This window comes from Megalops cyprinoides, chromosome 2 (assembly GCF_013368585.1).
Source record: "Megalops cyprinoides isolate fMegCyp1 chromosome 2, fMegCyp1.pri, whole genome shotgun sequence".
Lineage (NCBI taxonomy): Eukaryota > Metazoa > Chordata > Actinopteri > Elopiformes > Megalopidae > Megalops > Megalops cyprinoides.
The window spans coordinates 7,064,588-7,125,535 of record NC_050584.1 but is presented as its reverse complement, the minus strand read 5'-3'; the positions used below and the strand labels follow the sequence as shown (position 1 = coordinate 7,125,535).

The window sequence follows — 60,948 nt, the reverse complement described above, 5'->3', positions numbered from 1 at the left end:
CATAGTGCATATGTGTGTACCAGAACCTATTTAACACAGTGCAAAACAAATTTACAATAAGGAGACAAACACTATTTAAAATCCTTCAAATAATAATTTGAAAAAACTTCAGGGATATATTGTGACTTTCATTTTCTTTCTGCTCCTTGTATTTTCTCTTCAACCTTCTATGCAGCTTCCTCATGAAAATAATGGCAGTGCAATGCAAACAGTCCCTCTGCACAATCCGTTTGCAAATGTGTGCAAATCTCATCTACATTTGACAACATATGCAAAATTCAGTGGCTTATAATACCACCATCTGTTATATGTAAATCTGGTATGGTAATGTGTGGGCAAAGTCCTGACATGCAGGCAGGCATTTTCCACAGTGCAGAACAAGTAGTGTTTATTCAAAAATAAGGAAAGTATCCACCACATAAATGTCATTCTGCTATTGCATGCACAAATCAGGAAATACTAGCAATAAGCAATTACCTGGATCATGTCTTTATTAGGATGATTTTGTGTGTTAATTCAAACTGTTAAATCTAGTGCAGGGAACCCATGGCAAGTCACTCACATGTTGTCCCACACACACATGAGTAACTGTAAACTGGCTATAAACAGTTAATATACTCCAATGATTTTCAGTTCCTAAAAACATCACAGGGAGCACTGACCACTATATGTATGTGGTAGGCCTATCCTTACACCAGAGCCACGCATTAAAATGTGCAAGTGTTGAAATCTGTGTCACTAAGTTACTGCTTCAGTACCCTTGACTTATCATGTTAAATTTTGATACGCAATATGTACACAGTTGTTGTTACTTGGATCTTCTTAACAAACTGAAGTGTCTGTTCTGATAGTTATAGAACTTTCAGAAATTTTGGTGTTCATACTGCGAAATTTACAGTGACGTATATGCAATTGTTTAAAAGTAAAATGTTGAAGACATTTCCAGTATAATTTACTTAGGAAGCAAATATGAATACATATAAAAATTAATATAATATAACGTATATTATTATATTATAACGTATATTATTAATTAGCGTATATATTAATTAGCGTACATCATTTTATATGCCAATGACGTTATCGATTGCCTACTTTTTTGGACTTGCTGTTCGATGAGGCACAACCACCCTTTCGCCGTTTGGGAAAGTAGCCATAAAACGTGGCAGTGGTATCGTAGCAACCGATGTCAACAAAGGCAATTACGACAGCTATCCAAAACGGCGAAAACTTTGCATACTGACTGCCCGTCGAAGTGAAAGAAACAAAGTAAGAAACTATTCACAATTCCTTTTTCATACTTGTCAGTTTAAGATACCGGCATCACATGACGTCCATTCGGCGTCAGCTGGTGTAGCTTTTGCAAAAATAAGGGCAACGTAATTACCTCTCTACAGGAAAAAGTAGCTTGCTGTGTTGGTGAGCTTTATGTGCAATCCTCGATTAAATAGCATATGCCTGATAAAATGTGCCTTGCAATCGCCAAACTAGCACAATTGCACTGCGTCTCATCATGGTTAGCTATATATTATAGCAATTGTCTGTTTGCGTTACGTTTGTTATTGCAGAATATTTTAAATAGTTTACATTTACATTTACATTTATTTATTTATCCAAAGCGACGTACAAAAGTGCATACAGTAAGTACAGTTAACGTTACATTTCTCATGTCTTAATAGTTAAATACAGAAAAGCATGTACATAATATTACTTATTTCTGCTATCAGGATGGGAAAGAAAGCGAAGAAAGAAGCAGAGCCCCCCTGTAAAGATGTGGTATGGATTATAGTTAAAACATATTTTAACACTCTTTTTAAAACATCTTTGACATTAACACTACTGATCTCTGGTTTCATGTTTGATTCATGCACTCGATGTTTAATAACCTTTTGTGTAATCATAATTTATAAATACTTTGATAAAACATTATCATGTAATAATATCATCATCAATTGTTTTCTAATGCAAACTATGAACATTTGCATACATTTACTTTCTCCAAAAAAACCCCCCACTACTCATCACTTATAAGTGACTTATGAATGCAAATGAAAAATCACTATAACGAATTGTATCTTAAAGCATCTGTTGACTCATTTTACACTGTCTAGCCAAAAGGCTGTTGCAAGGGGTCAACAAAATCTACTTGGCATTGCAGTAAATGTCAATTATGTTTTATTCATTTATTAGTGTTTGGTTAAATGCAACTTCGATATAAAGTGTTGCCAGCTAAATTAGCTAAATGCCAAATATAAATCTAAAATAGATGGAAACAGTGTGCTGAAATTTGTATGGTAAACATTCCTCAATTGTTTAAGCTATCAGCATATATAATTCCTTCCCTGAAATCTGGTTTAACCTATTTCATTTATTGCCAGTTTGACCCTCTGGCCATTGAGAGCAAGAAGCCAGCCACTGCTGTTCTGATGCTCAGTTCCTCTGAGGAAGACGTCTTGGCCAAAGCCTGTGAAGCTATTTATAAATACGCAGACAAGGGTATGGAAATTCATTCTGCTGTTTGTGAGAATGCGTTTAAAACAGTCACCCCTCAGAGCGACAATTACGAGACACCTCATTCCTGCCAATTTCATTGGAGCTTGGTGTTGTGAAATACACCTTGTACATGTAAGGAATAGTGAAGTACAAACAATAACAAGAAGAGTCAGAACAATGTTTTGTGGTAACAAAATGAATCACATATGCTTGTTGAGGGTAAATTATCCTTCTATCAGGCCATTAGATATGACATGCGTCATTGCAAAGGAAACAATTTACCCTTTATATTTTTCTCTGTAACTACTGCCACAACAACACAGAGGCCCAGCTAAGCAGGAGTGCATGCAAAGTCTTGTATATTGGTCAAATTTACCAGCATGTTGTAATAGGTCAATTGGGTATCTGTTGGTGTCCTACAATTCTGGTGCAAGGCGGTATCGTATGAAGTTACGTGTTTCTGAGTTTGGTATGCCACAATACAAAACACTATATCTCAAAACACAAAAAGCCTCTTTTGATAGCATGTTTCCATTCTGTAGTTAAAACAACAAACCAAAAAAAAAAAAAAAACAAAAAAGGAAATGTTTAAGGTGACAATAATGGGTAAAACAAGTTAAAGGTACAAGGTATGATGGTATTTATGGTAAAGAAGTGGCCCAATTCCAGAACTAACTCTAAGGACAAGTTGCAAGGTCTCAGAATTTTAAGTTGTTGTTTAAACTGTGTTGCACTACATCATGAGACCTCATAAAAATGATCTTGTTTTTTGGCATTTCAGCATGCTTTCCTTTCCTCAGTAACAGATCAAAGGAGAAACCTACAGTAATGCAAGTGACGTGTCACAGTGTGTTACTTCTAGATTAGTATTTTTAGGGACTGTCAAAAGAAAAACGGGCCTGTGGAATCTTCCTTCCTCCATTTGTCATTGACAGATAAGTAGAAGGGGAAAGAGGATCACACAGCCTATTGGTTTAGCCGCTAAAGTCTCAAATGAGTTGAAATAATAAGGGCATAAGTACGCTGCATCCATGTGAAGCACCCATAAATGGACTTTTTACTAAATCTCCTTCAGTGGTAGCATGTGAGTACACTTCATTTTCTTTGTGCAATTACCCCACCTCCCATTTCTCTTCTGCCCCCTGAAGGTGAGGAGAATAAGGGCACTCTGGTGGACCTTGGAGCAGTGGAGCCCTTGTCCCGGCTTATATCCCACGAGGACCAGCTGGTGTGCAGGAATGCCCTCATGGCCTTAGGAGTCATGTCTGCCAACAGTAAGGACAACACTGATCCTGGCATCATCATGAAATGTAATAGGATTTGTAGAACAAATTGGTAGCATCATTTTATGTCTGCTTCAGCTTTGTTACTTCTGTGTTTTGACAGACGATGTAAAAAGACTCTTGAAAAAACTGGACGTCATTCCATCAGTTATTGGCAAACTGTCACCTGAAAGTAAGCTTGTTATCTGTTTGTTTTACTTACACACTTGATGTTAACCTCCACTGAATGGTGCTGGGGAGGGCCATTTAACTCTGGTCCCAGTGGGCCACAGTTCTGCTGGATTTACAGCATTTACTGGGACAGCTGTTTAATGCCATTTTTCACCCCTAGAGGGAGCCATTTATAAAATGTTGTGAGAGCTGTAACAGATGGATGTATCAGGTTCACATTGGAATTGTTGCATTTCCATTTACAAATGTTGACACATCCGTCACTTATTCAATCAATTTAGCTACTCTTACTTGGGAAATTTTCACTGAATGCTTCATAAAATCTGTTTGGACTTCACTAACATTACACAGTCAGCTGGGAATAGAGGTTTGATTAATGTAGCCTATAGGTTTCCACATCTCAATCAATGCTTTTCCCTCAGGTAGTGCTAGTGTCTCCTAATGTACATTTGGTATGCATCTGTCTGCGCGCGTATAATTTGAATATTTCAATGAATTTCACAACCTGTATGGATCAGGTCATAGTCATAATGGGCAATTTTCTGAATATTTTGTAATTGAGTACACTGATTCTCAGTCCTACTCCTGGGGGCCCCCTGCTCTGCACGTTTTCCATCTTTCCCTGCTCTACCTACCTGACTGAACTCATCTGTGGCACTTTTGATTAGCTGCGCACACCTGATTTAATCAAGAGCATGCACACTAATTTCAATCAGGTGTGTTTGGAACAAGGATAGATAGAAGATATGCAGGACAGTGGGCCTCCAGGAGTAGGTTTAAGAAACACTGATCTAGTATCTGGTCTTACGGTACTCTAATTTTTGGCTAATGATCACATCTTAATATTGCATATAATATTGATCACATCTTAATATTTTATATACTACTTTTGTTTTTAGACGATGTTGTGGTGCATGAATTTGCCACCCTGTGCTTGGCATCCTTGTCCCTTGAATTCACCTGCAAGGTCAAGATCTTTGAAAGTGATGGACTAGATCCTCTGATCCAGCTCCTGTTCAGCCCAGACCCAGATGTGAAGAAGAATTCACTGGAGTGTGCTTACAACCTTGTACAGGTAGGGTTTCAGTTGCTCTTTACTATGGTACAGAGCTGTATATCTGCATTCTCAGATGAATGGAAGGCAGGCTCCACTGCACGTGGGTATTACAGGTGTATTTTGTAGGGCTGTCCCGAATACCATTTCTTTGGGCTCCGGAGCTTTGGTAGTAATCAAGAGTGAATACTCAAAGCTTCGGTCGGGGGGGCTGCTGAGCATGACTCGGGAAGGACTCAGCCAGACGTTTCTCCGTTCTCGGCTGAGATGGACGGCATAGCACTGCAACACATGTCTTTTGGTTTAATTAAAGGCATTAATTTTTAAGGATTCTGTTATTCTACAGTATTGTTGTTTGTACAGTCATGCGCCACTTAACGTCCATTCGGACAACGTCCGTTCGCATATACGTCCGTAGTCCCATAAGGTTATAATGAAGTTTAAAAACCTGATTGCAGAACGGGATGTAGAGGATGTAACTGTAAGCAGATGAAGTGAAGGCAACGCTTCCCGCACGCAGCACGCGTATCTCATGTCTCATGGAAATAAAGCGATTTCACTGCCAGGCGTATAATGGTACAGTACATAGTATAGGCCTACCATATACTTTATACAGTATGGTGTTTGCACAACATCCAAATCACATAACGTCCTATTTCGTGGTATCGGTATCGTGGACGTGAAGCGACGCATGGCTGTATTGTTATTTGTTAATGAAAACATTTTCTAAAAGCTTTGGTGTGTTTTATGCATGTTTGTTATCCCGATGGGTTTGGTTGAACGAGGTCCTATCTATGCATTTTTTGTGACATAATAACAACTTGTGACAATTTTTCTTATCATGGATAAATTATAGGCCTAAGACCTACATAAATTCTCATAATAATAGGCTCTGAAACAGAGACAACGCCTGACAAAGCATTGTGAAACAGAAGCGCAGAAACAGCATACTAGCTCCAACAAATTTAAAATTAGAGATTTATATTTATAAGATTTATATTTATTTATAATTTCTTTTTTGTCATTTCTCAGTACTCGCATATGTTGAAACGAAATTTTCAATGGAAGCAGAGAGAAGCATGGTATCGCTGCAGCTAGCATCCTCCCAGGGTGACAAACTTAGCTAGGGGTCGGTCGAAACCATTACGCCCTCTGTTCGAGTCCCAAAGTAGGAACTAGGTGATCGGCGGCTACTTTTCATTTCCCATCGCTGTCTCTGCTGACAGAGCCGCGATATTTAAAAATGGTCTCCCGCCCCTCCGGAAGCAGAGAGAAGCATGGCATCGCTGCAGCTAGCATCCTTTCAGGGTGACAAACTTAGCTGGGGTTGATCGAAACAATTACACCCTCCGTTCAAGTCCCAAAGCACGAGCTCAGCGATCGCCGGCTACTTTCCCATCACCGTGACATTCACTGCTGTGAGTGAGAGGGATGTCAGGCGCCCAAGCTGAGATGGTACATATTTCCACATTTTAACAGTGCAATTAAAAATATAAATATGTTACAAGAATGTGCTGACAAAATGTATTTTGCAGTTCACCTTTAAAAAAAAATGAATATCTGAATCCCAAAATTGAAAACCGAATACCTACCCAACGATCGAATATCCGAATAGTCGAATATTCGGGTCCAGCCCTAATATTTTGCATGTTGCATGTTGCTGGTTGTTGATTAGCTTATTCGGGCTTCACAGTTTGAGTAGCAGCAAAGCAATTCACCCGCAGTAGAGCCCTTTAAAGCACTGGAGTTGCAGTAGCATCATAGTTCTGTTTGCTTCACTTCATTTTGTATATATTTCCTTTATTTGTGTGAAAAGTACAATAAAGTAATGGCAATAGAAGCTTTGAAAAACATTTTGAATGCAAGTAATTAAATGTAAATGTATATTAATTTTAGAAATAAGAACTGCACTACACCAACGTCGGTGTCAAGGTCCCGTTTCCCCACTCGCAGTGAATGCGTTTCACCGATGGCAGACTGTGCGCGCCTCACCACTTACGATGTGTTTCCTACAGCAGTCAGACGGCACGGCGCTGTGTGTGTTTGCAGGATTTCCCCAGCAGGGTGGCGCTGTGTGAGCTGAATGGCATGCCGCCCTTGCTGGACCTGCTGGGCTCGGAGTTCCCAGTCATCCAGCAGCTGGCCCTGCGCACACTGGAGAGCGTTACCACGGAGGCGGGGGCGCGCGTGGCCTTCCGGGAGGAGCGAGGCTTAGACAGGCTGCTGGAGCTGCTGGCAAATAAAGTAAAAGTCACGGCACATCACAGAAGTGTGTTCACGCATAAGGGATCTGTACCTGAACTGATACAGTGTATGAATATACCAAGCCCCTCTCTGTCTTCAATGAAGACAGCTCTTCCGCTCTCACCTGAGCGCCTGAAACACTCCCCTAAAGGATTTTCTCATGACTCCTAATAAACTATTAAAAAAATGTAATCTAATGGTTTAACCCGCTCGTTATCTCTACCTCTAGCTTGTACCTTGTCTGGCCAGGCATTGAAACCTAGTCATGTAGCATTTCTAATATTGTTGACTCCTTATGGTTTTTTGCTTATGTTGTATTGTACCTCACTTGTAAGTAGCTTTGGATAAAAGCATCTGCGAAATGAAGAAATGTGAATGTAAATGTAAAATGAAAATAATATATACTGTGGTACACAGTAAATATGGTACACATATTTCCTCTTAATGTCTCTTGTCATGTCTTGCCTCTTGTGTGATTTTTTTCTTTTCTATAAAACATTGGATGCGCTGTTGGACACATGGTGCTCTCAGGAGTTCAGCGACCTGCACATGGAGGCCCTGCAGGTGATTTCTAACTGCCTTCAGGACAGCGAATCCATGCTGCTTATCCGGCAGTCCGGAGGACTGGAGAAGCTGCTGCAGTTTGTAGTCACGGCTGCCCCGCCCGACGTGCAGATGAACGCAGCCAAGGCCATCTCCAGAGCAGCACAGAATAGTATGCAAGCTCATCAGTCGTGCGTGTGTGTGTGTGTGTGTGTGTATGTGTATGTGTTTGAGAGGGAAGGAGAGGCAGTATTTGAGAGAAGGGAGAGTGAATGTGTATGTATGAGAGAGAACGCATTACTGACATGGTGAATGAGTTTGTGTGAGACAGAATGTGGAATGTGTGTGTGAGTATGTCTGAGAAAGAGGAAAGGAGGTATATGTGTATGAGAGAGAGAATGTATGTATGTGTAAGAGTAAGAGAGACAAAAATGTGTTTGTATATGTGAGAATATAGAAAGGGTGTTTATAAGTGAATATAACAGAATATATGTGTGCATGTGTCTTCTGTCCATCCCTCCCGGCCTCAATCAACTCTTGTGTTTCAGTGTTCATGAATGCATAGAATGCACGCTTGTGAGCATGTACATTGATTTCCGGTAACTGTGTGTTTTGAGACAGGTGAGAACAGGAAAGTCCTACATGAGCATGATGTGGGGAGGGCCCTGATAAACCTGCTGGCCACAGACCATGATGGTGTGCGTACTGCCACCTGCCAGGCAGTGGCAATAATGAGCGAAAACCTTGCCTGCAGGGACAGCTTCCGGAATTTGGGTAAGACCTATGCACACTGCCACCGCTGAACCCAAAACATGACATTGAGTTTTCTGTATTGGTCCACTGGTCAATTAAATGTTTTTTTAAGATGTACTGAAAAGCCGGTATTACATGTTAAGATTAAATACCAGAACTCAGAGAAATACAGTTTGATTAAAAGTAAAAATATATACATTTCCAATTTTTGGTGAAATATAATGATACGTTTTTGTAATTATATGTATCTTTTATATGACATACTTTCTTATACAAGTCAAGAAAATAATTTAGAAACCATACAGAAATAATTCTGTTATATATTCTGTATATTTTGACAGTTATTTAAGATGTATTCTTTTTACTCTGGAATATCTATTTAGCTAAATGTTGATACATACTCTTTCGTAAGGTAGTATTGTTACAAAGAGTGACAATTCATACAGATTTGGAGATGTGGTAATTTCCAGAATCCATCATTTCTACAAAATAAAACAAAGAGTTCCCATTCAAAATGCTCTTTGGATCCAAAGTATTAAGAATTTGGGGACTTCAGTGGTCTCTGAAGTAGTCCGCAAATATGCTGTATGCTGTATGCGTATTTGCGGACTACTTCAGAGACCACTTCAGTGTAAAGGTATCACCACGCAATAACATATCTATCTACTTTATGAAACCCAGCATGTGTCAGCTCCAACTCATGTGGCTAACCTGTTGCTATCAGCAGTGTGAGAAGCAGTCCTGTGGAGGAGAGATTCACAGAGGCCTGTGTGTTACAGAGGGGATTGGCGTCATTGTCCCGCTGCTGGGCTGCGAATGTGTGGAGGTGAGGGAGGCCGCGGCCCTGGCCCTGTCCAGCCTCACTAGCGGCAGCCAGCTCAATGCCTGGTGAGTGACACCACCCTCTTAGCACCGTGCCTTTATATTCTGACTCAACAGCAAGGTCGTCCTCACATGGAAAAATATGCTGTTGTCTTTGGATTCTGAAGCGAACGTGAAGGTGGAAATTCTCACCAAGCTCTATTCCGAGAAGAATGTACCGCATTGTTGTTATAGTCAAACATGGTCTTAATAGTTCTTTTAGGAAGTCCAGTGTGAAATGTGGAGTCGATTGTTCTCCTATTGCCTTTTGGATGCTTTAGTCCAGGAGCAATGCGCGCCCCTAAAATAATAGAGTTGATTGTTTTCTGACTGGGGAGGTTGAGCATGCATTACCGTGATTTAAGGTGATTTCACATGCAGTACGCTACATGCCTCCAGAATGCTCCAGAGTTCAGTATGACATGTTGGTTTTCCAAATCGTTTCGGCATGAAAATGACATGGGCAGTGGATTGAGCACAGTTCCAAATGACCTGTGACCACTGGAAACCAGGTCTGCTTGCATTTTGAAAGGAAAGGCTCTCACCACATTTCCTGTAAAAACGAAGCCAAATAAATACATTGTTTTGCATCGTTCCCCCAATAAACATTTTCTTTGCTGCATTTGAATTAGTAAAAACAATACTGTACAGCTTTGATCCATAATCAGGAGATCCATAATATATTATAGTGTCCATGCCATGCTGTGTGACTCATTCACTTAACATTCACTTCTTCTCCATGTGTAAAAAATTGTGCCAGATGCTGCTGTACACTTTTTTTTAAAAATCTGCCGACACTAATTTAATCCAGAAGTATTCATATTCATAGTTTTTATTATACAGTACAAACATTGTCTTCTATTTTGGAAAATCTTTTATGTGTTACTGAAATAAGGTGGCTAAGTGTCCTCAGGTTAGTAGCTAGCCAGCTATGTAGATTGCTAACTTAAATAAGTGTTGAGAATGTATCACTTGTGTGGTATCTGACTAGTTTTCCTCTTAGCTCTAGTAATGGCAATCATCCTGTATGTTTTCAATTTTATAATGACTGTTTTTGTAGGACAGCTGAGGGAAGTTGCAGGATGAAGGACAGAGGACCAAGATGCAGGATGGTGGGACAGTCGGTCATAGAAGTTTAGTTCGAAAGGCTTATGCTCCTAGGCCAGCTGACACCAAGGCAAGGCAAACACTCCAAAGTGCGTTGAAAAACAAATCCACGTACCTAAAAGGAAACCATATCAGGGTTCTTGCTGTGCATGTAGCCTGGAGCATTCCGGAACACAGCTGGTAGGATACACAGACAGCCACGTGTTCATCCAATCATGTGCTGCAGTGACAGATGGGAGGGCGTCTCTCTCTCTCTCCTCCTGGCAGCACGGTGCACGAGGTGGAGGGAGACGAGCTCCTGGTGCAGCAGCTGCGGGAAGGTCACCCTGGGGTGGTGGTGCACGCGGCAGCCGTCCTCACCAACATGGCCGCCCAAGAGGCCCTGCGCTGCAGCATCGTGGCGCACGGGGGCATGCGGGTGCTGGCCGGACTGCTGCAGGCCGCCGACGCCCGCGTGCCCGCCAGCGCCGCCCTGGCGGTTGCTGCTCTCGCCTGTGACGCTGATGGCAGGGCTGATGTAAGGGCGTGCGGATGCTACGTTAGAGATCTTATTATAATCTTATTAGAATTATAAGTCTGTTACTTCATCCCAGCAGTACTTACTATGGCTCGTTTTCTATGCACACTGATGCTTTTTTGTGTAGTTAATATACTATATGTTTTAATAGATAGTATATTTAAGTAGAATTAATGAAATGAAAGATATAAAATTAAAATACATCCCCATCAATATATCAATAAACGAACTGTGTCATAAACTTTATTGGTTAGTGGTGTATAGTGTTAGTAAAAATTGTATATGTCTCTATTAATATTGCTTACAGAAACCTAGCTTTCATATGGCATAGACCTGTATGGCTGATATGTATGTGAAATACCAAAACATACAGTTGAGTTGACAGAGTGGGAGACCAAAAAGTGTAGGTAAACAGAATGTGGTTTGTTTCCCTGATTCTGATGACTGATGGAGCAGTTCCCTCTGACCCTCTGACCTGTAGCTGAGGAGCGCTGGAGGACTGCCCCCCTTGATCAAGCTGCTGAGCTCCAGAAATGCCGAGGTCTGCTGCAATGCATGCTGGGCCATTCATGTGTGTGCCAGTGATGAGCCTACGGCAACAGAAATATGCAGGCTGGGGTCAGTACGGACTACGTTCTTCTTCTTATTATTATTGTTATCTTTATTAGTTCATTGACAGAACCAATTTCACATGTGCCTCTGAAGGAAAAATGCCTGTGATCCTCTCATTAGGGCCTCTGTTGCATTTAAAATTCCCCAAGGAGTGTTATAGATACAACACATCAACATGTCAAACAAACATCTAATGGTGCACTCAGTTCCTTGAGAGCGCCATTAGATGGCACTAGTTTTCCAAAAATAACAGGTTGGGTATTCCATCGGCTGTTGTGATGTTTTGATTTCTAATTTCGGCTTATTAGCAATCAGCAGCTGGTGAGTACCTGTGCAGTAATTCCTGTGATATAACTGCTAAGCAAAAACTTTAAGCGGATAACAACAGAATTGGTGCTTCATTTTGTTTGGGACACATATCTTATATGATAATGCTTGCATTTTCCCCTCAGAGCTCTGGAAATCCTGAAGGAGATCAACTCCTCTGTGAACCGGCGGAACAAATTCAGTGAAGCAGCCTTCCAGCGACTGCTGGACAGCAACCTCTCGGTGAAGTACAGCCTGACCGGACACCTGTCCTCCACCAACATAACAGTGGATGGATTTTACGACCCGGGACAGGTAGCAAAGTGGTCACCACACACACATAGTGGTGATTTCTTCTCAACACCCGCGAGTGATTAAGAGAAAGTCACCCCTCTCACCTGGCTCTGTACTTTACCCTCTCCTTCTGGGCTTCTCCTCTGCAGGTGCAGAAGGGTGAACGGGTTCTCACCCTGGAGGAGCTGTCCAAGCAGGCCGTGAACCAGCGTCGCCCTGTCATCATGGTTAATGGAAAACCACGCCAGGTGTAAGTCCAGATCTGGGCCTGTTTGCTGCACAGGTTACCCTTTTTAGACTTTCTGCAAAAAATAAGTGTGACTCACCTTGAGTAGATGGATATGCAAACTTGTCTTTGGCTTGCTCTACCCAGCTATCTGTACAGCGGGGCTATTGATCTTTGTGATGTCACTGCTACGTGTGAAACTCGTTTAAAACAGCAGTTTTACAGCATGTCCCAATGCTGACCTGACTGTCTTAAGTGATTAAAAATACATGCATTGGTAGTAGTAATACATGTAAAATAGTAATACAGTAAAAATACATGCATGGTAGTAGTAATCATGACTTTTACTGGACAAATTATGCTCTTATAGATTGCTAACTTACACAACTTTGCAGTGCCAAAATGTTGATGCTGTCATTGTACTGTACACAGACTTACCAAGGCAGTAATTACAGTTAAGAAAAACACACCGCGTATCGAAGAATTTGTGCACATTTGTCTGACAGAGACAGAGAAATGAGTTACTGAGGATAAGGCTAAGTGTCTGGTAAAATCGACCTCACTTGTGTTGACTATTTCAGTGGAATTAAAGTGCAGAAAGGAACTGGCTCTTTGTGTGAAATAAAGGCCAGCACAATGCATATTTAAGCCCTTGGTACTTCTGCTTCATTAAGCCTCCCATTGGCACATTACCACTTGAATGTTAAAAGGCAAAACCGCTACCTCCCATTGTTACATAATAGCGGTGCAAGATGTGTAAATGTTGTTGGATCAATTCAAGTCCGGCACCTTAAGGCTTCAGGTCTCTGTCAACCGCATACATTTCCTATACCATATATTTAAATTCATTATTATGAGCAGGGCTCAATATACGTAAGAGAAAGCAAGCCCCTTACTAGCTCTATTGTGTAGGTGTGGAGGTACTGCTAGCATCTCAAGTAGTTCCTCGGTTTGTAGCCAAGCTAGCATAAAGACCACTTGTGTTCCAATGTAGTTACTCCCTGTTTTCCCCTCCACTGTTTGTCCTCTGAGCTGCTCCCTTGCAGTCTCATTTTAAGGCATCATTTATCACACATTTGTGTAGCACCCAGAGCTGCATGCCTGCGGCTGATAAACACTGGCAACTTGCTGAGTGTAAACCTTTCACGTTGTTTGGGAGCTGCAGTATTTCTAAAATAGAGGGTCATCTGAACAAAAATGTCAACGATCCTCCTCCAGTTAGCTGTAAAACAGTAAAGCCACTGACTTGTGTTTATGAATGAATGTGTGCATGTGTGTGTGCGAGTGTATGTTTGTGTGTGATTGTGTGTATGTGTGTGTATGTATGTGTGAGTGTGTGTACATGTGTTTGTGTGTGATTGTGTGTGTGTGTGTGTGTGTGTGCATGTAGTAAATTTGCAGCACAGAAGTACATCCCGTGTTTTCCAGAGTATCTGAGGAACCGGCAGAGGATAAGCAGCAGGACAGCTCCAGTGCAATCCGCTCCTCGTCTGTCCTGAGCAAGAACAGTGGGAAAGCCCAGAGGTGGGTGCAGTTACACAGCGGTGACGCTGTTCTCTGGTAAACAGGGGCATTGGCGTGTCTGCCTGTAAACAGGGGCGTTGCATGTTCTGTTAAACAGGGGTGTGTGCACTGTCCTACTAAAAGTCAAGGGACATGGGTAGTTACAAGTAAAACATGTCTTTTCTCCTCCTTTGAAGCATTAGAATATTCCACCACTAAAGAGGGCCATCTTAGCCTACCCATTGTTCTGCGTTCTTCCAGTCATTCTTCAAGCCAAAGATGTTCTGTTGGGACTCTGTGCTGATCACTGCAGTGTTCTCCTCACACCATGTGCGGTCACACTCGTAGTCACACTCCTTTTCCTGCATTCAGATGGGACATCCCGTAACTTTTGGTTGGATAGTGCATGTTTAGAGGAAAGAGTGCTTCTCACCAACTCCTCCCCGCTTAAACATATCAGAGCCGAGAGACACAGTCCACCGTCCATCGACAGCCGATGACCTGAAATGTTTGTGAGATACAGTACCAGCCCCTACCCCCAGCCACTGACGCAGATGTCTGTACTCCTCTGCCTGCACTGCAGCAGAGCGAAGGGGAAGGGTCGGAGGGAGGACGACAAACAGAAGGAGGGGGACGAGAGCAAGGCGCAGCAGGAGACGCCAGAGAAGCCCTGGGCCCTGCCGTACGACGCAGCCTTTCATGACCTGGTGACTGAAGCAGCCAGGTCTGTCCTGCCTCTTCAGGACCAGAAGGAGCAGTACATTGCTCTGGCAAAGTGAGTCAGAAAGAGCTCCATCGCTCACCGTGACCCTCAGCACCGCACACAACTGAAGGAAGTTACGGACGCACGTCATATTATTAGTTCTTGATGAAATAATTTAATTGCAGTTAGTCAAATGCAAGAGCTACCATTCCATGACAGATTCTTCATTGGACAAGGGTTAGCACTCTGTACAGTAAGTCTTTATGCAATGATGACACAATCATAAAAAACACTCCCATCACTGATATATTGTAGAGGAAGGTTATATGCAGTACATATATTCTACAAACACAGGAGAGACAATCACCTGCATTCTTAATATCTAGTTTACATGAAAAAAGAAGCCACAAAATGTGCTTAGTTTTATAATACACATTAAATCCAAAACAGTAACTGTCAAAAGTAAGAGCGTTGGTCCCATAGCTCTCTGTTGTCTCATGTTCCACTTAAACCTTTATGTATTTATTTGAATTAATCTTTTGCCTGTTAAGAGTCCAAGTGACATTGTAAAAGATATCCACTGTGAAGACCTCCAACATGGGACAGATGCTGGTCCTGGATTTTGAATATGTTGATGATTTGTAGGCTGGTGAGTGACACCATGGGTGGGCCTGTGGATCGGGACAAGCTGCACTATTTCCTGTGGGAGCTGCACCTGAGTGAACTGAAGATAGAACTCCAGTCCAACATAATTCCCATCGGCAGGATCAAGAAGGGTACCTTCTACCACAGAGCCCTTCTTTTCAAGGTACTGTCCTGCCAGTTTCACGCTTTCCTTAGGGTACATGTAGGGCAACAGGCTGATCCCAGTCAGTTACAGTTGGTATAACTCTGGGAAGATACAAGATACAACCTTTCTTCCTTAAGGTTTCCTTTTTCTTACATATCCACTCCTTAATGCAAGTCTGACATTACTCATAACAGTTATATATCTAACTTACCACTGCACCCATTATACACAAAAACTGAGACCAGAAAATTGCTGTTATTCTGCATTTAAAAATTTCTGGCATGTTGTTTGAATAAAGAAAGATTTGCTAATTTCTTCTTGCATAAAAGTTTCCCATAAGATAAATGACTTTTAAATGGAGATTTTCTCAATCTCCTCAGCAGCACAGGAAACTAGTGAAAAACCTGCTCTGCCAAAAAAGGCCATTTCCTTTGATACAAGGGACATCCTCCCTCTCTGCAGAAGTGTGACGGGGCTGTGATGCACTTGTTAATTACGACCGAGTGCTGTCACATGCACGAGTGCTCCCCGCCAGCAGCCAGGAGTGCTCCTCGGTGGGGAGCCAGCTGTAAGCAGTGACACGGTGCCATCTGTCATTCAACCCCCCCCCCCCCCCCTCTGTCCCAGGTGCTGGCAGACAGGATTGGGGTGAGCTGCAGCTTGGTTCGCGGAGACTACAACCGTGCCTGGAACAAAGTCCGGCTCGTGGAGGGGCCCCCAAAGGCCCCAGGACACCTTCCCCACCCCCTAACCTACATAGTGGACCTCATGCACACCCCGGGGCACCTTTTAAAAATTGATTCCCCCGCAGCCATCCAGTATCAGTCTATTTGAACGAGGTTCAAAATATGGACTTTAAGTCCAAAACAAACATGTCAGTCTGCTATTGGGAAAAGAATGTGACACTTGTGTGTGCTTTTTATTTATATGTCTGTTGTTGATGTTAAAAACTGCAAAACTTACAATATAACCGCTGAAAGTAGTACTTCTGTTTATAATTTAGTTCAAATGAATGCTGTCAAAGTGAATGATAATTTAACAACTGTGAGAAGGGTCAAGGATGTTTCCCAGTGGGTTATGTGGAGTGAGGAGCAGAGATTATGTCAATAAAGTCCTGTTGGTTATGAACAGGTTTAAACTTGCCGGAAGCAGTGCTGTGAGGGGCACTCTCAGTACTTAGGAGGGATGCCCAAAACACTCCATTTACTCTCATATTTTGTTCTATGTTGTAGCTGTTTGTCAGTGAAAAAACAGAAAATGCTCCTCACTTTGTCCCCTCCAAACCCACCCCCACTTTATACTTCTAGTTCCATCCATGTTTCTTACATTTTGTCATTTAGCAGGTACTCTTGTTTAGAGTGATAATGCAACAACATTTTAGTTTGAAATACAGTGGGTGCTGTCAATGACATAGTTAACTGGTCGTGGCATACTTTTTCTGTGAGTTGTTTGCCTTGATCCCTCTGGTGTGATCCTTTGAAATGCTGATATCAGAACTAATCGCTACTAATTAATAAATATGGTGATGTATTCATATTTAACAATTGGATAAATATGCTGTTAAATATTCCAGAGAGAGGATCCTGGCCGAATAAAAACATAATTGTGTAAAATGCATTGCTATATATGAATACATAATATACATTTAAAACTGTTACATGCTTCCATCTGAAATAAAAATGCTGAAGTATTTTCCATGTTCTATGAACTCAGGTATGAGAAAGTGAAGGAAGCTCATCACAGTCAGTCTGACATATTCATACTGAGCTACTGTTTTTTTTTTTCTTTTCAGCATTCAGTTGCTTTGGAACGTATTCAGACCCCTTTGTCTTTTCCACACTTTTCTGTGTTATAAACCTAATTTAAAATGGATTACATGTGCTCTTTTGATTGTTAATCTACGCACGATAACCCATAATGACAAAGCAAAAACATTTTTTAGAAATTTGTATTCAAATTCAAAGTGTATTCAAAATCAAAAACTGAAATCTCTCATATCCTGCCAGAAGGACAAGACATTTTTGGTTTTTAATAAATTTTCAAGAAATTCTAAAAATGTTTTTGCTTTGTCATTATGGGTTATTGTGTGTAGATTAACTGCCAAAAGAATACATTTAATCCAGTTTAGATTAAGTCTCTAACACCACAAAGTATGCAAGAAGGGAAGGGGTCTGAATACTTACCAGAGCCATTGTACCTTTAACTACTGCCATATATTTCATACTATGGTCCAAATCGCTCAGAGTTGTCACAGACTGAGGGCACACACCAGATCCAATGCAAATTCATCTCTAGGCAAAACCAGAACAAGGGCAGGCTGGCTATGTTGGGCCCCAGTTTATCTTGTGTCTTTATTTGTACTGCAGGTTCAAAGGTACAGATTAAGATAATGCCTACAGATCAGTTTGTTCTGTTTAAGAAAAACTACATCTGTGTGCTTTTTAAAAATCAGTTGAAAATTCTAAAAAATTTCAATGAACTGGTCGTACATCCCTCAACAGAGGATCAAAGATCAGCATTATTCAACAGTCGTAACTAAACTTAATATTTTTTAAGTTCATTTTTGGGCACGTGTCAATGGAAGTTATTATTATTTAGCTATTTTTAGTCGGTGGAACTGGCCTCATTCACTTATAATGTACTCATGTCCAACCATTTTCAATAATAATTTTTTGTACGAGCCATTCCACCTTTATATTATTATTGTCAGTACTGTTTGCACGACAACTTTCAGCTAATATTTTTCGCAAGATTCTGTCTTTTTTCCTCTGAGCTGACGCCGTAATTGCGTATCAGAGCGATAATTGAAAAATAATAATCAGAAGCCGCATTTGTATATTCATCTGCTTAGTACATTATTTAGGATTTACAGAGCTATCTTATTAACCTGATGCGCCTAATTTTTGGTATCTCCGTTTAGGAAATACTTGACCCCAGTCTCTGGACCAGTACGGGTTGAGAGGCAGGGGGCGTAACTGTCTTGCGTAGAAGAGCTTTCAGACGCATCTGTTCAAATGAGTCCAGCTGGCGCTTAGTGCCTGCCAGTCGTCTGTCGACTGCATGACCGGAGAATAGTTCTGTAGCTTTCCGCCAGGACTGAGTAAGGGGAATATGTCTCGTATTCTAGTACGATTTGCTTCTCTAATTTCCAGAGAAGCGACAGCTAAGTCTGTGCTGTCACCACGGTGTCAGTTATCGACGGTTCGTCCAATTTGCACAAGTTCTGGTAGGTGCCTTGTCTGTGTGTGTGGGTGTTACTGTAGCCGCCTGCGTATTGTGTGGCCTCTCAATGACCACGTTTAATTTAGTTGTAATTTCGGTGATGGTTTGGGTGAGTAACTGAAAAAAAGAAAAAATTTAATCGGGTGAACTAATATAATTTGAGAATATGCATGTAGATATCAGCGTTTATCAGCTTGTGATGTCACTGCTACAATGATGTCATGAGTTTTATTCAGTCAGTGTGGAAATTTCCACCGAAAAAGTGCTCATCTGTCTTATTTTTACGGAGAGTTGCATTTTGCGCTGTTGGAGTGGCGTAGTAGTTAAGTTGCTCAGGGGCAATGTCAGTTATTAAAGCTATTTTCTTGGCGTTGTGATTAATTGTCTATTGCGTTAGAATTTTGCTGTCAGTTTTCCCAGGATATTGTAATTCTAATACTTATTCTGAAAACAAAATTATCATCACTGCACATATGATGAAATGAAAGTGTGATTAAAAATACGTGTATATGCTAAAGGTGATTTGACTTCCAATTGTTCTGTCATAGGTGTTTGCAGAAGTACACCATAAGAGAAAACTGATTATGGAACTGTCTTGATCCATAGTTTTCAAGATTATCTGAATAGACCTCCCTGCCACATTGCTTCAGATGTGTGCTCTTGCAATGTCACGTTTCAGGAAGAGGGCATTCTTGTCTGGTTTCAGGAAGAGGGCACTCTCTCACGTGATCTTGGCCTTGAATGTGATCAAAGTCCATCTAAATAAAGTGTGCTTCACAGTTTCCACCTGTCAATTTCCCAGATGCTGTCTCTGCCTTTTAGCCTATGGTAGAATGTCTCCATTTTAAATTTCTGTTCTACCTTTGAAGAAAATCTTAGAGGGTCTTCGTAAAGTCAATCTCATTTCACACAGAATTTCATTACCCCTATTTCAAACAAGAAACCACATGTTCATGATAGACAATAATCTTTACTCAAACTTGCAGGAAATTCGTCCACACATCTCATTGACATTCCATCCACTTATGCGAAAGGTCTGTTTTTATTGTTTAGAGTTGCTTCCTCAGTAGCAGAACAGAGCAGCCTCGAAAAGTCTTCGCTAATCACACCAACTAGGTGGATGATGTCAGGAAACGATCTGAGATGAACTGTATGTCGCTGTGGTTTTCTCTCGTTGCCAGTGAGCACTTTATTCTCCTTGTAAGTGGAGGCTTTTTGAGGTCCGTGCTGTTGTGTAGAATGATGCGTAAGCTCACATGGCCACATCCATGAACTTCATTCACAAAGCATGAACTTTGCTCAAGGAGAGGACCTGTACAGCATGAATGTTCCTGTCGCCAGCTCTTGTTATGCTGTATTGATATCTTTACAGTCTGGTTCATTGTGAGCTCATGGGGAGGGGACATTATTCCATGATGAAAGGGTCATAGGTTCCAGTTGCATCTGAAGAAGGTGAATAGACCTCAGAGTCATTCTTCAACTGTGATAACGATGGTTGTGTGTCCAGGCCTGAGGTCCCTGACACGTTACGATGGTTCGGGTGTGTCCACCGACTGGCAGAAGAAGCTGACCCCGGAGCAGTATGTTGTCACCAGGGAGAAAGGCACAGAGCTGGTGAGTGGGTATCCAATCCCCCGTCTCTGACCCCGATATGCCTGTTCCTCATATATTCAAACCCAGAAGCAAATGTGTGGGCTGGGTGCAGAATTGGGACGAAATTTGCTGGTTCAGATTCGGGGGTGCACACTGCTGTTGCACACGCAGGCAAAGAACTCCACCCTTATTTTTCCGTTCAGTGTGTGAAGGCATCTGAAAAGGAGTGATTAAAACATTCTTATCTCTTGTGTGTCCATTCTCTCCAGCCCTTCAGTGGGATTTACCTGAACCATAATGAGGTGGGCATGTACCACTGTGTCTGCTGTGATACACCCCTCTTCAAGTAAGCTATCACACGGCAACCATTGACTGTAAAGGATGATAAAGTTTATCAACTGAGCAGCTTTAAATGCTTAATCAAAAGACCATGCCCTTTGCAAATATACAGAATTGTTGTACAGTTTGCTGCACAAGATTTTGTTGCACAATTTGAGTGTATTTCAAGTCATCTGTATGCGTAACTTGGTTACATTGAATAGCGCTGAATAGACACAAGTGATCTGGTTGCAGTACAACTCCCATATTTGATGACCATTTGCATTCTGCTTTGTATTAAGTTCATTATCATAATATGGATGTAAATTAATATTTTCAGTTGTATTTTTGTATAAAAAATACAGAAAAATAGCATGTTTATGAAATGTATCAATTGAACTGTATGAATTCTTATATTCTCATTTTTTCCCATTATATCTTTCATCTAATTCATCAAACAGTTCATCTCTTTTGCACAAACAGGTCCATGGCCTTTTCCTGTAGTTCAGTAGCTATTGATTTTTTATTTTTCTCCAGGCTGCAGAAATCAAAACTGTGAATTACACTAGATACATACACTGCTACAATATACATGATGGGCAAAAAATTGAGCTCAGCTATGCTACTTGCAACGAGTCAAGCAACCACTTCCAACTAGAGGCAGGAATGTTTACACTGAAATATCTGGTTGTATACAACTATGCTGTGCTATCAAATCATGCAAGTGTGTACACCGCATCAGACAAAGGCAGCTGCTGAAGTATTCTGCTTCCTTTCTGGACTTCTGTACTTATGTCACATAAGGTGAAAACGTAAATGGTTGGATATTTTACACATACACCTTTTAATTGACTTAATTAAGCAATTGAACATGTAGATTAAGCAAACAAGAAAAGCACTGCAGTGCTGTAGGGGCAGGATGGAGTTAAATTCAAATGTAATTAGTTGGCAAGGAATGTAATTCAAATGTAATTATAATAATAATTTGTCTGCGAGTGCTGATGCATGATCAATAATATTGTGGCCTATAGGAGAACACACTGAACTCAATGTGTTCTCAAAACGTCATGATTTATGTTTCTGTTTATGATGTTAAATTGGACAAAATGTAAACACCAACTGCATACAACACCACTAAGTTAGACAATGTTTTTCTAAGTCACAGTAATAATGGAAGTCTGGAAAATGCTGGATGATGTAGGATAAGTGAGAGAGTCATTGGTGTACTGCCCTCTGGTGGCACATTTATGTGTCACAAGCACCTTTACTCAGAGTTGTTGGGGTGGATAGTGCTTTCAGGTTATTGCTTTATCCTGTTTGCAGTTCCAAATAGAACCCCCTCTATCTCCCTGAGTAGTTCTGCCTCACAAACTGTTGTGCTAATTCAATGTGCTTTGTCTCCTTTGCTCATAACACTTAACTGAGAATTCCATGCAAGAAATGAAAAATTAATATTATTCTGAATTTTGAGATGGAGGTACTATGAAATGTGATCACTTCCAGATCTTACAACACAGTAATGGATTTTTAATGCAAATAAGATATGATGATATTTGTTTTTTATTTCCTCCTGAGTTTTTTCATGACTGAATGATCATGATTAATGATCCTAGTATTCATATAAAAATGTGTAGGTATTATTAATTATAAAAAAGCATCAATGCCCTCTCCCCCTCCCGATACCTGTTGCAGTTCTGAATCCAAATATGACTCCGGAACTGGATGGCCGTCCTTCTACGAGGCCCACGGAACATGGGAGCAAGACGAGAGCCATGCCAATATCGTACGTCGTCCTGACAACTCACTGGGCGGTACAGGGACAGAGATCATCTGTAAACATGTGAGTGATAGGGCATCTGCTGACAGAGAGGGGGCACCAGAAATCCTCCCACCGAGCTCATGTAAATCCTCAGTGTAATGGTTTGCAGTATTTCATGAGTGTTACCGTGTGCTGTGTTCTGTGTTCTGCTCTATAGAGCCTTGTGCTTTGTAGGGCAATGGACAGTAGTTTGCATTAAGCAGAAACCCTGTGGAGGACAGTATTTGTGGTGTTTGTTCAGTACTACTCCAGCTGCTGTTCAGGGGTGTAACTGGCTTTTGTGTATGCCGCGCTTTGTCGCAGTGTGACGCCCACCTTGGTCACGTGTTTGACGATGGTCCGGACCCCACAGGCCAACGGTTCTGCATCAACAGTGTGGCGCTCACCTTCAAACCCAGGGCCAAGTAACAACCCTGTGCCACTCGCGTTCCCGTGGAGGAAGAACAAGGCCCCAACAAAGCAGCTGCTGCTTTTCTCAGCGCATCGCTAGGATGGTGTCATTCGGCATGTTGTGTGATGTCATGGCTGGGCTTTGTGTCTGTCTTCAGCCTTGTTATGTGTGACAGCTGGACTCTTCTAAGGGACCGGTTTATCAGTTATGGAAATTAAAGTGTAGGGTGTTTTTCAGTCAAAATATATGTTTTGTTGGATTCTGTATGTGTATTTTAAGTGTGTCATATTTGAGATCTGAGTGTATGGCATGTTGATTTAAATGTAATTTAGTAATGCTAGTCTTATTGCAGACACATCCAGACAATTAAACTGAAGGACATCATGTTTATCTCCATCTCACTTAAAAGTTTACTCAAGGAAAGGTTACAATGGTTAAATGACATGGGAACCTAATGGTTCAAAATGATACCACACTGGTTCAATGAATTATTGACCAACTTTTACCTGAAGTAAATATGGTAAAGTGCTTTATAGAAATGTTATATGTGTGTGTACATAGTGTATATATACCAGATACTCACCACAGATTTTATCGTTCCATTTTTTACTGTGGACTTCTATCGGCCATTACTATTTACTATGAACTACACATAGGGTTCCCGAGATGGTAGTGTAGCTGAAAGTTATTTTTTTTTTATGTGGAGTTGTGGTAGAGAGGCTAATCCTATCTACCTAAATACCTAATCCTACTCTGGGAGAATGATTATGTGGCAGAACATTTTTTTAGTGGATACACAGATGATTGGGAATGAATTGCATGCAATCGCAAACTCATTTAATCCATTCCAATAAGCAGAAAATTTGTCAGCTAATACATTCTCATCCTCACAATGTGTTTTTGTTTTGATAAGGCTATATGTATGTTGCACTTTTTGATTATTGTTATTTCTTCCTCTAAGAATCCCTTGAATGTTATTTAACAACATGCAATGTTATTTGTAACAAATAAATTGTTTTAAAAAATAAAACCTGGTTGCTGCAATTCAGGTTTAAAGCATTACCTGAAAGGCATATTTTAACAGTCTGCATGAGTAAAAACAGTATGAAATGTACTTTAATTTAACTTAATGAACTTGAAACCTGTAAAGGTCAATTTTTTAGGTCAGCTTTGTAATGAAATTTTTTATATGAGCAATACTCAAAATTTCTTCCCGTTTTGAACACAAGTACTGTGTGACCAGTGAAACTCTTGGAAACAGCTTATGTTAAACAACAAGCACCCGTCTCGAAGACCAAAATGCAGCTAGACAAAGTGGTAATGGCAATTGACAATTCTACCTTAGTTAAGATAATGTGTAACATTGCTCTAACGTCTCTAACATTTTACAGAGTTGTGGCATCGAGAGGCTTGGAGAATGGTTGGGTTAGGAGGGCACTGGTCAGCAGGTCTGATCTTGAATTTGTAATTATTTCTGCTTACCTTTAGACCTTGATATGGAGCTTGGAAAACATTAAAATTCAGACCAATTTACAGTCTAGTGCACAACCAGTTGTATCCAAACAATTATTTCCAACAAAGCAGCTGAGGTCGAGTGCAATTTCATGTTCAAACTGAGCCCTGAAGAATAGTGGTGATTATTTAGTGCTCATTATATTGGTAGACTGATTAGTTTGGTAGAATTAGTATGCACAGTGTATAATGTGACTGTGTAGTTTTTAGGCCGCTCACGGAGTTGTGACCTGTGGCCTACTTTCCAAGAGATGCTGCTATGTTGAACTAATCATGCACACAAGGCACACTGAAAGTGTGTACGTGGCACAAGGCCGTCCCAACGGTGAGGCCTATGATTTCGAGCACTCATATAGCTGTAGAAATCACTCATGTAGCTGTAGTTCAGTATTAGGTTAGTCATGACATGTTTAACCATTTGGGATGATCAGCACAACCAAGGTACCTCAGTTCCTAGAAGCTTCTTTTATAATAAAGGTTTTGTTCTTAGGTGATATAGGGGTTCTCTACCCGGCTGAACTTTCTCCCACTCTGCCTCCCTTGTCAGTGTCTGTGACAAAGAGGAGTTGGGTCAGAGTGTACTCCTTATCAATCTAGAGATACCTTCAGAAGCAATGTTTTTCCAATTAGGCGCCAGACTCTAGGCGATGCAAGGACAGTTATAATTAACCACTCTGGACAGCTCAGGGATGGTATAAGATGTTCTTTGTTCTTTGTTTAGTACAGAAGCAACGCAACAACAACGTGGCACGGACCAGAGTCGTGTACATATATCTAGGTGTGGGTGCGAGAATTACCTAGCCGCACTAGAGACAGACTGAGCGTGAGGACGAGTGTGCAAGGCTTAAGACTCTAAGTGAGACTTAGTGCGTGTAGTACCTGAAGCCGACCTTCATGTATGAAGTCTTGCTGTATTGAAGACCATCAATAAAACCTGTTTCTACCTCATCTTCAACCACGCTCCAGACTGAAGTTCTTTGTGTAACAGTTTATTAGTTAGCCTGCGAGAACATCAATTCACCAAGAGCCAACAACTTGGTGCCGTGACTCGGATCCACGAGGAAAAGGAGAGATCCTGCCAGAAAGTGAAGAGAAGACACTTGCGCGCTTTCAACATCTGTTGATCTTCTCTAACAATTGGTGAGCCCCTTTCCTTACCTTGCTGGGTTCCAGAAAGAACCGAGACATTTACAGAGTACATGTAACACTATAAGTAAAGGCTAACAGTTAGACAAAGAACTGTGAAGATACGTGCCTACAATGAGGGAGCTGTAATCATTGTATGTTTGATGTGTACACGAGGGTGAAAGAAAATTTGCAAACTGCAAAGTGTGCGGTGCACCTTGACTGCAGAGAAAAAGAGTCTGTAGTGACCGGTTAAATGCATAGCTCCTTTGGGAGAGCGCTATAGCGGATATCCTACGAGTAAGGGTACACTGGTGGAAAATTGGCATTTGTATGTGTACGCTTGAATTCGTGGATGCACGTGCCTTGTCACGGAAGATCGCGATATTCCTACAGTTTGAAATAGATCTGTAGAAGCCCGTCAGGGAACGGAAGAGCTGTCTAGACGTTGATGTGTTTTATTTGTTTTATGTGTTTTTGTACTGTCGACAGTGAGCGAGTGAGTGTGTGTGTATATATCTTGTGGTTTACGGTGTTTGGATAAAGAGCTCTATTCAAACAACCGACGGAGTGAAACTCTCCGGGAGGAGGAGAGTAGTGTGTAAAAGACATCTGAGTTTTCCTAGTGAGAGAACTAGCACTGGTGTGACAACAGCCTGAGATTAATGATAATGGCGGGTGCTCAGGGAAACTCTGAACCTGGTGCTGACAAAACGGAGCAGATTCCTACTACTGAGAAGGGTGGGAGAGCTGCGCCCGATGTTGATTTTGAGACAATGGTGGCAATGAGTACGGCGTATTTGCGGTCCACTTTTAAATTGGAACAAGTTGAAAAAGAGATTGAGCAAAAGTATGGGATTGAGCTTGAATCTGGTGGTGTGTGGCCAATTGATGATGTTAAGAAAGCTTGGGGAAAGTCGCAACGTGTGCCTGAAAAAGAAAGAGTGCCATTAACTTTGGTGGTGTTGGGTCAATTGCGGAAAAGATACGAAAAGCAAGTAATTTCGGAGTCTGAGAGGCAATTGAGTCACGAGAAAGAAAATGTCAGGGCGTTGGCTGAGGAGATAAGAGAAAAGAATGTGAAATGCAAGAGGCTAGAAGAGGAGCTGTCGGAGCTCAGAGGCAGACTGAGAGAAAATGGGAAGGAGCAGGAGCCCTACTGCAGGGGCGGAGCTACAGTTGAAAGGGGAGCTCACGCCTGCCCCACTGCTCCTCCCTACAGTGTCTACCCGTATGCGGAAATGGAGGAAGCAGTTCAGTTTGAAAGACGATATGCATTCAGAGCAATGGCAATGGGCGCCTCTAGTGATGATGACGAGGAAAGCACGGTTGTTGCAGATGATTCTGAGCCCAACAGTGAAAGGCGCTTAAGGCCCCTAGTGGTGAAAAGGCACGGGGATCAGATGATCTACGCTCACAAAGCATGCAAGCCAGAAGAAATTGATAAGTGGTCCAAAGGCCTGCAGCATCCACGCAAGGCAGGGATGGAGACTTGGACAACAATTGAGCGTTTGCGTCACATCTATCGCCTGCATCCCAGTGATGGCCTTCAGTTACTGTGTACAGTGCTTAACACTGCTGAAATCACTAGAGTGACTCATGAAGTTGAAACAGCATTGGGAGATGATAGACAGAATTTGGGTAATGCCTGGGAAGCAATTCGTCTGTGGATCCAACGAGCTACAAGAGCAACAACAGATTGGGGAAAAATTGCTGCCTGCATCCAGAAAGCCGGAGAAGCAATTGATGACTACTCAGACCGGTTTTCCAAGCTGTTCCTGAGACATTCTGGAATAGAAGGCCTCAATGAACGGAACATCGGAGGGAATGCGAATGGCCCACTGAAGGCAACATTCATGCAAGGCCTGTTACCTGAAGTGCGGAAGGCGGTCAAGTTGAGCACGCCTGGATGGGAAGATAACCGCACAACATTTGAAGACCTGGTGACAGCAGCAAGAAGAGTGGAAACAGATCTTGAATGCAAGATCCGCAATGTGGCTGCACAGAAGCAGAAGAATCAGAAGGGCAAGACAGGAGCCTGCAGGAAGTGTGGGAAGTACGGACATTGGGCTAGAGAATGCCGCACGGGAAACCGAAAAGGCAACGGTCCACAACGTAAGGATGCTGAAGACAACTTGGTTCGGGAATTCAAGAACCTGAGTGAAGAGAAGCAGAGGGAACTCTTGGAGTTGTTTCTGGGACACGAGTAGTCCCCTCCATGCAACCCCTCGCAGCGGCAATTGAACAACGGAACGACGGACCTTACGTATGTGCGCCAATGAATTGACGAATTGGAATTGATTTCTTATTGCACTGAATTGACTGAAGCAGTTCGAACAGCTGCCCAGCAGGTGGTGGAGGCGTGGAAACAGCCACCTGACGGGGGACATTCTTTAGTACCTGGTCAATGGGTCATGGTTCACAAGCCCCAAAGGTTACCATTGGAAGCGAAATGGGAGGGACCCTATCAGGTGTTATTGGTGACAGACGCTGCAGTCAAGGTGCAGGGGAAGCAGAAATGGATTCATGCAAGTCATTGTAAATTAGCTGAGCCCCCAAAAGAATAGGGAGAGTACAACAGCAGCGCTATGGGAAGAGTCGGAGGGTAGAACTGGAGGCAGTATGTTCCAGGGGTTACCTAAAGACGAAGAAAACATGAAATGACATGTTTCATGCTGTTTCATGTTAATACTTCTCATTGTGTTACGACCCTGCTGGAGGGCCAGACGGGGGAAAGTAGTGGAATTACTGGAATTGACAGTTAGTTAGGACGCTTAAAATGTCATTACGGCTATGATGTGTTGGTCGTTTTCCTGTGTGTTTGTGTGTTTGTGTATCTTTCAGGGTTCTGAGTCCTGGGCAGTCAGAGGTTACAGGAGCTGGCCTGGATCAACCTGTGGATCGAGTGACCCTCCTCCTGAGCTGCGACATCGCCTCGTTTGTCATCGAGAGTGCCTGAGGGACGACGACAGAATCTTCGGGAACATCGTTCAAGATCATCTATGAACTGATATTTGTTGTGGTGTTTGTGTTGTTTTTGAAAGTTCAAGCACATTATGACAGTCATCATGATACGCACAGGGATAACACATTTCTAGCCATGGCACACAGCTATGCTAGGGCAAAGGGACAAGATTCATGTTGGGTGTGTGGGTTATTGCCAACATCTTCTAACACATATCCATACGTATCAGTTCCATTCACATTAGCCGACTATGCTACAGCATATAATGACACACAAAGCCCCTTCTTTGAGGGAAACGTGACCTTCTATACACGACCAATTCCATCAAGCCCCCCAGAGCGAGTGAAATTGAGTTATGCGCCTGAGGGTATGTTATGTTGGGAAAACAATGGTACGGGTATGTTTTTGGGACGAAGTTCATGTAACTATAGTCTTTCTACTTTAAGACCATGGGAAGCGATGCATTGGCATGGACATTTTGCTGTAATATCCTTGTTCGTTTTAATGCCAAATTTAGGAGCTGAAGACAAAGCCGCTCCAAATGGGACAATGTATGTTTGTGGGAAGCATGCTTATTCATATTTGCCTGCTGAATGGTCAGGATCGTGCTATACGGCATATGTAGTACCAGCTATGCGTATGGTTAACATCAAGCATAGAGGTAAGAGGGACGTGTTCCACAGCACAGAAACTGTTGCTACCCCAACTCAACGTTTCTTTGCTTCATTAGTTCCAACTTATGGTATTACTGTCGCATTAGATGAGATTAGGCAGATGGCTTTTGCCTTAGACAAAATTGCTAATGATACAGCAGGAGCATTGACACTGATAAATCAGGAGCTACATTCAGTGCGTCAAATGACGTTGCAAAACCGCATAGCCTTAGACATTATTCTGGCAGATAAAGGCGGAACATGTGCAGTTTTGAAACAAGAATGTTGCACGTATGTACCAGATGCGTTTGTTAATGTCACCACATATGTACAAGACATTTACGAGCAAGTGGCCCACTTAAAAGCATTTCAGAAGTGGAGCTGGGAGACATGGTTAGGATCTTGGGCGGGAGAATTGTTACCCCAGATCATTCAGATTGTGACACCTTTTATTGTTTTGATTTTGGGCATATGTTTGTTTTTTAAGGGTGTAACCTGCTTGGTCAGCAGAGCTATGACACCTGCACGTGTGGCCCAGATGACAACGACGTTGAACTTGACTGAGACTTCGTTTTTCTATTAGCTTTCCTTTCCTTTTATTAATGCTAGAAACGCAAGATGCCTATGCTCTTGAGAGTATAAGATTCGCTTCGCTTATATATATAATCACTTTATCTATCACATATAATCACTTTCCTTTTTTGTGATCATTGATGAGTTTGGGAATGATCAGACGGGGGACTGAAGAATAGTGGTGATTATTTAGTGCTCATTATATTGGTAGACTGATTAGTTTGGTAGAATTAGTATGCACAGTGTATAATGTGACTGTGTAGTTTTTAGGCCGCTCACGGAGTTGTGACCTGTGGCCTACTTTCCAAGAGATGCTGCTATGTTGAACTAATCATGCACACAAGGCACACTGAAAGTGTGTACGTGGCACAAGGCCGTCCCAACGGTGAGGCCTATGATTTCGAGCACTCATATAGCTGTAGAAATCACTCATGTAGCTGTAGTTCAGTATTAGGTTAGTCATGACATGTTTAACCATTTGGGATGATCAGCACAACCAAGGTACCTCAGTTCCTAGAAGCTTCTTTTATAATAAAGGTTTTGTTCTTAGGTGATATAGGGGTTCTCTACCCGGCTGAACTTTCTCCCACTCTGCCTCCCTTGTCAGTGTCTGTGACAAAGAGGAGTTGGGTCAGAGTGTACTCCTTATCAATCTAGAGATACCTTCAGAAGCAATGTTTTTCCAATTAGGCGCCAGACTCTAGGCGATGCAAGGACAGTTATAATTAACCACTCTGGACAGCTCAGGGATGGTATAAGATGTTCTTTGTTCTTTGTTTAGTACAGAAGCAACGCAACAACAACGTGGCACGGACCAGAGTCGTGTACATATATCTAGGTGTGGGTGCGAGAATTACCTAGCCGCACTAGAGACAGACTGAGCGTGAGGACGAGTGTGCAAGGCTTAAGACTCTAAGTGAGACTTAGTGCGTGTAGTACCTGAAGCCGACCTTCATGTATGAAGTCTTGCTGTATTGAAGACCATCAATAAAACCTGTTTCTACCTCATCTTCAACCACGCTCCAGACTGAAGTTCTTTGTGTAACAGTTTATTAGTTAGCCTGCGAGAACATCAATTCACCAAGAGCCAACAGCCCCCACATGGTCTTTTCAAGTGTACAGGAAGCATCCAGGATATTACTTATATCTTTATTTATAGGATATTATTATTAGGATAAACACCTATCTATTACTTATAGGATATTGTGGGGCAGGCAATGTTTGTTTTTAATACTCTACAAGAGCTTTCAGCCTACATTGGAGCTAGTAAATTCCTATAACTGTGGACCAAAGTCCTGTAGGCTTTAGAGATACCACCTGATCGACAACTGATTGTAGACAGGAACTGCGTTCGTCCCTGACCTAGAGAGATTGGCTCAATTAAGCAGTGTCACACTACTATATTTTGTATTCTGATGGTAGTAGGATGCAGGTAAAATGTTTTTAAGTGGGATTTAAAAGAAACCCCTCTCTTTTGAACAACAGCATATCATCTGAGAAATCCCAAGGAAACCCTCTATAATATATGATACAAGTTTTTTTTTTCTGTGGATTGCAGTTTTTTTATTGTTTCTGTACTTTTGTTGTATTTATTGAGAAAATTACAGTAGCCAATAAACACTGCTCAAAAAATTGTTCACACATGCCTCATTTTGCCCATAATGGGTGACCGATCAGCCACACGTATAGTAGATACTTTGTTACATTGGGACGCAAGACAAAGATTGACACAAAACATACAAGAGCAGGAGAGGTACTTTTTTCATGGTGTTACTGTTAATCATTTTGGTTTTGTGGACTAAAATGTAGAACATAACTCTTGAATGTTGGCAACATCTGCAGCATGAGCCCAGAAAGTAAGTATATTTTCTGCAGCTTTATCAAGAGATACACTCTAAATCAGACAATATAGCCTATTACTAACAGAGACTACAGCTATGTTCAGACTGCAGCTAAATATGCCCCATTCTGATTTTTTCACTCATGCCAGACCCAATTTGCATGTTTTTAGAACAGTGTGAATATAAAAAACACATTGCAAAACAAATGGAATCTTCAGTTCTGGTTTGGGCCATATGACTACGTGGAAATAAACCAGATATCTAGCCATCCAACTTGTATGTGACCTTTGTGAATGCCTTTAACTTGGCCCAAGTGATTTTTATGCCACTCTGCACGGGAGAGGTTACCCTAATTATAATTCTGATAGATATAATAGATTGGTGGTACATCTGCAAACATGGACGACAGCAACAATGGTACTGTATATGCCAATGGAAAAACAGTGACCACTGAAGCAAAGATGATTAATAAAACATTTTTATAAATGGTTGAAATATTTCAAATATTTACTACAGATATGAAACATTTAAGTAAAGATAGTTATAATATATATGAAATGTTTGATAAACGAATGAAAACTTTACCGACGTTTTAAATATTTCCTGAGTATATGAAACATTCAAAAAATGAAACTTTTAAATACATAAATTATGTATTATTTAATATTCAGTTTTCATTTAAAACCAAAATATTGTTGCATGTGGAAGAATCACACTACATTTTGCGGAAACATGGCATACATTCAGTTTCAATGTTGGATAGCATGTGTTTTAAAATTGATGCTGGTTCCCCAGCTCTTTGGGACTACATGATTTTCACAATATCATAGTTTAACATCTTCATTAAAAAAAATTTGCTTTGGAAGTTATCAGTAGAAATAAAGTCTCATTAAATTAAACACTATAATTAAACAGCATAAAGCTATTAAGGTATACTGTTGTGTTTTCTGTTCAGACATGTTCCTTGAATGTTTAAAATTGTTTAAATGTTTAAAACTTTTCAAGTTATATTGGTATATAAATGCTATGTTTAAAACTTTTCATATATATAAATGAAATATAAATGAAATGATATAAATGAAACATCATGGTTTGAATTTATGGCTATTGAATTTATAGCCACACCTTCCATTAATTTTGAAGTCATAATATTGCAATGTGGAAAAGAGGAGAGGCCTGTATTGTGGGGCAGAATACAGGGAAGGGCAGATTTCACTTCAAAAGGGTTACTAGGCAGAAGAGAAGGACATATATGAAGTATGTAATTGAATATCATTTGTTTAGCCGCAATGCTGGAGAAGGTCAGCAGGTGGTGGTATGCTGCAAAGAGCTGGTGCACGTCACCCTTAAACTATAAGAAGAAGAACAACAAGAACAGGGAGAAGAACAAGAACAAGAAGCTATTGCTTTAAAAAAGTGCATGTTGTCACACTGGATATACCAGCTGCACAGAGAGAAATGGAGGGAACTTCTGAAGGAACGCAGGCTACTCCAACATTCACAAAACAAGTGTGGCCAGAACAAATACTGCAGCATACCACATTGTCAGTCAAGTTAGGCAAATAAGAATACCAATGCATGAAATGTTTGACCCTCCCCACTGCACAGCACCTCTTATATGGGAAACAATTTATGATGTTTTTGTTACATCTAATTTTTGACATTCAGTTACACAATATATTCTCTTCATTCATGTTCATAATTTGCAGGATATAAGTTTAAATACACTGAGAGTAAATTTCCACCAGAAAAATGGGTTCAGATGTACAGCCCACCCTACCAACCCTGCAAAAAATAGGGCTCTTTGCACCTACAAAGCTAGTAAACTGCGTCTAATCAAAGAAAAATATTGTGGGTAGGGTACCATGCCTAAAGTAATGCTGCTTTAATAAAACATCAAGTCTTAAAATGGTTAATTTTTAAAACCCAGATTTAAAATAAACAAATTATGTCAAATTTAAATAATTTAATTGTAATTATTGTTTCAATAAATATTTATTTTAGCCAGATTTAAACATTAATTTTATATATATTTTAATAATATCTTGTGATGTAGCTGATTCTGCTATAGCTTAATCACCTTTCTCAGATATCAGAGGCCACAATAAAGAAAATCACGTGAAGCTAAGTGGAGGCAAAGGCAATATGATGGTGCACATGAGCAGCACATACAGTATGTGTAGTGAAAGACACGTGCTATGTCCCCCAGGGTCCCCCTCGTGTTCTTGTGTAACTGATTGTGTTGACAAAGTAAATGGCCATCATGCTGGGTTCAAGCACAATAATCTCTGCCATATAAATCAAGTGGTTAATAATTGAAATGGCCATGTAAGGACCGGCATAATAAAAGCCGTGCATCAGGTGATCAACTGTCAAGAGAAAGAAAATGGTTGCAGTCTATGCCAAACGCAGCGACATTCTTCCACTTCTAACAATTTAAAAGAAAAAATGTGTTATAAAATGTAGTATTTAGTAAAGAATAGTCAGATATTACTAAACAAGGACTGCTATTCCCAAGGGATATGTTTTTTCTACTCATAGTTTTTCAGCACAGAAGTGTTCTACAAGCAAATATGTTATTCACTGGACAATTTTAGAAAAAAGACACATTACATTGAAGATACTCAGTTTCTCCAGCCCATTTTTGCCATGTCCCCTACCATTTAAAAAAATGGCTGAAACGTCATTTATATAATGTAAAAAATATATACTTAATGACCCTATAATGAGATTGTGTAGGTTATTGCTGTCAGGCATGTTACTGATAATACCCTACACGTGTGTCCATAAAGTCTGCATAACATGTCAAATACAGCCTCCCCTTATAACAACAGAGTAAGAAACCTCAGCAGCACGTAATGTATTGAAAAACAACCCCTCCCTCAAACTCCAAAGTTCTCATACTCACAACTAAACTGTGTCAAGGCAGGGTGACTGTGGAAAAAAAGTAAGACATTTTTTCAAACCTATTGGACAGACAGTAAGTTTTTTTTAATTTACTGGTTATAATAAATCTTCCCTGTGCAATTCTCAAGAAAACAAACTTTTATATATGGTTTGTTCAGCTGTAATTGAATATATCATTCATAGCTACATAGCTAGGTGGTTAGCCAGTGGGCAGAAATACAAAATGTGATGGAGCCTTGACATGGCATTGTAACATTAATTGTTTAAAAATATTATCTGGTATGGTGCTGTATGGTACAGTGAGGTACAAATCCTGGTAGAGTGGAACAGGTGCAGTCCAGTTAGACAGGATAAGTTCAATAGCTAAACATTGTACGATAAGCGTGAATAGGGTAAGCATATTATGATCAATCAGTTAGGCATTACAGGATAGAAGTAATAAGTTAGGTAGACTATGACAGTGTTTCATATGTTTGCCATTGTATGTGCAAGGGATGTGAATGTGCGCGTGTCTAAGTGTTTGTGAGGCTGAATGTGTGTGGGTAAGACTAAATATGAGCATGGATTTCTATGTATGTACACATACATGTCTGACATGACTGTCAGTGAGTGCAGATTATATGTGTTTGTGCCTGCTTGGTTTTACATGTGGACTGTGTTTGCATATGAAATAATGAGAGGTATGTGTATGAGAGGGTGTGCATGAACACATAAACTATATAAGAAGCACACATGTGAGAGTATGTGTCAGAGTTTAAGCTGCCCTGTTAACTATTACCATATTAGCACCTACCCTATTAACATTTACAATACCTTGGCTACAATACCTAGTTATTCTGCCTACTATTGATGGTTCTCCCTACCACATCAGTCTTGCTGCATATGGTTGCTGCATTTGCCTTACCATGCCATACACTTAACATTTTAAATGATTTGCAATTCAGCTTTATATACAACATATTTGGGACCATTCTTTTGAGCCTATACCACCTGAAATGTCTGAAAGGACAGTCTAAATATTGATGATGCTACAGAAGATAATCACAGGGTGTTTGGTATTAAAACTCTTTAAAATCAAGTTGTCATAGTGCACTATTTCTGGAGTGAATTATAAAAGAAAAACTAAAAAAACTAAAAAAAAACATTGGCTGACTCTTGGCAATAGGCTGTTGAGAAAAAGTCCAGGCAATATTGCTTGTAAAAAAGATATGTAAGAGAATTGCACTCAGTGAGCTTCCAGAGGAGAGAAGTCAGACAGCACTTAGAGGTATTCACAATGTCAACTTATAAGTCAAATGCAGGAAAAACTAACAGACTGTAGAGCAAGTTTAGCCAGCAGGCTAACAAGCTGCAACAACATGGCGTATTTCTGTGAACCTACTTGTTTCTGTGAAGTTAGCTGGCCATTTGTTATTGTTGGCTAATCTGTACATTTACATGAAATTTATTTTTCCGCTTAGCAGGCGCTCCTATTCAGAGCGATGTATAAGATCAGTACATATAGCATTACATTTATATTGCTGACGTCCAATAGATGGTCTTATCCAGGGCAACTCCAGAAGACAAGCACAGAGGGCATCCAGCAAAATGACACAAAACTTTACACAATCAAGTAAAACCATCATTCACACAGGGACAAGAGCCATTGTCAAACACACAAAGCTGAAACCACAAATGTACACCTGGCTCAACATGAGTGTAAGTGCAACGTAATATACCCAGCTGGAATGTACCATTCCAACAGAAAACCAGCACATACCAGCACAATTAATTCTTCAGTTGTTACATTCTTTAGACAGGAACTGCAGCTAAGTTCTATGAAAGACATATATAGTACTGCTATATTAAACTTGTTAAAACAATCGTTATTAGGGAACATTTTTGTGTTTCCAGCCCACTCCAAAGCAGCTGTTCAAGAGGTGTTGTTGAAAAAACTTCAGACATGTATTAACTCAGTTCCGCAGGCTGTGACCATGGAATTAATCAGTCTAGACTGGTTGCAATTCTTCCCTGTTGTGGGAAAGCAGCATAAGACAAAGGACAAGAGGATTCATAACCTGGACTCAGTTTGGTGACTACAACTCTGATACTGAATCATCCAGTGGAATGCTAGATTTTGAGCTGCAAATAGCAAGATTTGGAAATTTTAAACGAAACCTACCCAGTGATTATGTTCACTTAACTTACCTGGTGTAACCTCCTTCATAACCAATGTACATGCATGAAAAAATTAGTATGCAGTATAACTACAGAGCTGTAGGATAAATAGGACAAATCAGAGTAGTGATTCAATGATGAGGTTCAGTACCTGGCTGTAATTAAGCTTTGTTTCATAAATGAAAATCAGACTTTGCTTGTGAATAAAAATACCTTCCGATTGGATTGATATTTCATTTAGGATCAGGTTTTAAATTACAATTAAATGAACCGCTTAGCGAGTTTTGTCAAAATTGTTTCCATAACTAAAATCAGACTAAGACAGTGATTAATGTATGACAAAAAAGCTAGGCTAAGACTGTTATTCAACCAAAAATGATGTTAATAGAGTGTCCTAGCTCCGGACTGAAATCATTTATTGATTAAGTATCTGTGTTTTTGCAGGTTGCTACCATGGGAGATCATAGTATTGCACGGATAGTGGTTATAGTGCTTTCAGTACTCCTCTTTCTGACTGTACTGGCATTCAATGCAATGGCAGGGCAAGGGATTGGTGAGTTAAATTTTTTTCTGAAAACTTTGTGTAATGTAATTTTTATTGAATGCAATTCCAGAAAATAAATTCTCAAACCGTTTTACTCAATGGAGTCCATATACAACCCATATGATTTCTTTTTGAAGGGCTGTATTTAAAATGTGCACTGTGCTTGATAGACCTGACTGCAGATTGTGAATGAAAATGATATGACAGTTCAACAATACAACACATGTGTGAGATTGACTCAAATATGTAGGTAAAACAAAAAGAATTACTCCGATTTCTCTTATGTTCAATGGCAAATTTAGTAAAAGAAAACCATGTAATTATTTAGCAGTCAATAATCAAAAAAGATATGTTTGATTATTCAGATGGTTGTAGAGCTAACAGAAGTTTGCTCACTGGTTTGCCTCAAAATCAAATTCACTTTTTCGTTAAATGCTACTAATATTTGATTTCCTCCCAGGCCCCTTCCTACAAGGCACAGGAAATGTGTCAGACATGTATGACACCGAAATAACACCATCAGGGTGGACATTCTCTATCTGGGGCATCATTTACACCTGGTTGACTGCAATGCTTGTCTACATCTTTACTGGTCTTTGCAGAAGGTGTGGTGAAACCCTCCTCCAACACAGCATATAAACCTCATAAAGAACAGAATGTGCTTTTTTAATTGTTAGATTATTTTATTGGCTAGAGTTAGAGCAGGACCCAGAGTTACAGTTTGGTCAAGTACTAGTTTTCAAGGTCATTCTGTGATTAAATATTACTGATATCGTCTGTTTCATTGTTTTTAGGAATGCTTACGGGTTGATGTACTGCAGCCCTGCTGTCTTACCCTATGGGTTCTTTGTAGCTTGGATCATAAACATGACTCTAAACATAGTCTGGCTGTTCCTGTGGGACAGAGAGTAAGTCCTGAAGAGTGTGACCAGTTTGCTCACAACTGACAACACACATTATCAATACAGTAACTATACTGACTATGGTAGATACATATCCATATGAAATGGTAGACTTGTGACATATTCCAAGAATACCGTTGTCAATAAAAATGGAATTTACAATTGAACTGTGGTATGAAACACATTGCGATGCATCATCATTTCCACAAGTTATTTCTTCAGAGAGCTTGCACAACACATGCCTTAACATTATACAGCACAAAAGCAGAGAGTGTTTTAAGCGCACCATTTAATATTTTTATTCTTCCCTCTCAAAGACTGATGACACCTGGACTCATTGTGCTAGCACTGGTTGCCTTCACAAACTACCTGATGATTTTCTTCTCCTGTGTTGGGCTCAAAGCATATGGTGCCTGGCTTTTCAAATATCATGACGTGGATCTCTGGTGCCTTCGAATGCTGGTAAGTTTCTACAGTTCTGTCGATACCTGAGCTGTCAGGTACAGTACAATACCTTACCATAAGGGAACAACAGCAGAGATTTTCCTCAGGCTTGTACCTCTGACTCCAGGGTCACATATCAACAATCAACGATTGTCTATACTGCTGCACCTGTGATGGTATTTAGAGCAATAAGGTGGTATAGTATGATGATGACCCACTCCTAAATTGACAGAAGACATAAACACCAGTAAAATCAGTACAGTACATTTCATTGTGCTCTTCTGTGTAGAAACCATATGCACTCATTTATTTATTTTCTTTTCTTGAAAAAGCTAATTGTACGTGTCCCTTGAAATATGCTCTGGACGTCTTAGGTACAGAATGGCATTGGTGTGTACACAACATGGACGACAATAGCCACATTGATCAACCTCTGCATTGTGCTGCACTATAATGAGGGGGTGTCCAAGTCAGATGCAGGCACAGTGTCCCTTTCCATCCTACTGACTGCACTTACGGCCTGGTGAGGACATATGAGGAACACGTATAATATGCATGCGTGAGAGAGCGAACATGTGTTTACATGGGATTAAGGAGGAGACTGTTTTACAGGGTGTAATTGCCAATTTTTTTATAATATGATTTTAATGAGGGAAGTAATGGATATTGTTTGTCTCCTCAGGTTTGTTTTGGAGAACTTTGTTGTGGAGAAGCATGTGCGGTACATTATCACCATCTACCCAGTGGTGATCATGGCTCTAACAGGAAATATGACAAAGAATTTTGACAGTACCAAGCCCAGTCGCAATGGGATTTTCATAGGTAAATTACATAATAAGGAGCATGTCTGGCATGTATGCAGTTGACAGAGTTGATTAATGCTGTACCCATGATATATGGTATTTTTCTTTTCAGCGGTGCTGTTGGCAATAGCTTGCATGATGTTTATGGTACGTGTTATGTTGGTGGTCTGGAGACACCGAAGCCAGCCCCTCTACAAGGGAATGAGCACCGAGGAGGTGATGTCACCGATGGAGATAGCTGAAAAGCAGAAAAGAATTTTCACTTAGACAGTTGTGAATTTCTCAGTGTTCATTCTTTTGGAAAGGAAAACAACAAAAATATCTCACCGGAAGACTGCACTAATTGAATGGAATATATTGTATGAGAGCTTAAGAGCTTTTTGATTTGATGAATGTTCAACCTCTTAATTTAAAAGCTGGCGGGGGAAGTAGGGCTATATGGAAATTAAGAGTCTGGAAGAGTACAGTATTGTGCCATTTTAGTTTTACTGACTTGTCCTTTTAGTGTTAGTGACTAAACAAACCGGTTGTGAATATCATTGCTATGAAAATGATAGAATTCCAGAGGATGTATGTTGAAGAAACAGGCTACTAATGGTATTGATTTTGTAAAGTCTGGTTAGAGTCATTATGCTCTTAAGGTTTTATATATTTCCACATGCTTTCAAACATTGAAAGCTTTGTAATTTGTTGTCTGTGTGAATACATACATATAAACATGAGGATTTCATTTTGACATTTGTGTTTTCTTAAATAACCGTTTTTTTTTTTGTGAATAATAAGACTGCTCTGTGCCACTCTATTAAGATTTTTTAATTTTTATTTTTTTGAAAATGTCATTCAGAAAAAATATCAAATACCTAAATGTTTTTTCTGTTATATTTTCTCTTATTTATTAAGGGATATGAATAAATACTGTTTATGACATATTTCTGTTTATGCGTGTATGTTTTCTTACTGGGGGCTTCCAATACAAGAAGTAGACCAGATTCAAAATTGTACATATTGCAATGACCAAGAGTGGTTGGATAAGGGAGACAATTTTTTGGCCATAGCTCCTTTTGGAACTTAGATATATCCTGTCTGTTTAAAACGGAGGGATCCCGCATAGAAAATCATATTTTCTAAAACATCACTCTCTCAGATTGTGGTAATCTTCTCCAATGCACTTGAATGATAATGAATGCATGCATCATAGGTCTCACCAATCACATCTCTGTGAACATCAAAAGACATGGTGGCCTGTTCATTAGTGATGCTGTGGTTGGGTAATACCTGGTGCACTCATGATACATAAAATAATATAATAAATAAAATACAGAAAATGATTCCAGAGATAGTCTTCTGTTTTTGCTTTGATATATTTCAGTGTTTCTAATAAAGCAGCTTTAGCACCCAACAAGAAAACCACACAAGAGTTCTTAATTTGAGCCCTCAAGTGAGCTATTGCAAATTCATCTGCCAAAGTGTGCATCTGAATATGCAATCAACATAGCTGAAATTGAACCAGAGGGATTTTATAGGAAGTAAAAGTGATCTACTAAGGATTCTCTTCTTATAGCTGGATATTTACTGAGGCAATTGTGGGTTAAGCACCTTGCCCAAGGGTACAACAGCAGTGCCCCAGCAGGGGACTGAAGCAGCAACATTTTGGTTACACCTTACTGCTATGCTACACTGTCGCCCCATTCACAAAAATACAGAACAGACACTGGGCATTGATTTAAAGGAGAGTGAGCACCTGAAAGCCTTGATAATGATCAAACCTCATCTTCCAGACCTTTTTCATATGCCACCACAATGTTATTTTTACCACAAAATGGTATACAAGTTTTTGGAAATGCTATAATTTATGTTCCTACCCAGTAATTCTGTTGCCCCCCACCCCCTGTAGGGTTTAGCCTACATGTCTTTTAAATCTTGTTACTGCTTCCTCCTCTGGAGAAGGCCCACTTGAACAAACAAAAAAAGTATATACTTCTGTAAAATAAGAGATTAAGTATTCTAGTGAGTAATCTAACATATGGGTAATGTGCAATGTCAACTTCACAGCACTTTAGGATGTATAATTCTGAGTACAGACTTCTTTCTCAGATTCAAGAGCAAAAACCCAATGCACACATTTCTTATAATAACCCAGTAAGGATTTCAACACAGACAGACACCTGTGACAGTTTTCAGAAAAAAATCTAATATATGGATATTTATTCAGTCTTTTTAATTAGTGAGCGATTACTCATGGCTGACCCCATTGTGATTAGTGTGATTGTTGCATATCCTTTGTGAGGAGACAGGCACAGTTGATCAGATGAACTGTTGAGTGTGAAGTCTAGTGAAAATCAGAGGAATAACTCAGTGCCATCAGTACAGTGGAGGTTGCACTGTGGCTAAAATGGTACACTGTCAATTGCCACCTGGGATGCTGCAGCAGTCTCACTTACATTTACAAAAAAACCCCAAAAACATTTATAGCATGTGTTATAGCTACTTCGTTGGCTGGACATGACATGGGTACTGCTCATATGTTACTTGTCCATCGCAAACCCTAGCAATTTAACCAGTACCCATCACTTTTATGCTCCTGGTGCTAGAACCCATGAAAAGAAAAGCTGAAGGGATGAAGACTACTCTTTTGTTTATTCAATCCATTGTGCCAAAGTATTTTTCAAATGTAAAAATGACACAAATATCAAGGCATAGTTTTGTGAGTACATACCTTCGTAAAATGTACCGTACGTTTGTTTTGAATACAAATATAAGTTTTCAATAAATTAACAGAGGCACAAGCTACATTAATGCATAAGACTAGAACCACTGAGGGGTGACATTTATCCATTAAAGGATAAACGAGTAAGGATTAGATAATAAAAGGAACTGGATTTGCACTGTCATAGAACAGCCAGCAAAGATTCTGTGTGTAGTTCCAGGCACTTTGGAAATGTCAGCTCGTTTGTCCTTTAATAAATGTAACATGCCTTTGTGAATCTCCCAGTGGGACACCATATCATCATCGGTAACATTGAAGCTACTCCCTTGCTTTCAGGAGATGAGTCACTGTTTTAAGCTGTCTGATCTCTAATAGGGGCCATAACCATGCTAATCAATCCATGAGGAAGTTACACTTTTGTGTTTCTGTAGCTTTTCTAGAAATCACTAAAGTATTAATATCGGCATTGTCTCCACTTCCATTAGACTATAAATCAAGTGAATACTTTTATGGTTGTGGATGTCAGGCACCATAACCTTGCATTTGAACATTACTGGGACAACAACATTGTTACATCATATGAGAAATATTAGAAACGGAGTGAACAGAATCAACAACATCAAAAAATAGTTACACTTAGCTACAGATTCTGAATCAGAGTATGGCTGTTGGATTACTATGTCATTAAAGTATGCTCTAAAGCTACTGTACAAACTTGATGATTAGGGCAACAATTTCACAATGTATTTCTTATAACAACAATAAAAATATATATTGTTTGCCTCATGCTGTAAATCAGTAACATTTTAAAATGCCTTTACTCAGCTTTATGCTGAAACTTGCTGTTGTTTAACAAAACCTGACAATGTGGCAATGTCAGCTGTCATCTTTGAAAATTTTCAGATGGAAAAAAATATTATTATTATTGTTATTTCATTTATTTTTGTAATTTTCAAATTCAGAAGAGAGATACATACATGCAATCCCCATTTAAGTACATCCCAGATGTTACACACAACTGCCATTGTGCTGCACTTGTTCCACCTTTTAGTGTGTGCTAGGGTTGAGGAAATGGACACACCCTCATTTGGGCAAACTCTGTCCTAAACACCCATCTACCATACGAGTGGCTTAAGTTACCTTGGCAGAATGTGCGTACTTGCAGTAGAGCTGTGGAACTCTTCCGGTTTGCGCTTGGGGTTTCCACACATACTGTATATCTCAAGTCTGAATCAAATCCTGTCTCAATTTTAAAGTCGTCATTGGGACAGTGACACGTTTTTACCGCTAGAGGTCAGTATTACACTTGCACTTCAGGAAATTTACACTGCTGCCCAAACTATAATAATATAGAAGAAAAGTCACTTTCCCTGACAGTGTTTGCATTAGATATATACATTACCTGCTGCTCTAAATTACATGTTAACCCCTTTGTTGTTATGGTGAGCACATTTCCTCAAAGTAATAAGAGATAAACCGAGATGAGAGAGTGAGTGAAAGAGAGAGAGAAAGACAGGGAGACACATGGAGAAAGGTAAGAATCGGGGAGGCAGGGAGAGACAGCAGCGAAATGTGGCTTCTCCACACTGTCATGAAGGGGGAGCCACAGCCCAGGAGAGAGCCAGTTTCTGTCTGTGACAGTAGCCTCCTGCTGAGTATGATTATCCAGTGAAGGTGACTCCTGTGACCAGGCAGAGCTGTCTCCGTGTCCCGCGGTGCTGCGGAGGCTCTACCTCCATTCCCAACTCAGGGGCACACGGCCATGTGACAGCGGTGCACTGTGGGTCAGGGCTCAGTTTCGGTCTGGGTTCACAGGAGTCATGGGTTCAGATCCCAGCAGGGATGCTGCTGATAAATTGTTTTAAGTGAGAAGCTTTACTTGGATAGTTCCAGCGAACAAAAACAATCCAAGGTCATCAATGGACTCCAGTATGTGTGTCAGTACATGCGCAATCTACAGGGACACCGCTGATGGACTCTCAGACAAGATACCTCACCTGGAATATCTCAGTAAAAATATCCTTTCAGAAATGAGTTCCATTGTAAACGCAAGAAATGCATGCTGCCTGATAATACTGTCTGCAAAGCAATCATACAATGTAATATGCCTGCAGGACTAGACCTGAGGGGCTGTAGGGAAAGTTACAAAACAAGAAGCTGTCTATAGTATATGAATAAGTTCAATGTTGGAACATGCATACATTCAGCAGCTAAATTCCAGGTTCAGGAGCAGGGAACACTGCTTGCTTGTATCGCATAGAGTGCTGGACATACTCATTGTTAGTCATGATGTCTTTATCTTGGGCATTCTGAAACCAACCCATTTGCTTCCAAGCTTTAGTTGCACTGTAGTAGACACAGACAAACATCCTACATGTTTCCCTGTACATTTCAGAGAAGCGTCCCCCCCCCCCTACACCAGTAGCCCTGGAGTGTGCAGTAAATCTGCACAGTAGCACAATGAGTACTCCACCCTTCCACATGTAGTATAGCAGCTGGTGCTAACGTGGCCACTGTGTGGCTGTAGTGCTCAGATTAAAGGACACCAGGTCCAATTAAAATTCTACCTGGGGAAGACCTCACAATCTGTCCTGCGATGCCCCCCTCAGATGCCAAACCAGAGCTGAAATCAGGATTGACACAGTGTGAGACTTGGCACGAATGGCTTGGTTTAGTCATGGGATGTGCAAGTCCTACAGGTCTTAGAGGCATCTTTCAATTACCAAACAGCTAAAGCAAGGATAAAACGCTTGATTTGACTGCTGATCCAACCAATTACTCCCGCTAAAGTGATTCAGTAATTACTGTAGCTGGCAATGCAGCGGGTGAAAGTTAGAAACCCAAATGTCTTTTGAGCAATGGAACCAGCACCTTCTCCTGCTTTGGATGTTTTCTTCACAGCTTTTAAGTAAGTTTAAAAGCAACACAAGACCAACTTGCACATACAGCACATACCTTCACACACAATGGGGTTGTTTTCTAATAATCTGTGTCTTTGCCTGTGCCAGCAGGAAAATGTCCAGTTGCACAGTGGGAAAAGCACCAATCATGGTAGTGATAAATCACAGCAGTTGTTGTGTTGTATGGTCCTGCCTCTGGAACACAGATCTGATGTGGACTTCCACTGGGGAATTTCAGTTGATCACACTGACTGGGAAGGCCGCACAAAACACATAAGAGGAGAGAGACAGCACACCGCATTCGGCTAATGGTGGGGTATTAACTGGAATGGTATGACGGGATGGAATTGACTGGGATGGCATGGAATTATTTTTTACAAATTGCAGTTGGGCTGCATGGATTCCAAACAAAGGATCAGATTAAGTAAAAACCTGCTGGTGAATCACAAATTGCAAAGCCATAAAACACCCTCAGTTTGGGCTAAGGGTGTTACATAAACAGCTAATCAGAAGGAAATATTCAGACAAAAAACCTTTTTACTATAAATCTATGGACAAAGCTAATAAAATCTGTAATACAATATGTTGCATGCCATAATGTGTTTGAATATGAATTAATTTAAGACTAAGAGTGATACTTCTAAACTGCAGCTGGCCCAGAGCCTTGCCTGCCTCCCAAACCTTGATTGCTTTAAATCTGAAAGCATTGTTGTTAGTGATCCAGGTAATGTTTCTTACAGAGTAAATCATATCATAATTAATAATAAAAATAAAGATAGATTGTGATTGGAGCGCTGGTTCAAAGTTATGACTGACTTTCAAACAAAGGTATCTATTGTTAGAATGACTGTGACAGCATCACAGAACAGGAAGCTGCAGAAGAAAGAGCTAGATATAGGAAAGATGGGGTTTGTGGGTGAGGGAAAGGGGCATTCAACAGGTGACAGCAAAGCATGTAAACTTTTCTAATCAATTTACTGAACATTACACAGGAGGGCACACAAATTCACCATTATATTCACTGCAAACTACTTTCTCAAGCTATTCTCTTGTCTCTGTTAAGGAATGCTTTGCTCTGTTAAGGAGGCTTTAAGCCATTTGCAAATATTTGCATTACAGATCACACCTCTGGAATTTTATTTGCAATTAGCAGGTGCGTTTTTGCTCTCATTCGATCCAAACTCAGGTTCAAATGCAACAAAGGGGGAACAGTAGCTGGGGCTGAGAGGAAGCAATGCTGGGATTCTAACGAAACAACAGTCTGAAGCGGCGGCAGCCACATCTTCTGGGTCTCTGTTCTCAGCGGGTTCACTGTGGAATAAAAGCATCGGCTACCCTCTTTTGCATGCAGACGCGGCAGGGTAGAGAGCAGTTCACCTGCGGGCTGCCTGCAACCAGTTTCCACCGGTCGTCTTTCTGTCTGCACAGACTGCTTAATTTGAGATGGAGAGACAGTCTCCGGGCATCATGCTCCTCTGATGCTTGGGCAGCACCACCACTCCTCCTCTCTCAAGCCATCCGTCCTGGCCTTTTATCCCGAATTGCGATTTGATTCTCTCCTGATTTTTGAGCACAGTGTTGTATTTCAGCTGTGCAATGTTAATAAACAGCAGGTTTAGGCCTCACAAACGGTATATCTGAAACATGGAATTCAGGAGATAACAGTTTAGCCCCTTTATTTTTAACATAATATGAGATGACACAAGACTGAGGCATATTTGCGATCACAGTAAATTCTGCAGGTGTAATGTCCTGAAACACATATGCATAATAATTAGCAGTTAGTTTGCATGATAATAGCTGCTATTGTAACATGGCTGCCTATAATGTTGCACAGAAACCAGACTGATTGCCTCCAGTCTCTGGCAGTAAGTGGCCTACCCCATGCTCTCCATTTTCCTGTGAGAAAGTGTGGGGAGGGATGGTTTATTTGATCATGATAATGAGGGTAACAAGGGTCTGTCAAATCCACTCCTGCACTCCTTGCTGTGTTTCCTAATGGGGACTGTCATCTGTTAATGATCTCCACCCCCAGAGACTGGGCTGGGGGGCATCTGTCAGAAAGCTGAGGGATCCATAGTTATTAGGGAGATTTAACAGAACTGGTGGGTGGGTGGGGGGGGGGTCCCCTGACCACAGCTCCACCCTGCCTCCAGAAGGGGAAATAAGGCATCTTATTAAACAAGAACATTCTCTGATTATGCATCTCAGGAGCTACAAATGGAGACTGAGAGTTGCAGTATGAAGAATGTTCCAACTTGCTCGACAAAACCTTCTTTGCCCCCTCTTCTTTTAAGTCTCGGGGTGACGACTCGTACTGAAGTAGCATTTTTCGCTGGACGGTTTCACATCACTTATTTGCTTTTAAATAACTTTTTTTTTTTTTACACTTTGTCTGCATTTTAAAAGTATCCTTCAGAGCATGATCAGAGAGAGTCAACAGCCTGTCTATTGACAGCAGTATATGCTGATATGCCTTTTTGTCTATTCAAAGAAGCACATTAACAGGCGAGCAGTAGGGCTTTACCCTGCTGTGATCCTGCCATTGGCACAGAGCTAAACATCTCAGCTCCTCTTGTCCACTCACATCCAGTCACATGGCGCATCACACTCTGCCCTTTCACCCCTGGGTTAATGGTGAGGAGTGGCCATGTCAACAAAAAATAATGAACGAACATGCAGTTTCATTGTTGCTGTGGGTGATATACCACAGGTGACACGCTGATGTCCAGTAATGCTTAATGCGGTTTTAACACGCCTTCAATACAGAGGAGAAATTTCTGCTCGGTTTTGAAAAAAATAATAGTAAAGTCAGGTACAATTACATTCATCGGTATCTCCCACACAGTCCCTGCTGTGTTCAGTTGTCAGTTCCTTTGGCGAATAATCCTTCCAGTTCTTGTGAACCAACGTAAGGAACTTAAATCAGTTCACACTCATAACACCTAGAGCCATCTTAGGTGTGTAACTCTGGTTGGGGCAAGCCATGCAATAATTGCAACTCCTTGAGTTGTTGCAGGCAAACTTTGGTTCGTGAACCTCATAAGGCTATAGTTTGTATCGGATATAGAGCAAAGGCACTGCCTGTGTGTTACTTAAATTGGTTCAGCTTCTGTGTCAGTGAATGGAGGATGGACTCTCCTTTTCATACAAGGAGAAATTACAAGCAGGTATGTAAAACGGAGGTATATGCCCTTTCTCTGTCCTAAGGCTGTTTTCTTTATGAGTGTGAACTGATTTTAAGTTCCATTTCAACTGGACTGGACTTGCATTGTCATTGTGTGCTCAGTTTTGCACGCAGGTGCACTCAGCAAATCAGTGTAGTGGCAAACAGGTTCGACATACAACGTGCATTCATGTTATATGAGGAACGAAGTGAATGAATGGGTGGGGAGGGTAGCAGCACTGTAGCCAAGCGTCACTTCAGCAACCCCCCCTGGGCAGGGAAGGACTTGACAGACAATAGACACAGCGACACAGACAACAATTTCCGCTGCTGAATATGTGTGTGTGTGTGTGGGGACCCTGGCTTCCTGCGGAAAGCATCTTTCAAAACATTCCTGAGACTTTTTCCTCAATTTGGTCTCGTCCCTTTTTTGTAGTTTCTCGTGAACTGCAAGTCCTTGATTTCAGTGAATATTTCCCTTTTTTAGAACCTCTTGCAAGCTGATGAGCTCAGTTGCAGTTGAAATTACTCATAGTTAAGGGTTAAAGTGTGCTGGGGCCGGGCTATGGGATAGTATTTGCGTTTCTGAGTTCTGTTCTCGCCTTTGTGATGTCAGGCTCTCTGTGACTCTCCATGCACCAGCTTATGACCATTTGGCGAGTTTACCTAGTAGCATACATACTAAAAACGTCTTTATGTTTATATTCAGAAGAGTGGATGACAATCCCAATGAACCATGACTACAACATTGCAATGTCAGTCCTACCTGTAGCTGACCCCAGTGACTTACCTCCCTGCTTCTTGTTAAGTGTATGATAACTCCCAGAATCTTCATTCTCCGTCATGTGTCAGTTTCCACACTCTGTAGGAATTTTTCAAAATAACAGCCAGAAATAATTTTATATATATCCCTTTGCTTCAATGTAAGCTGTATTGGCACTCACTCACACATCCCTCTGTGCTTATAATCCGCTGAGTGTAGTATAAATTTAAACATAGCCATCAGTGGTGCTCTCTCTCTCTCTCTGCTGACTCAGTGCACCTCTCTGAGACCTGGTTCTCAGGTGATTTAGGGCCAAGCTGGACTCCCAGTCACTTTGAAACCACTCCAGTGCAATTCTGATAAGCTGCCTTAACCCGCCAAGTTTCATACCCAGCAAAAACTCACTTTGTCCACTGCCGTTTCTCCAGGCGGACTTTTTAATGCCTAAAAAATGCTGTCAAACATTTCAGGGTTTTGTAATGTTGAGCAGAGAAGGAGGAAGGGGGTTGCTTGTGCAAACAATCTAATAAAGTAATTTAGTATGATTTTCACAGTTCTGTAAAGCCCTAATAAAATAACAGTTGTGGTGAAGTTTTTTTCAAAACCACATTTTAAAAATGTCTTAATTCTTCAAATAGTCTTAATGACAACTTTTATTTCTTCCTCATAGACTAAAGTGGTAATTGTTTCCTAAGTTAGTACCATTTATATCAAGATCAACATTTAAATGGTGGGAAAATAAAATACTCCCTAACTTGGCCTCACATTGCAGCTGCAAACCATATCTTGCCGAGACTCCACTACCATGAAATGTCAACAAAATTCTGTGACAGTTAAGTGAAACTTATCATAAACAAAACAGGTTTGGGAACAGTTTTTAAAAATGTTTTTAAAGGTGTTTGCCCACACAGGGGATATGAAATGAAGTGTGGTAGAAATAGGTGTGTAGTGGTTTCATTCATCATCCTCACCTAGGGGCAAACCTGGGAACCGAGTCCGAGCAGAACACTGTGTAAATCATCCAGGACCAGATGGGAAAAGGGAGAGGGGCTCTCTCTCCTCGTTGTGCTCATACAGCTGTAAAACAATCCATAACATGACACACAACACAGGCCCCTAATCTGAGACCCAGTGCCTACTTCAGTGTCCCTTTTACTCTGGACCTGTTGCCTCATGCCCTCTCTTCTGTCTTCAGTGTGAAAATGTTAATTTCTTAACATTGTAAAGATGTTAATGATAAATGTCCATTTAATGGTGATTTATAAAGTTGTAGATGCCAAAATCCCCCCTGCAAAAAAAAATATTTAAAGAAAGAGGAACACTGGTTGCATCTAAAATCCCACTGCATTAAGATCTGGTCAACATCATGTGACATTCAGTTTTCCTATTTGGTAATAGAGCGTTCATGGTTTGAGAAGTGACCACACATGGTCTGCCATTAATAAGATGCAAGTTTGGAAATATGAACCTTAATTTCTAAAGACTGTATTGAGTAATATTTTTCCCATGATACTTATTTCCCATTGAACTTATTATTCCTATGACATGAAAGAGAACCTTCACTTGTTCCCCAGAACTGTACAATTGTCACTTTGTTGAATAATGGAGGATTGTTAGCTTTCCATTTTAATCCTTCTCAATAACTGAGTTCATTGATCAAGTTCTTCTGAACGGGTTAAACGATTAATATTTAATTGTTACTTGTCAGTTTTACTTGCGAGGTTTACTTGTGGACAGCCAGCCATTGGTTAGCAAGCTATACCTGCCTAATTAGGTACATGTTAAATACAGGTGTGTGGCTGGAGGGGAAGATGCACTTTTTAGAGATGACTGTGTGCTCAGGCTGGTTTCTTTTGTTTGTTGGTTTTTAAAATAAATCGTTTTTGTAAGTTTGTTCCCTCTCTTTATTCTTTGTGAAAAGTGTTTTTCAGTGCTTCCAAACATGATAATTATACTGCAGGTGTAGACTCTGAAAACACAAGTGAAATACATATATGAACATCACAGTGTTCTTGCTCTGTGCCCCTGCTCTGATTTACCACTGTGTATCTGGTCATTGCTAATCCTTCCCCAGACCTGGCCATCAAGACATTTTCAGTGACAAACAGCCCACATTAAGCCTCTAAAGGTCAATCTCCCCTGGATAATTATACAAGGCCTGTTTCATTATTGGATATTAATTAGGGATAAACTCATGCTTGCACAGATACAGACAGCCTCTTGCTGCATACGTGCACGTAGACCATGAAAATTTCACTTTAAAATTGTTTTAAACTCAATGTTTTGCTGGGTTGGACAAGCTTGTGAGCTCTTCACTGGCAGCTGCTGAAATTAATGGAAAACTTTGGCAAAAGATATTAAAAAACACAATGCTCCTTAAAATGAATTACACAGAAGTCAGAATGAGGCACAGTGCAGTTTAGATTGACTGTGGCCATAAGTATTAAACTTTGATTTCATATGTGTAAAACCCAAAGTAACATCAGATTCTGTTTGGACTATTTCAAACAAAACTGTAAACACATAAACATCACACTTTGTCATTATCCCAGCGATGGTACAGGTGTAAAAGAGGGGGTGTGAGGCTCAGAGCTAATGAGATCTAATCAGCAACAAATTGCTACATGGCACGGGTGCAGCTGGTATGAGCAGTATCTTTGTATCTCCCTGTTCTCAGATCCCAGGTCTGGGGCTGCATTCACTTCATTTCTGTTGGTTCAGTGCAGGGCCCTCAGTGACTTGAACTGGAAGGTTATGTACACTGGGGTCCAAAATTATTGGGACACTCACTTTTTTTTCTGAAAACCCATAATATTTTTGCTGCATATTCCATCAGACATTGGGAAAGTCATATTTATGCCAATTTCAATTTCAGCTTCATCTTCTGTGACCATGTTCCAACCTTGTTAGGTATAGGCTTCAGTATGAGTGTTCAATTAGGGGGCAGGGCAACATTCAATCAGGCCTAATTGAAGTGATGGTCATTTTTGTTCACTTGTCTGCACTCAATAAGTATGTAGGTACCTTTTAAAATTAAGTTAATGTCATGGAATTGTCAGTTTGTTTGGCAGAATTAATGTCATACATATTATTAAAATGTTGGAAATAAGGGTAGTCATCAGGCAATTGTGTGCCAACCACAAAAAGAGATGTTTTGAAAATGTTAATATTTGCCAAAACATGTAACTGTTTTCACCACACCATAAATTAGGTTCAAGTGATAAAACTAATAGCTACATGGACACATCCACACTTAACCACAAAATGCCCAGGTGTCCCAATAATTTTGGACCCTAGTGTATATACTGCATGTCTGTGGATGTTAGTGTTTGTCTGTCTATGTCTGAGGCTCTGATGTCCAAAGTAATAACTCATGTGTGTTTGCTGTGTCCTCTGGTAAAGAAAGGAAACCTTGCCCTATACTTCCATCATATGCACAGGGGCATATGTATGTGGTGGTGTATATATTTGCTAGTGTTTCAGTTTAAGTCCTGATTTTGAAATAATCAAATATTTTACAATGACATTTTTTTTTGCTCTGAAAGTTTTTTAACGCTAAAAGCCAGCACATTGAATTGTATGTCTGGTTCTATGAATGACACATTTTCAAGGGATATGACATATATTACACATATGTAGTAGTCATTAGTAATGAGCCTTTGATTACCTCTAGAGGTCAAGGTTGGGTTAACACAAGTAAGTGTCTGCAGTCTCATGTTGGATTTATTTGTGATTTTGTCTTTTAGCATTTACAATGAATTTTACACATGTAGTACACACCTATGTTAGGCACATTGCATCGTCTTTACTGAAATGGCTGCGCAGAGGTAATTTAAAGTCTTGCTCTGCTTATTGACTCACCACAGTCTGCAGTCTGAGTCCAGCCCCATCGTAGACTGGATAAACTTTGTAGCAAGTTGATGTAACAAAGAAATACCTACTGCAAAGGCAGGTATTTCCTAAGGAGTGGTATTATGAATTTCTAATCGCTCATGCATTATTCATTACCCTACCTGTGCATGAACACAAAGGAGGCCTGAGTGCTCTTACTTCAAAGGAACTTCTCATAAATCAGTGTGGGAATTCCTCAATTTGAGGAATATCAACAATTTGTATTTTTCAGAATACCTACACTGCAGTGCACCTGTGTTGCAGTGCTGCTATGGTGCTTTTCTAAGAATATATAAAAGGGGGTTCTTGCACAAAATTCACATTTAAATACACACACACACATACACATGCAGGAGGCTAGAGCTGACATTACATTTACAAATACATTTTTAAAGCTCATTAACATGAACTGTACTTGTTCTCATCCAGCCTGGTATATTGCCTTCATATATAAACATTTCTTGCAGAATTCAGCTACCTCTTCTTGTCCTGCATGTTACAAAAGCAAATGTCATGAAAGATCTACGTCACAGCAGATTTTTAAATCAAGAAAAAAATACAGTTGGTGCCAAAACACAGAGGTAGTGGACTCTGCAGAAGAAAAAACACACCTGCTCTTGGGAGTGGAATTCGGACAGAATGAAACTGTACGCCCCATTCTTTTGACGGATCCACGTTTCTACCTATGCTCATTTTGAAGTGATACTACTCTCATTCTCAATCAACCCAAATGCATTCATCCTGGTTCAGAATATAACTGATAAATTGTGACATGTTAATATTTATTTTGGTCTTTTTCATAGATTATTTTGCCTAAAAATGTCTGATTCAAAACCTGAACCCCCAGAATTTTTTAGGATGTTGTGGGAGAAGCCTGAATATTTTACAGCTTGTCCCAAACTGACTGTTCCAATCCGAGGAAAAATAACATTTCTCAATTCCTTTAAATATTGTTGGGTTAATAATGTCTGACCAAGGCCATTTGTTGCTTTTAAGTGTGGGGTGTTCAGTCTCATTTATGGAGAATGGTAAGGCTGCTGTTGAACACAATTGTGGTTTGATGAATCATTCTTAAAAAATATTCTCTCAAGTGATCCATTAAAATGTTTGTTACAGGCTTTTCATCATCAGTTGTTAATCCATTGTGCCTGCAACTTAATCTACCTTTTGAGTTTCAGGATAACTTCTTTTCCATGTGTTAATGTACCACATGCTTCTTAAGTGGTCCGCTTTGAGTGTGTGTTGATGGAGGGTTCTACTTTGTCTTGTCAATTCTCCCCTATCGATTTTTAAAGCCACATCCAACTCTGCTTTTTACGCCCAAGATTTAATTACCTTTTACAGGGACTATGTACTATGTGGGCACAGTTTTGAATACTGGAACATCACTCTCTACTTCACTCTCTACTGGCTGATCTAATTTCCCTGGTCCTTACCCCTCTTGACCCCCTCCATAATACCACATGGTTCTCCAAACCCCAAAAATCTCTTTGCTCAAGACATAAGTTTCCATTAGCATGTTGCTCTTTGAAATGGACGAGATGGCATATCATGACAATGTCACACACCTTCTTACTTGTCTCATTTGTGTGTTTCATCTTGGTGGTTTGAAAAAAAAAACAACAGTCAACAGAACTGCCTATTGTGGGTGTTTATCCAAATTGGTGTGAAAGCTATCATGTGTAGCTGCTGCTACAAATCTCAGGAATCCTTGTAAATGATTGATGACTGCCAACTAAAGCCATTCTCAAAAATATGGCTTTTGAAAAAGTTACACTTTGAAAAAGGATTTACTGTATATCAAACCAGTAGAATGATGAAATATATCAATACATGTATAGGGATGTATGCCAGCCAACCAACTTAGAGGTTAGTGGTCTACTGCTCATACTGATACAATAGTGAGAGTTATGACCATCCTGGAGTTTATTCTATAAAAACTGAAATGACTGAGAGATTATAGTAGTTCCTTCGAAACTTTTAATTTTGTATCTGAGCTCGTTTAAACACACATAATTCAAATAAAACTTTGTAAAGCTGCACAATAAATGCCAAAAGTTTGCCCATTTTACATGGTCTTCTTTATTCTTTTCTCTCCATTTTAATTTCCCTGCCCATGACACCATCACAAATCATCCAGTGCCTTAACATCACTTATCATAATTGCTTTGTCTTGTCTAGTTAGCCTGAACTTTTCCAACATTTAGCCAAAAGACACATCTGTTTATTCCAAAATTGTCCGTTGTAATTCGGCTTAATTTTGATGTAATTATAATGGCAGACCTATTTGCAAAAACGTTTTTTAATGACCTATTGAGAATATACATTTTGTATGTATGAGGCTTTTGGCATAAGTATGTCTTTGTTGTTTCCATCAAATGCTTAAAATAGTATTTTAAAAAGAATGACAATACATGACCACATATTAAAACTCTTTTTCATTGAATGCTTGAACTGTATACAATTTCTTTGCCCTCTCTTCCTGCTATTGTGCAGATTTATCATGCTTGGAAAGCAGACGGAAGGCCATGTTAACATGCTGCTCTCTGGCCCTTGTAATGTACACAGACGTGTACCTTGACAATATCTCCCTGAGGTACGTTTTGTGATAGCTGGGGCATTATTTGCACTGGGAAGCAGGGAACCAAGGGAATTCATTGTTATGGCCACCATATGACGGCAGCATGTTTTGTGTCATCTTAGAGGATAATATTCTTTCACTGTGGTTACTGCAGATTATACTGCAGTGGTGCAATGAGACCTTAACTTAAAGATGTTGTGCTAAAAACCCTTACAAAAAAGTGTGTACAAAAAAGTTTATTCAAGTGTGCTATTAGTATACTTCTTTTTAACTAAAAATAAGTGAGTATGATTTCAGTTTACTTTTTATGTGCTTATCAGAGATATACTATACAAAATTATACTTGTACTTACACTTAAATATACTTGGCTTATACTGACAAGTATACAGAAAAGTCTAAGTATATTTGGCCTATACTTGTACTTAATCTGTTGATCGAGATATACTTAAGAAAATTATAATTACGTATTCTTGACTTATACATAAAGTATTCTTGGCTTGTAGTTGTGCATACTCTTTTGATAGAGCAGCCTATTAAATACTTATTTCACACAAATTGGCTTCTTTGAGGTAGTACTCCAGCATATCTTTTACATACTATCATACACTTACATGTACAAGTTTATAGCAACAAACCAGCTTTGGGATGGACTAGCTTAGAGTAAATAATACATGGGTGGAACTGAGCCTTATCTTTTATGTACACAATGTTATTAAACCACACAGAAACAGATAAACATTTGGCTGATTTTATTGACGATTCTTCCAAGGTCTGAGAGTTAGAGCCCGACCGATACCGATTCTGATATGTGAGGATTAAAAAATCCGATAATGATATATCGCTGATATTCTTTTTTTTCAGAAACACATAACATAAACAAAGATTTTCACTAACATTTGTTATGTGTAGTTGTTTAAGAGTCCTCACCAAGATAACATGACACAATGCAGTTTAAAAAGTAAACTTGTTTTATTGTCATAAAAAGTACTTTGAACAAAAAAAAGTACAACAAAATATATTCAAGTTTTAATAAATAAGAGTCAAATGTATAAAAATACAAAAAAAGTTAAAAAAAAAATCATGTCATCATCATGTCAAACTATGCAGTAAACTGATACCATGACCTAGAGTAAACGCTGCTATTGAATACATCTACATGACTGTCTGCGACGAGGATTTAGAGTTAAATCGCTGTTTCCTCAAAGCTAAAATTAGCTAGAACTTCTCCAATCTAGTGTTCTAATCGCACCAGTTTTAGCATACCTGCTAAACAGCTAATCACACCGGTGTGACCGTACATGCGAAAGGGTTCATAATTTTCAATGCACCGACTGTAACTACAGACATGCGAGTCGCTGATATATTTACCATTGCTTCATATAGGCCAGTGTTGCTCAACCCTCTCCTGGAGGGCCCCCTGCCCTGCATGTTTTAGATCTCTCCCTGTTCCAACACAGCTGATTCAAATGATCAGTTTGTTATCAAGCAGCTTCAGGAGTTCATAAGGAGTTGATCTCAACCCTCCAGGAGAGGGTTGAGAAACACTGATTTAGGCAGAATAAGTTAAAGGTTAAGGTTAAAAATCCATGGTGGATCAACCTTTTAATAATTTAAATGTTTAAAAGATGTCATTGAATCAACATTGTATTATAGACACAGAGCGCAAGGCGTCATCGGAGGGAAAACCACAACCCCCCCCCCCCCCCCCCCCCCACGGGGGAAAACATTCTGTGAAGTTGAACGGGAGTGAATGTGAAATTGCAGGATACCGTGTCTTGAAACAGCTTTAACAAAAAATGTCAAAGCCAGCCTATTTCAATACCCTTCTGCCTGAAGAAAGGGCCAGATATATAGAGAAACTAAGTCTGACTCCCTCAGTGTCCCTTTTCTGTCCCAAAATCAGTGTTATATGCATATATTAATGTTTGTATGTTGTATATATGTAGTTTTTATGTTTTTTTTAGTTAAAATATGAATTGCAGTTACACTTGAGGCATAAAAACCTTGCCTGGTGAAAATGATGGCTGGCGACCAGTGTTGTACTGGCCATCGGGCATACCGGGACAAATCCTGGGGGGGGCGCCGCATTGGTGGGCCAGTGGACCGTCAAAAAATCAATAAAGTTTTTACCGGCCCTCTCTGTGTGCCTATCATCTGATGGTTCGTTTGGGAGGACTGAGAAATGAACATTTATTTCAATAACAAGAATTTCATGAATGCTTTCACTGTTAAGGCATGTTGCACAGCAGTTTTCAATGACACACGTTTGTATGTAATCCTTTGACACTGACAAAATCACGTCACGATTAGTTCAAACAGAACTTAGTTGCATAAGCTTACCAACAACGCACTCATCTAACCTAAGTAAAAAAAAAATGCATTGTCACCCGTTTTTTTTTTTTTATTAACGCTAAATAAAATGAGACAAGTTTTCAATGTTAGCTGTGTGCTGTTATCACGGCAAGCAAGTTAGCTAGCTAGCTGGCCACCTAGCGGGTTAAAGGGAACTTCAGGACCGCTGGTCCAAGTTGTACCTAGCTAGCATTAAACGCGATAATGTAAAACTTGCTACGTGACGTGTATTCAGAAGAATATAATTGTTTGTAAAGTCCATGCACATTAACTAATTATAAGGTAATCTCAGTTGTAGACAGAACTTGAGAATCGTATTCAAATACACTTTAATTCCCGAGCACACCCCCCGGGGCCGGTCCTAGCGGATAAGTCCAGGACTGATTTCTTTCCCAGTACACACCTGCTGACCACTAATGTTAACTTTGGAAATCAACTAGCCACAGTGGCTGGTAGCTAAATGTTAATGTCAAACCCTGCATTACAATGTTATTCTCCACATATATTTTCCAGAAGGCCTTATTAAAAGTGACGAATGGATAAGCCGTTTAGTCCCACATGAAGATCAACCATAGATTGAGTACTTTGGTAGCTAGCTAGCTAACCTAGAGCAAACTACCATAGCCAGATAGCTAGCTAACTAACTAGCTAAACTAATATATCTGGAGAATTGGAATCAATCATGTACAAATTTTTAGCAATAAATTCACTGATAAAGAATTAGTTAACTTTTTGAGCTACCTGACACAAAATGTCTGCTGCACACACAGACACGTATAGTATTGGGATCCCATAGCAGCGTTTCTCAAACCTCTCCTGGCGGCCCACTGTCCTGCGTATCTTCTCTCTAGAAGATATGCAGGACAGTGGGCTGCCAGGAGTAGGATTGAGAAACACTGCCATAAGGTCCCTGTGGCTAGGGAGCTCTCCTGTCTGTTAGCTTTAAGCCAACTATGATATCTTTTTGGCTCTGTTTGGCATCTTGGAATCCTGTAAAAGCTTAAATCAGGGTTAGTTATCTTATTTGCCGTGCAACCCACCACGCAACAGCTTTTTGGCATGGTTGCGATTTTAGTTCTAAGACAAGAAAGAGAACCGTGCAATGCAAATCAATGGAAAGTGCAGCGTTGTTTTCCCCCACGGTATGGGCGTGGCCTAAATGTGCTCTGTCTCTATAGCAAGCTGCAAAGACACATTGGACACGTTTGATTTCAAGTCGGCAGCAGAGGACTTTGCTGCAATGAAAAAAAGGAGAAAATAAAATGTTACCTGGTAGCCTATAGGCTACATTTGATACATGTAGGCCTGGCCGTTTTTTAAAACAGGCTACAGATGTTTTGTAATAGCCTACTTTTTAGGGGCTAATGTCGAGGTTTTGCTTAATCGTTACTGTTCGTTTTGCTTAATCGTTACTGTTCATTAAATAGTCAAATTGATTTGAGGTCATTGTCATTCTTTCATCAACCCAGGTGTACATTATATTTGCGTTTGTAACATAGACTTATTGAAACGTAACCTGTAAGTTTCAAATTTGTCCGGTAAAATAAATTCTTTCTGGACATCGGACCGGCAAGATCCATATCAAGTCTTTGGCCCAATGTTAGCATTAGCATTAGCCAACATTGCCTTATCAAACGTAATTTATTTAGTTAACTACTTTCTTTTCTTTGCACTTTTTAACACTAGTAGTGGCTAATGTTAACCTTGCTTGTTTTCAGCTGTCTGTTGGTAAAGTATACTTTTATAAATTAAAAAGTGGCCCAATTTAGTCCCAAGAAGTATTGAAATAGTACACTTACAAATATACTACTAGTGCATTGATATTACTGTAGCATAGTCACTACTAAAAGCATACTTGGGAAATATACTTGAACTTTACTTAAGTTTACTTAATAAAATAAACTTTAAGTATACTTTTTTTGTAAGGGAAATAAGCCTTTGAGGAAATGCACACACACACACGCACACATGCACGCACGCACGCACACACACACACACACACAGAATATGTTGAGTGGACTCTACTCAGCTGTTCACGGTCTGTCAATCACAGATGTGATTTGTGTATTCTTACAGGCATGAAACGTAAATGAAATTATTTTCATATTAATATTATTGTATTATGTTATTTAGCAGATACTCTTGTTCAGAACAGGTTCACACAACAACACTCAAGAACAAATAAAGACGATTACACAAAAAGACACACACAGGCAGTGACCTATAGGGTATTGATACAATGGTTAATATAACAAGATGGGGGCTGGTTGCTTTTGTGTTTTTCTTTCCATGGTGTTGTTTGGGGGTCTGTAAGCACAGAGTGGGTGGGGCACCTGCAAGGCCCTCCCCTCCCCCAGCTCATCCACAGCAGCTCAGGGACAAACACAACCTGTCTGGGAACCACCCCAGGAAAGGACTTCCTGCGGAGGACCTGTGACTAAGACACAGGAGCCCCCAAGGAGAATCTCACACAGCACGGCAGCAACTGGAACTGACAGGGAGGAGCCCGCGCATTAATCTTGTTTTTATTTTAATTAGCCTCAAATAGAGAAGATGGGGGAAACAAGCTCAGTGGGGAAACATACTCTGTAGTGAGAAAAAAAAACCCAGAAAACATGTACATTGCAAAATTGCCCATGTGTGCTCTTGCTAGTGGCTTGAGTTTGAACCAAACAGACTCAGATAAATTGTATTTTGATCAATCACAGCATCAGCCTGCACAGCTGTTACAAGCCCTTTTCATGTGGCCCATTGTATTTCTGCAGTCAGTGACCATGACAGTATTAAGCACTCTCTTCTGTGTCTTGATGGAAACCTTGCCCACGTTGAAGGGTAAATTTTAAATTATATTCACAGAAAAGCTCCTCAGAGAGCTCAGCACTAATCTAGCTGTTGTTGAAAAAAGCAGGTTGTGCTAATTTGCCCTGGCTCTCGGTTTAGACAAACAGTGAAAAAGGTGTAAAGATTCTGAAAAGCCAAAGTGCAATTGTGAGGAACAAATGTGTAGGAGGAGGGCTGGTAGCACATGGTGAAAGTTATGGCAGATTTGCAGAGTGGAAGCAAGGTGTTGTGAGTGGACACAAAGAGAAGGTTTAATTGAGTCCAAGAAAAAAGTTCCAATAAGCACTGCACTGAGGTTATTTCTGCTCTAGCTAAAAGACTGAGCTGATTTGATTGGCAACACACACTGTTTTACAATTAAAAATCCATATCTCAGTTACAGTTAAACATTTACAGTGGAATGAAGCTGTACTCATGTAAATGTGAAGCAATGAGAGTTTCAAGGATGGAAAGAAAAAAATGCAGCCAGTTCTTAGACAAATGCTCTGAACTAGACAAACAAGAGCAAGAGTGTGGG

General features: G+C 40.2%; 3 protein-coding genes across 3 annotated transcripts; all 3 read left to right on the top strand.

The window, feature by feature from the left end:
- The first annotated feature begins 1,204 nt into the window (after positions 1–1,204).
- On the top strand, positions 1,205–16,294 carry armc3 (armadillo repeat containing 3). Its single transcript, XM_036522041.1, has 18 exons — positions 1,205–1,269; positions 1,728–1,776; positions 2,379–2,496; positions 3,642–3,767; positions 3,880–3,948; positions 4,847–5,022; positions 7,051–7,245; positions 7,777–7,960; positions 8,410–8,562; positions 9,321–9,429; positions 10,777–11,026; positions 11,508–11,644; positions 12,091–12,259; positions 12,388–12,488; positions 13,893–13,988; positions 14,551–14,742; positions 15,316–15,478; positions 16,088–16,294. Exons 2-18 carry the CDS (start codon positions 1,729–1,731, stop codon positions 16,292–16,294), a joined length of 2,493 nt encoding a protein of 830 aa, XP_036377934.1. The 5' UTR covers positions 1,205–1,269; position 1,728.
- A 2,196-nt stretch (positions 16,295–18,490) lies between these two features.
- Positions 18,491–23,833, top strand: msrb2 (methionine sulfoxide reductase B2). Its single transcript, XM_036521727.1, has 5 exons — positions 18,491–18,686; positions 20,190–20,296; positions 20,545–20,621; positions 22,286–22,433; positions 22,716–23,833. Exons 1-5 carry the CDS (start codon positions 18,572–18,574, stop codon positions 22,818–22,820), a joined length of 552 nt encoding a protein of 183 aa, XP_036377620.1. The 5' UTR covers positions 18,491–18,571; the 3' UTR covers positions 22,821–23,833.
- A 12,238-nt stretch (positions 23,834–36,071) lies between these two features.
- LOC118795350 lies at positions 36,072–39,496 on the top strand. Its single transcript, XM_036553781.1, has 8 exons — positions 36,072–36,077; positions 36,981–37,089; positions 37,541–37,685; positions 37,875–37,988; positions 38,300–38,444; positions 38,801–38,949; positions 39,109–39,248; positions 39,342–39,496. The coding sequence occupies exons 1-8, from the start codon at positions 36,072–36,074 to the stop codon at positions 39,494–39,496; spliced, it is 963 nt and encodes a 320-aa protein (XP_036409674.1).
- Positions 39,497–60,948: the final 21,452 nt, after the last annotated feature.

Bases quoted from the DNA above. Each gene is read 5' to 3' on its own strand.
- armc3 (XM_036522041.1), top strand. From the start codon at position 1,729: ATGGGAAAGAAAGCGAAGAAAGAAGCAGAGCCCCCCTGTAAAGATGTG. The intron at 3,768-3,879 runs GTAAGGACAACA...GTGTTTTGACAG, and splicing joins AGGAGTCATGTCTGCCAACA to ACGATGTAAAAAGACTCTTG. The intron at 3,949-4,846 runs GTAAGCTTGTTA...TTTTGTTTTTAG, and splicing joins TGGCAAACTGTCACCTGAAA to ACGATGTTGTGGTGCATGAA.
- msrb2 (XM_036521727.1), top strand. From the start codon at position 18,572: ATGTCTCGTATTCTAGTACGATTTGCTTCTCTAATTTCCAGAGAAGCG. The intron at 20,622-22,285 runs GTAAGCTATCAC...TACCTGTTGCAG, and splicing joins TGTGATACACCCCTCTTCAA to TTCTGAATCCAAATATGACT. The intron at 22,434-22,715 runs GTGAGTGATAGG...GCTTTGTCGCAG, and splicing joins CAGAGATCATCTGTAAACAT to TGTGACGCCCACCTTGGTCA.
- LOC118795350 (XM_036553781.1), top strand. The intron at 37,090-37,540 runs GTGAGTTAAATT...ATTTCCTCCCAG, and splicing joins AATGGCAGGGCAAGGGATTG to GCCCCTTCCTACAAGGCACA. The intron at 37,989-38,299 runs GTAAGTCCTGAA...TCCCTCTCAAAG, and splicing joins CTGTTCCTGTGGGACAGAGA to ACTGATGACACCTGGACTCA.